Raw genomic sequence first — 70874 nt, forward strand, 5'->3', positions numbered from 1 at the left:
CTTTGTAGGCTGATAAGGCCACACACACACCACTGTTAAATCTGCTCCGGGAGTTTCAGCAGCTCTCCCCATGCTTTTTTTTTTTATTTCAACATTTTGCCTTAAATGGATAGGGTGGTCACAGATATGTGACAGGAAATGGGAGCGAAACTGAGCTGTCGACCTGCTGTAGAGGTCCAGGGACAGGACACCCACAGAAACCTGGCCCCCTGTACTCCAGCCCCTTCACCCCTCCAACATGGAGCTCTGCACCTTTCAACCATGCAGCTCTGACGGCTGGAGTTGTTCAGATGATGAGTACTCGAAAGGAAAATCTGTCTAGCAGAAGGAGTTGTAGTTCATTCATTTTCTAAACCACTTTAAAATACAACCTTCAAAGCTAACAGCGCCTGATTTGACACAGTTACATCCACAACACAACCAGCCTGGGGGGGGGGTAAGAAGAAACTATTCCAATGTGGGAAATAAAACAAGGAAAAGGATAATCAAGTTTTAAAAAATAAAAAAAAAACACGGAAACCCCACATTCATATGTTCAGAAAGGACACAAAATATGTTGACAGCATTTTTGTCAGTATCATGAATACTTTACATTTTACATAAAGATAAGCTCAGCTTTGCGATGGCTTAATATGAAGATGTTGAATGGTGATAAATATTCAGCAGGACATTTAATAATAATAATATTAAAACTCTGTTTGTCTGTACATAACGCACCTCGACTTCGCACTCGGTGTGTGAGTCACTGGGAGATGATAAAACTGTAGTTGAATGTGGACATGCTCAATATAAATACATGTATTTAAAAAGGCAAACAGCGCTTGTCTGGGAGCACCAGAACACTTTGTCAGGATGGCAGGAAGTCAAGATGGCACACAATGTCGATAGGAGTAGCCACTTGTGAAGCTGAACTTTCTAAATGACATCCGTAAACCTCTCGCCCACATGGTGCCACCATCCCTCCCGACATCTGCTGGTTCAATGTAAACTGGGATCCGTCCACGAGGAGGATGCTTCTCTAAAGTACCCAGATGCCATCAGAGATGATCATTTGTCCACTCCAGTCGGTTTCCAGTATGAACTGCAGTCTGGCTCGGGCCCCAGAGAGGATGTGTGGGGGGGTAAAGAGCAGCCAGATGAGCCTTTTCCTAGTATGAGAGAGTAAGAAGTTGTTTATTTATGCACATGAGCTGACGGTTCAACCATCCAGGTAGCTGGAACCAAACCAGCCCAGAAGAAATTCATACTGGTAAAGTTTTGTGTAGCACCTGGGAGCGGACTCAGGGCAAACCGCTGTGGTTTGTAAAAAGCGATTTGAAATGAATGAAAAGCTGCAGGGAATTCTGGGAAAGCGAGAGAGGTTGGCTGCAGGTGATGCGGTGTTGGATTCAGCTGCCTGAACTGAGAGATAAGGGGTGAGGTGAGGGAAAGGAGGAGGGTCGACCTCCGGGAAACACACACGACATGAGAAACACTCGAAAACACACACACACACACACATCCCCCAGAACACATATGACTGAACCGTTTCCACGTGTGTGACCGAAAGAACCGGACCACCATCAGCCGAGGTCAGCATAACGGAACGTCTGCTGTGTCGTGGCGCCTACAGGGTTTATCTGTTTGTTACATGACTCACCTTTTCTGCTGGGTTTGAAATTTTTGACTCTTCTTTGCTCTTGTATTTGCATATTCATAGATTTCTGAATAAATGGAGATGATTATTTTAAACACTTTGAATGTTTTTATTGAAAGAATTTTTGCACGTTGAGAGAATCTTTAATTACAATTTTGAGCACATTCCTTTTTCTTCAATTATATATACATATACACACACACACACACACACACACACACACACACACACACACACACACACACACACACACACTCACACATATATATATATACATATATATACATATATATATACATTTTTATATATATTATTATTTATATATTATTTATATAATAAATATAAAAACATGATATAAAATATGATATAAAATCCTTTATATCATAACTCTCATGTGCATCATTCTATCCTTCAGCGTTTTCATGACTTAGGAGTTCCACCCATCCTCCATCTTATTGATGGTGCAGTACTAAATCACCTGAGCTCCAATTTAAATAAAACGTTTAATAAAAATAATAATAATATATTATATTAAAATGATGTAACAATATATACCAGATTAGAAGGATTTATAATGGGGAAATGTGTTTTCTCCTGAAGCCTGATATAGTGTGCAGTTGATGGTTTGCATAATTACACTCAAAAGATGAATAGGACTAAAAATTATTATCAGTGATGGTGTTTAATTCTCCTGAGGGAGGACCTAATTTCCACAAAATACTCCATCCATTTTTACAATGTGCACTTTCTTATTGTAATACATCATATATTAGAGGTTTCCGTACAGTAAATATGAATGAAAGGGGACATTGAAGAGAGTAGAGACTAACAGGAACATCCTTGTGGGACATCATCACATCATCCATCTCCATCTCATCCCGTTCCCCACATTGTCCCCTTCCACACCAGCCACCAGGGCTTCCTCTCTCACCACTTCCATAAACCTTCCTCTTCCCCTTTTGCCTGGAAAGTCCATCCTCACCATCCTCCTCATTCCACTTCATTCCTCCTCTACACACACCCAAATCATCTCACCCTCATCTCTCTCGCTTTTCCACTCAACCTTCCAACCCTTCTAATATGATCACTTATAATTACAGATGCTTTCAGAGCCACAAATTGCAGAACAATCTAACACAACAATCTAACGCAAAGGTGCCTGAAGAGCAGAGCAGGAAACATGAAGTCATCGAAGAAAATAAGGTTAAAAAAAAAAAGTCAACAAAGACAGGAAGTGATGCAAAAATCAAACCTGAGGAAAAAAAATTAAAAATCTACCTCGGGAATGACTAAACTCCACCTCAAACAATAAAATGTACCACCTTATATCCTTTGATAATGTAGTGGAAGCAGGATATCAACAGGTCAGCAGGATGGAATCACATCAGGACCAAATATACAACCAGCTCTGCTCCCAGTAGACCATGCAGACCCAAACGGAACTTACAGTGTAAATCTATAAAACTGGTGTAAATTTTTTAAAGTGTAAAATTGCAAATTTCCATCTTACTTCTCTATTCCTTCTTATTTCTCTTTTTACTTCTCTACTTATTACTCTTATTATTTATCTCTTTTGTAGAGTGGCCATTATTTTATTTCTCTATGACTTATCACTTATGCTGCTGCTGTATTAATCCCACTGACGGACACACAAATAAATGTCTCATCGTGTCATATCTTATCTGATCTGAACTTAGTTGATCTTATCTGATCTTATTTTATCTGATCTTAACTTATTATAACTTATCTTATCTGGACTTATCTTATCTGAACTTATCCTATCTTATCAGAACTTATCATATCTGAACTTATTTGATCTTATCTGATCTTATCTTATCAGATCTTATCTGATCTTATCTGAACTTATCTGAACTTATCTAATCTGAATTTATCTTATCTGAACTTATCTTATCTGAACTCAACATGTTGCTGTTCTTCATGGGTTGCATAATAATTAGGTGTCAGTCATCTCAATGCCAGTGCACCATGCCATCAGAAGGTTCTGGGTTTGATGTGTGAGTCAGAGTCACACCTCCACCCTAATGCAGCACCCACTGATATCATGTCAGAGCAGCGTCTCCATCTGGTTGATCCACATGTGTTCACACCAGTCAGCCGGAACGACCTCCACATCCGTCTGCTTCATACTTTGAAAACCTTGTCAACATTTAATCATGTTTGAAGCTACAGTTTGTTCATCACTGGTAACCCTTTGGGAAACGCTGCAATTCAAAATGTTACAGCCTTTTTTTTCTCCACAGTTAAATTAAATTAAATCTCATTTTTCCTTTTATTGCAAATGATATATGATATACCTATTTTTTCGTGAATGAGCTCCAACCTAACACCAAAGAAGTGAAATGAAATGAAAGTAATTGAGTATTTTCTGTTTGCGTCGGTCTGGAATTAATATGGATATATTTAGGAGTCCTATGACAGTTTTATGGAGGGTATTTTGATTATTTCAAAAAATCCGAGGCGGATCTCTTTTTTTTTTGTTGATAATATTTATAGTATATAAAAAGATTTAATTTGCGAAAGAGGATAAATCTTGAAATGTATAGCCTTCAATTATATGTTTTAGGGTTGCACACGCTGTTGTATTTAAAGTCAGTATAATGAAAAATGACTTATTTTTGTTTAATTGACTATACCACTGTGAAATTCTGTAAAATAATTCTATTTTGAAAAAAAACAAAACAGATTGTTATGCTATATGGAATTATTCTTAACAATGCTTATTGTTCTTTAAATTTTAAGAGAACAGTGTCAGTTTCTGTTCACAGACCTCCAATATTTTTGATATTGAATAAAAAATTTTGTTAACACGCGTGACTTTTTTGTACACACCTGTGATGGAACTGTAGGCCTACATGTCACCTTATCAGCAGGCTGATACTTGTTTCACAAGTTGGACACAGAATTGGAGATCAGCTGTCAAGTGTTCTCTGAGTGGAGTTCATCTGATGGACGATCCACAGGCTGCTAGTTTTACAATATAACTGAGGGGATGTGTTGCCGTGTCTCCGTGCCAACGCTGAGCATACTGTCGATTTATTTGTCGAGCACGCTGACAGGAAAAATAGTTGGTGTTCTGCCACAGTAGCTCTTGGCAAACGACTCGCTGTCATTTGCATTAAATGCTGTTTCTGCAGAGACAAGTTCATTTGTGTAAACACAGCGGAAAGCGCTGGAGCTATCAAGGAAGGAGACGGCGCTGCCCTCAGGTGTGTTTTTTAAATCAACCCCAACCTGTTCGATGCTTGGAGCTGCAGAGGTCTGACTGTCCATTATCGCTCAAACTTGACTCTCTTCAGCATCCCATGAACACTCGGAGTAAAGGCAGTGGGGATGGGTGGGTGTTTCAAGCCAGTTGAGGCACAGGTGAAAGAAAAGTAGGAGGGTTGTGAGGGGTTTATAAAAACTTCTCAGCTTCATTGGCGATATATTCATGATTGCGTATGAAAAGAGCATCCCTGAGAGGTTCGGAGGTCAGAGAGACCGCCCTACGTTTGTCACGGCCAACTGAAGGTGTGATTGTGACCTCTGACCAGGTTAACGCATTTCATACGCTGATGACTCCAGTGTATATCTATGTGGGTGCAGGAAAAACTTTTTCAAACTCTTGCCAGTAAAAACCAAGTTTGCAAATGACTTCATTCTGATTTAAGTTTTTGCACCACATCCAAACTTTGTTGGAATCAGTGTTGTCTTGTAAGAAATGAGCAGCAAGTGAATCATTCTAGACTCGCTTTTTTTATGCAGCATCATTGCCAACTCAATCTCATTATGATGTTTTAAAGTGGGCAAAGAAGAAAGGATATGTGAAAGAGTTTATCCTCGCTGAATTAATTACTGCCTCAGGACACACTGACTGCTCTGGGAGTGGAGGGGCCATCAGCAGACAATGGATTCAAACATGATTTCAAACTCATATACAGCTTCTGGTTTTATATTACTTTTCTTTTCACCCTTTCGATATTCTCTTCGCACCATCAGACAAATTGTTTCTGACAACAGAGGATGAAGACTGACAGATGCTGCAGAGCAATAATCTCAATAAGTACGCATTTAATTTCACATTTGGAATTTTACTGGACATATTCTGTACCGCCGACGGTCTCACTGAGTTTCTCTTAAATATCGATATTTTCTCTTCTCTACATTCTTCTCCTTTTCACCTCCTCCCTCCATCTCTATAAACTTCATCTCTCCTGAATCTAATTGTGCTAAAAAATTCAAATGAAATTGTACATAAATCTGTTAAAAAAAACAAGTTTCTCTAGTTTTAGATAAGAAATTGGAAAAAGCCTTCAGCGTTCTGCAATGAAACAAGGAAAGAAGTCAGGGAGCAAAGTGGAAGTTAAAATATTCAACATAGATGATAAAGGCAAACCAGTATAACTGTTAGTCTGCCCATTGCAAATGCATTTTACACAAACTCAGTGGTTTCCTTGATGGGTGTACACAAAGTCAGGCACGCTCTACCACTAACTAACCAACCCAAACCAAATCCAACCAAATCAAAATCAAACAAATAAAAACTATTTAAACAATGTGCACACCATAAAAAAAAGTCCTAAATATGAGTGATCTGACTTGTTATCAGTGTTAAGACTGATGGTTTTCAAACTGATCTACATGGACGGTTATAGTTACCAGAATATTCTCGCACTTTCATGTGAATAAATTGATGAAATATTTTTTAATCTTCAATCAAACTTTGTCTTTTCTGTGACACATCAAGCTGTGAAACTAATTTTTTGCCAAATTTCCAAGCTGTTGTTCTGACTGGGGGCTGCACATTGATGCTCTATAAATTCTTTGTGTTTTCCTGTGGCCTGGCAGCTTGTCATCAGTGACTAACATCAAACTGTAATAATCCTGAACACAAAGAGGGAGGATATTCCGCGGAGGGAGTCATCAAGGGCATTTTCCCACCAAAATTAGATTTGTTTCCTCACCGCGGTGAGTTTTTCATCCGACTCCCTCTGGGGAGGTATTCGCCCATGCCTTGTTTTCGAGCCTCAGCTATTTTTTTGTGTATTTGTGTGTGATGCTGTGAATAGAACATATCGCTGCTCAGACATCCTCTTACACAAGCAGCTGCTTTGTATGGCAGAGGAGACCACTTCCCACCACTTCAGTCGGAGCCTGCTCTACATGAAGCACATGATTAACGTCTGTCGTTCTGATCTGAGTAACACCTGAAGATGGCGGGGGAACCGTCATCGCTGTATCTGGCGGATCTACACTTTATGAAGGAGTTTGTCTTAAAACCACCACACGATGCTCACAGTTCTGTCTCTTACATGTCTGGTACAAGTAGCTCTAAATCTTACCTGAAAGGTGAAATCCTCTTGGAGACAAACAGACACGGCTTTAAGTTACTAGTTCTATAAGAATTAAAGCTTGAAAAGGAGCGATCCAGACAGACATTACAATGTTTTAGAGAGTGAATTGATTTTCATACCATTTATCCTTGAGATTTTGAGATTTAGAAAAATGATCTAGATCTTGAAAACGGGTGGTTCTTTAAGAGAGGGTAAGAGAGGAATGACTTATTTTCTCTATAATTCCATCCAGAATAATCCAGTGGTAGTCAGATGACTATTTACGTCATGGGTTTAATATACTTTAATGTAATATAAGCATCTTGAAGGCAGGATGACACCTCCTCAGAGGAGCTGGTCGCTAATACTACCACAGTGAAGCGATCAGAGAAACTTCTGAGCCTCCTCAGTCTGGAAGCCAGAATAAAAACGTTACAGTCGCTAAAGTGGCTGTTCTGTTTGAACGTATCTGTTTGGATTTGTTTCTCTGACAAATCGATGATCTGAAAGTGATTTTTTTTAACCCCTGCAGCTGACGTCTTTGTGTCTTGCTGCAGAATTCCTCTCAGGATTTTCAGACCTGCACCTCTGTGAGTTTGTGGCGGTATTATTACCACGCTGACGCTGTCATCACTGTTCGTTAGACGACATCATAAACAACCATTTATCTATCTTGAGCACACGTCACGTCCCCTACAGGATTAGAGGGTGTATAGAGATGTTTACCATCCCTTTGTGTTTCGTCTTATACTTTGTGTTGTGCTGGCTGTTGTACTGCCTTGTGTTGTGCTGGCTGTGTTTTCCTGCCTGTGTTGTACTGATTGTTGTGCTGCCTGTTGTACTGCCTGAGTCGTACTGCCTGTTTTCCTGCCTGTGTTTTAATGCCTGTTGTACTACCTGTGTTGTACTGCCTGTGTTGTACTGCTTGTTGTACTGTCCGCTGTACTGCCTGTGTTGTACTGCCCGTTGTGCTGCCTGTGTTGTACTGCCTGTTGTACTGGGTCAGAGAGGACTGCAATGTCATCTGTGCTGTATGTCGTGTATATACGGTACACTTGACAATAAAGCTGACTTTGACTTGACTTTTTATTGCAGGTTATTAGATATTTTTGGTTTAAACTCCTCCGGACTGTTTGTCAACTTGTTAAACAGAATCAGCAGCTACATCTTATGAAAAATGATGATGATAAATGAACACCAAAGCATTTGCATATCATTTCTGCTTTCTTCTATGTAGACAATCTATCTTGTTTTATTTATGGCAGTGCAGTGAGGTCACATTTTTGTTTTATTTAATCCCTGAAATCTCCGGTGGTTTCCCTTTGGTTCAGTTCAGGATTACTGGTTTGCATTGGATTAAATCTCACAGATGGTACATTCTTTATCAAGGTTGTTTCATCCAACGTCTTCACCTTAAAAATGCTCTTCTTTCAGATGAAGACCAGTTGCCATACCAACGGTACATTTTAAAAATCTTCCTTCACTGTGAAATCACAGAAAACTGTCTTCAGCGATCAAATACAATGTTTCTGTTGCATTAAAAAAAAAAAAAAAAACACCTGATAGATTATGAGCTCTGCTGTGTGTGTCAGAAGTAAAAGCAGCAGACTTCTCTTCCTGCTGTTTCTCCATGTAGCATGGCTCGGTAATCAATGTAGCACTCAGGACCTCAACCTCATGCCTCTGTTTCCATTGTGTTTAAGGGGATGGAGATGGAAACATTCATAAATACTCTAAAAGTGGCAGCAGGAATCTCTTTCACCATCCCTGCTGACAGAAGACGCCAGTTCCTGGCTGAGTCCTTCAACAGACGAGTCAATGGTGAGCGGGATCCAATGCTGGCGCTGCAGAAAAAAATCATTTTCTCAGATGATTCTTTAATTTATGCAATTTAGCTTTAGGACAGGCAACACAAAGAATGAAATACATAGGTGTCTGGATGCTGCAGCTGTCACCGCCCTAAGTTAGAAACATAATTTCCACAATGCCAGATATTTATTTTGAACGTGACTCGTGTCTTCGGCCAAGCCAAACACTCTGTGAGCTTGTTGTTCATAATTAAACAAGACAAAAAAGATTTATTTCAGCATAATCCTGGATCAGGTCTCTGTGTGCTGCTCATCTCATACTCTGTGCACCGGGACAACATCAGCACTCACAAACTAGTATCTGTGGACATAGAAAGGTTTAATTAACGAAACCGCAAAAAAAATAAAAGTTGACCTTGCATGCAGAGGTAAAAAATGTCTGACTATTGACTGTCAACAAAGAGTTTTATCCCGCTAGTCTGAAAAATATGAAACACCATGTCAAAGGAGTTCCACCGATCACCATCAGTTTCATCAGTCGAACTTTAAAAAGTCAAACTATGGGGTGTCGCGGGATGTTGCAGTCTCTGACTTGGTGGAGCAATGTGTAGCTAGAAGGTTCTGGGTTTGATTCTTTCCTGTGCTGAGATCGTATGTTTGTGGGGACATTGTTGACACTGTGGTTCCTGTTAGAACCTTATCTATTGTGTCCTCATGTCCCGAATGTATTTTCTTTAAACTTGATGGGATTGTCACACATGACGGAGGAATCCATTTAAGTCTGAAGGGTATAAAAGGAGCAGATCTATGCTTTTACACTGCAGTTTAATGTCATGAGATATTGATGTTATGAGCATTAAAGAAAGATTCAAATAGAGGGGAACTGAAGGTTACAATGATAAAAAAAAAAAAAACCATCCTTGACAACAACACTGCCCCAGAATATTTAAATTTGGAGCAAAGAAAATGAGAAGAAGTGAGAACAGATGTCACACTTTTCTCTACAATCTGTCACAGTAAAAGGACAAAAGCGGAGTACAAGCTGAGCTTCAAATTGCCTCTGCGAGACTTCTATTCCTCTTTCTGCTCCAAACAGAGTGGATCTTTCCGCATCACTGGCATCGTGTATTAAAACAGAGTTGATGGTGATTTTGTCCTACGAGTCCTATACAGGGGGGCTGGTTCCAGCTATTGTATACAATAAAAATGTTTCAGAAAAATGTTTCATAAATCTAAAAGATCACACATTCCATGTCCAGAGGAAAAAGCAAGAGCTTCTTCATAAGTTGCAGAGACACAATCTGCTGATATTCAGATATTCAACACCTACAACCTTTTACTTACAATGGCTTACAGAGCACCATTAAGCGTCCACATGCTAGTAGAGGGTTTTTTTTATATTGTAGGAGAAGAAAAACTAAAAGCAACGATTGGGATGGAAAATGTCTGCATGCAAAAAAAAAAAAAGTGTCATATTTGTGATGAAAAAAGTCCTGGATTGTAATGAAAATCACAACTGGGATGGCAGAAGTGTGAGCTCCAAAATAATAATAATAATAATACAAGCATACAGTTGTTTATTCGCTCTATTTGCCCAAGTTTTTAGGAATCAATCCCAAACACAATGGCGGTAAGTGGAGAGCCATTTGGCGCAAAGAAAGATGACATTTTTGTTCCAGCTTGTGTTCCACAATGTACCCATTACTATGAAGCATTATAAAAGCTGTTGACAGTTTGTTCTGTGATTATCCAGAATAATGGGGGACATTGTGCCACACACGAGAACACAGTCATATATCCCATCCTAAACATTTGTTCGTAGATCAGAATGTTCCAGTTCAGATTCACAAAACTTTTTTTTTTTTTTTTTTGCAGAACATAAGTCAGCAGTAATATGTCGGTGAGTAGCTTTCATTCACAACAAATGTGCGATAACGGATGTGCACAAAGCAAAGCCTCGAACAACAGTGGGAGGACCGGTATGAAGGATGGAAATTAGGAAACAATAGTAACACAACTTCACATGAGAGACGACCAGAAATATAGATGGAAGTGTTTGTTGTCAAAACAGACAATGAAACATTGAGCGTCCCGATGTGGCTACCAACCATCTAACCTGACTTCTTAATTCCACACTCCCAAAAGCACCATTTTGTGCTTTATTTAATTATTCTGAGCAAAATGACTTTGATTTATTTATTGGAATGACGTTCTAAATAGAAAGAATATTAAATAGTCATTCTACAATAACATGTTGCTTGACATTAATGAAAAACAGGAATATTTATGGGGGGGAAATGCTGATGTAAATATATTTTATTTACGACTAACAAGACAGCTGCACATTTTTTCATTTGAAAAACTAAAAAAAAGGTTTTTCTTACCTGGAATTTTTTTTGGGGGGTGGTAAATCATTAAATGAAGAATAGGTGTAGTTTCCCATGGCAACACAATCTGGTAACTTTAACATATGTGTATCTCGGCAAGTCTGCACAAAATAACAATTCACTTAAGAATCCATCATCAGGGAAAATAATTAGTGTAACAGAAACTCTGAGCGTCACCTCATTCAACCCGGGTTAAGTCTGTTTCCATGGTGATCTCACTGGGTTAGGGGAACTTTGTGGGGAAAAAAAACAAACTTTTTGCTTCTATTATAATTTTATTTAACTGTGAAGTAATTTTCCTCAGATTGTCTTCAGTCCTCAATTCATAAGATGAGAAAGTTTTCATGGAACATTTCAGTCACTTTATTGAACATTTCACTGTAATGGATTAGTCACACATTAGATTTCATTGTTCATGCACGCTGTGTACAACATTATGGCATCCCTACATAATACTGAGGCAGATAACTGCTCATGTAAAATGGGTATTTATTCATACTGAGAGAGATCAAGTGACAAGACCGATAGAGATTCGTCTCTACTGGTTGTTTTTTTCTGCTAAAAAACAAATTATTTAACAGAAATGCTTGAAAAACAAAACGTAAACATGATTGTGTGAGAAATGAATGACATCCCATAAGAAATAACTGTGTATGACGGATGCTTTTAGTCACAGAGCAGCATCCAGACTGTTTCTGAAACACACCGTGACATTTTTAACATGAAGCAAAAAGTGTTTTATTTACAAGAGGGAACAAATAATTATGATTTTGTTGTTGACATCCTTTCAAACAGTCAATCAAGCTTCCTGAAGTCAACAACAAAACCTCTCATAAATGCAGGATTTTAAACAAGTCTGGGGATGATTTGCAGCCATCCCATATTAGTCGTGCAGATTTAGCTTTGAGGGGTCAGAGATTCAATTTTACTGAGGAAGTATTAAAAATACCAGGAGGAGACATAAAGGATGACATGTGTGAACACAGATCTCATTTTGTTTGTTTTGTTATCGTGATGCTTAAAGCAGAAGGATTGTGAAGGTTTATTCCGAATCAAATTCATGACGGATAACCCGTTAAATACAGCAAAATTGTACGCGGCAAGAATTCACAGAATTGACAGAATTCTTACAATAAATGCATCTTTGTGGAGATCAGAAAGAAGCTCAGGTTAAAACGTCCCTTTGAGCTCCATCTCCTGCCTTAGCCTGTCTGCCGCAAATGAGGATGCAAATCTTTACAACCAACTCAGAACTGTAGATTTTTTTTGGTTTTTTTGGTTTTGAAACTCAGTTATTTCCAGAAACATTTTGCTCTCACACAGTTTCAGAAAATGAGACTCGAAGAGGAAAAGGAAGAGAGAATTTACGAACACTCAAACTGATGTACATGGAGGAATAACAAGGATCTCAACCTCTTTTCAGTCAAAGGTGGTAGAAATCTCCAGCCTACCCCAGTCTAGGGTGTATGCATCACTTTAGCCTTAGGGGGGGGGGCGGCTGAGCCTGGAGGAAGAACCACCATCTCTGTTTTGTCAGACGGATGAGAGGAAAGCTCGTGGCCTTCAGTCTATCCTGTCCAAAAGCTCAGTTTGCACAAATACATCATGGAGAATGGCAGCAGAAGTGATGCTACTAGTGGAGACTCCTCCAAGAGACCCACAGCCGTGTTTTGACATTTTATTTTTAATGTCAGATCTTCCCCTGATCTCTGTCAGCGCCAGCAGTAGAGACACTTTGAGCTTTCCGGTCCACATGAATTCCAAGGGTCACAGATCCAGTCAAGCTGATTCTGATGCTGAGAGATGAGGTCAGGAAGTCTGATGCAGTTTGAACTTTCACCGCACAAAAGGAAACATGTCCAGCTCCAGAGTATGAGCTGAGATCTGAGAACACAACATTTGTCAGAGAAAGGTTTTTCTCTGCCTTGCTGCTGCTGAAACATTTAAACAAGTCATGAATGTTACAAGTTATGTGGTATAACAATCATGTTTTATATGTGAATAATATTAGAGCATAGCTTTAATTTGATTACATTATTTTGCGCATTATAAGGCGCACCTAAAAGCCTTAATGTTTTTCAAAAACTGACAGTGCGCCTTATAATCCAGTGTGCCTTTATGTGTGGAAAAAAAAAAGTTGAAATAATAATAAAAAGTTTGAAATAAGCCATTTATTGCAGGTGCACCTTATAATAAGATGCACTTTATAATCTAGTGCACCTTATATATGAAAAAGGTTTAAAATAGGCCATTCATTGACATATAGACAACATATAGTCCAGTGTGCCTTATAGTGCAGAAAATACTGTACCTGTTACAACAGTAATCCTTCACTACAATAATGAAACCTCACAAGTAATAATATCTAAATCAAACAATTATTTCATGACATCAGTCAACATTTTAAAATAAATTTTTAAAAAAGTCAGAAATCTGACTTAATACTAAGAATAGATTTTCAGAAATGGTTGCTGGTAGCTGACAAACTCACATTAATCTGATCAAAAGTTTATCGGTGCTCATATTTAGACCTGACTCCCATCTCATTCTGTTGTTTTTTTGTTTTTTTACGGGTTTTTTTATTTTGAGAAAAAGCAGCACATTTCTAAAATAAATTGACATTTCTTTAATGAAACATTTTCTCCACAATGCAAAGTCAAATTTAAGTTATTCAAAGGGAAAAAATGATACGTCTTTCTTCTCAGGTATGTTTGAAACAAACCTGAGAAGCTATACAAACACATTTTTGCATTTAAAAAAAACTTGCTTTAATATCAATTGGTAAATATAGATTTAACCTGAAAGAATGTTTTTCTTTTTTCTCTCAAAGGTTACATCAGGTCAGCTAAATGAAATACTCACATTTGCTGTTTCTCCACAGACATTTTAATCTTGTTCAGAATCTGCCATCACATCATGTCCAAATCCAACCTGAGTTAATATCTTTAAGGATCTTTCATTGCACCAAGCAAAACTCATAATGAACCCGAGTGCTAAAGACAACACTGCAGAGGACAGCTTTTATTGAGTCACAACATGAATACTGCAGCAGACGCTTTGGATTCATTCACACCTTCATAACAAGAGGAAATTGAGTTTTTCAGGCGTACATGTAGCTTTAATTAAACAGTGAAAAGCACAGGAAGGGTCTGGATATAATCTTTATTGACAAAGAACATCTATTCCTCTGTTTCATCTTAACTGCAAAAAGTTTTTTTATTTTCTTATTACATTCGAGGAGCAGCACGCCCGCTGGAAGCTTTTCAAAATAAGACCCCTTTTCTGACTCAACACCTAAAAAGCCTCATGCAAATAAAAAATAAATAGTGCAGCGGATTGATGTTGGGGGGAGAAGGTATAAAAGGCTTCCCGAGAGAAGCTCTGGCACATCAATATTATATACATACACATTATTTTACAAGGCCAAGAGACTCCAGGGTATGAAGGGGTGAGTCAGAATGTTTTATTCTAATATATAGCAATTCTGCAGCGATGGATTTAGATATTACAATAAAAATAAAAGAGTTTCAACCAATGTTTGAAAAATGTGGTACACAAATGTTTCAGGGGTGTCAAACTGTACATACATTGTATTGTGAAATTCAGTGGAAATGGGCAGAGTGTAAAACTGCCTTAATCACACTGCTTTCAAAATGTGTTGAGTCAGCTGGATATATACAGCTTTTGGATGAGTTGACGATCATGTCTCACAGCATAAAAAGGCTTTTAGGGATCCTTGTGCATTGAAACCAGCTCATAACCCGTCAATTCAGGTTAACAAAGTGGTAGGAAAACAGAATTCACTGCTTTCCACGTCTCAAAATGATTGAAGAGTGAAAAGCACTAAACGTTCACCTCATCAGCTTCCCTCGTGTGAACGCCGTCGTTAATCTGAACGCGGTTGGAACACAGCAGAGAAAAAAAGCGAAAACGCATGCAGAGGAAGAGGATGGCGAAGGGGTCACGTGGCAAATCCGTCTCAAAAACATTCTAAAAATCATTTAATTTGAAATAGTGCAAGTTTGAAAATCTTCTCTAATTTTCTGCAGCACAAATGAAGGTTAGAATTGAGTCAAGTGTGATTTTCTTTGTACTTATCCACTGGTCACCTAGCGAAGGAAGCTACGTGCAAGCAGGGTATAATCTGCACGCCCTTTGGTAACCATGGCGACGCAAACATCTCTCACCCTATATAAACCTGATGTGTTCTTGTTCCTGTCCTGTGTATCAGTGCCTTCATGAGGCAGACGCTGCATCAGGAATCAGTTTCCATGAACGTAGTCGTCACGTCAACTAGCATCTCGCCGCTATCCGGGGGGCCTCCTGCCTGCTTAAGACACGTAACCTTGGTAACCAACATCAATAATATGCCACTGTGAATACAAATATTTTCCATCTAGCAAAGTGAAGCCTTATGGATTTGCTATACTGCAGATTTGACACCAGGTTTCGTGTGTGTGTGTGTGTGTGTTTGTGTGTGTGTGTGTGTGTGTGTGTGTGTTTTATGCTAATTACAAAGGTGAACAAAGTGAGAGCTGACAGTTCAGTAGTAAGTTGAGTGACTATTGCCTCTGCGCTGACTGACAGGGCAACAATTCTTCTCATGCATCCTCGTCTCCTCAAATAGATCAGAATAAAATCAGACTGGTCCTCATGTTTCCCAGGTGACCTGTGAACCCTGTGGGACGCCTCAGGAGGGGGGTCCCTGGAGAACATTTTCCACCATGCAGCTCACAGGTTGGTATCCACTCCCTGGAGTTCCCAGTAATCTAACTGGTAATGTCTGACTGAGAAGTGGCCAGAGCTCCCAGTCTCAGTAGTAGGTACACCAGTTACTGTAGTCACTGGGCATCAGGCCACCAGTGATGAGGAGGATCAAGTCCACAAACCACCAGATTCCCAGGCCTCCCAGCGTGAGCAGCTTCCCCACAGCAGTTCCTGTGTGGCCCAGGCAGAAACGATCGACCCCAAAACAGCCCAGGAAGAAGGAGTACAGCAACGTGGTGATGAAGTAGTGACCCGTGTATCTGTGCAAAGCACAAGGAAGAAATACAAGTAAATAAGTTAAAGCTAATCAAATTACAGCAAATAACAAATACAAATAGATAAATAAAAGGGAATCAGATAATAGCTGTACAACAAATCATCATCACCAGCACAATAGAATGGCATTGAGATAAATGCACAGCATCTAAACCTGCAGGTGTGCGACGTAAAATTACTTCTTTTGGGAGTGTATTTATGTTTGTTTAGTTGCGTATTTGTTTTGTTGTGTATTTATGTTTCTTGCTGTATGTTTATATGTCCTCAGTTGTGTATTTATATGTTCCTTGATGTGTATTTATCATGTCTCCTTTTGTGTATTTATACATTTATTTGTATTTACTTGTTCCTTCATTGTTGTGCCGTCTCATGGAATATGTGGCTGTTTGTATGTGAGCAGACAGTATACGTAATTTCCTTCGGGATAAATAATCTATCTACTGTATCTATCTATCTATCTATCTATCTATGTATATAATTCCTATGAATAAACCAAAAGACCAGAATCAGAGTTGCAGCTATGAGCAACACCTCTACTCTGTCATCAATGGGGAGTATGAACCTTAAACACACAAACACAACAAATCCAGGGAGAAACATACAGTTGTGTTGTTGTCCAGATGCTTTGACTGCAACAAGCTGCACCATTTCTGATTTCTATGCAGGTAAACAGATTAACCTCATAGCTGATGAATGTGGAGAGAAGCTGGGGTAAGACAGAGCTCTGTTAAAACAGGATTTGTTCTAGCTCTTTGTAAACACTGCCCTCTAGTGGTGAAGAACCCACTAGAGACCTCCACCTGAGTCCACTGGGCCCGGTACTGAACAACCATACACCAGGTGGACAGGTGGATCAGCAGCAGCGCTCACACCTCAGCCTTACATTCACCACACTGACCTGCATCGCATATAATTCCACTAAATTATTAACTCGAGTTTTTCTCTAGGATTTTAAACTGAGTGGGTTTTCTTGATGCACTTATCCAAATCCATCAAGTGGCTCCTGTGTAATCCCCCACAGACACACTGCTGAATATGATAATTAATCCTCTGGTCTTTCACATGTTTATATTTTAGAAGGTCATAACCTGTTGTTTCTGCACACCTTTTGATTTTTTTTTCTTAAATTCATCTCTATTAAAAACTGCTGTGCTCAAACCAGACTTTCTCCCTTATTTTAGGAATGATGCCAAAGTCAAAGTCAATGAAAGCAATTTGGCTTATCAACTGAAGCACAGAGAGAAGTTAGACCCTTCATTGACATGACATGGAGACTGAGACTAGCACTGATCACTTCTTTGTTGCTCAGGACTTGTAGGATATAGATTTTCCCCAAACTCTTTTCACCATTCTGTCTGAACAGCTGGGTAAAATGCGACAAAGTCAGTGCTTTTACTCAAAAGTTGAACATTATTCAAGTGCCTTCTGTTGTGATCTTGAACCTATATAGCAGCAGAGTTCACAATCACTGTCAGCCCTTTGCCTCATTATAAGTTATCTTTCTTTTCTAAAGTTATACGTTGAGGCTTTTTTTACCCTTTCCTGTTTAAGAGACCTAAAACACAGCAGTCAGGGAGGGAGCAGCTGATCTGAACATCTGTTCACAAGTGGAAAGTTCAAACTGCAAGTGTGCAAACACCTTAAAAGGACACATTCAAGATTCAGTCACATCATGTTCACAGGTGGGTCTGGGTCAGATACACTATATGGACCTGGGACATTCATTAGTGAACTTGTGGGGACAGGCAGTGATGATGGGTGAGAACTCCTGACTCGTAGTCTCCATTCCAGTCCATCCTAAAGGAGATCATTGGGATAAGTCTGGGTTCTTCCACACTAGACTCCCCAAACTGTCTTTATGGAACTTGATTTGTGCACCAGGAAAGCATTATTCTGGAACACAAAAGGAAGTTCCCCATAAATCCAGAAAGTTGGTTGCCTAGACTTGCCCAAAATATCTGGGTATGCTGAACCATATAGATTTCCCTTGATTGGAACTAAGAGTCCTTGCCCCCCCTACACCTCCACCACCTTTATCCCTCCTCAACCAGACTTCACAGCCAGCTCAAAGCAGTCAGGCAGGTAAATTTCTCCTGGCATCAGCCGAGTCCAGACTCATCAAACCCAGACTGCCAGACAGAGAAGCATGATTGATCATGCAACATGTTTCCACTTCTCCGGAGTCCAGCGGTAACAAGCTTTACACCGCTCCATCTGACGCCTGGCACTGAGTCCAGTGACGTAAGGCTTGCATGCAGATGCTCAGTCATGTAAATCTATTCCATGGAGCTTCCAGTGTGGTTTTTGTGTGAATTTTTACTGCCAAAGGAAGTTGTTGAATCGACAGACAGTTGGCAAATTTTATGCGCTGTCGCAGTACTTTGGGACCCCTTCCCCAAGTCCTCCATGCCACGGTACAGTTACTGTTGTTCCCAAACATCTATGTTTAGGGCCCTATTTAATACAGCGCCAACAAATCCTAATTAAGTAATTCCTTTGGTGAAATTCAGACATGAAGTGACCATTTTTGGTCATTTGATTTTCTATATGATTGAAAATTGGTCATAAAGTCAACTGACTCTGGTTAATGAAGGTTCGAGTTTTCAGTCCTGATGAGTTTGGACATCGCTGGTTTGATGTTACAACAGAAATAAAGATTTATTCTGTTCTCCAATAACACTCTAAGTTTGGTTTTTTGAATTTCAAAAAATATAAACGAGTGCCAAATAAAAGGTTTCTTTACTGGAAAACAAAGCAACCATTTTTCAGTGGTTCAAACATACTGCTTCGACTGATTTGACCAAATTACATTCATTTACAATAACATTTCATATTTTATCCATACAGTAAGCCAGTTTTAAGACTACATACAACATATAGTTTCTAGTGGTACTCGTCATGACTGTTCTGGAACATGTACATTTAAACAGCTGTGTGTTCTTACTTGATGCAGGGCACGTTTCCTCTAAGGAACTCTCTTTCTCCGGCACACTCGATATCGTCCAGTGCCATGCACATGACTTCTGTGTGGTTCACCTCTTTTTGAGTCTGGCCACCCCACTAAAACACCAAAAGAAAGCAAATAAAGCAAGTGGAAAGTCAAAAGTGACACAAAATGTTTCTAAAAGCCAAAACGTACCCCGACACAACCGTGACCCAACTCCTGAAAGGCGCTGTGGTTGCCTGCGTGGTCCACAGGGTCTTGGCAGTAGATAAACTCCTCTGGTCTTTTTCACAAATGAAATTAAAAATGGGGGGGGGGGGGAAACAGGAATGAATGAAAACTGTAATCACTTATTTCAGCACACGATCCAAACTTCATTCTGAGAATGTGTTTACAGAACCTGAATTAATCACAAAATCCACTGACGCTGGACTGGATTTAAGTACCATTATGACCCACATATCCACATTACCTCTTTTTAAATCGATTATCCCCCACCTGTATATTTGAATAAACTCACTTGAAAACCTGGCTGTCACACTTCCGGCGTCTACCCGGAAGTTAGCGCCGCTAGCCGAGTTAGCTCCGGTCTTCACATTTCTCCATGTCTCTCACTTAGGAAGCCAAAACGGCTCCGTCAAACATAGCGGTTTATATTCTTTGATTGTGACGGAGCTCACGGTGTCGTGTGGGGAACCCCGATGCTTTATTCACCAGGACCGAACTCACGAAGCCGGCGTCTACCCGGACCGTAACGCCGAAGCGGCTTTCGTCTTAGCGTTCGTCCATCCAACACACACGGAGCCGTTACGGCTTCGTCGGACACAGCGGTCCGAAGGGGGGAAAAAATAAAATAAACGAAGTGTGATATTATTGTTTTATCGTGGAATTTCCACGGGTTCCCGCTAGTAAATTATAATAAAGTATTAATAAAGTGTATATATATTTAAAAAAAACAATATCCCTCGGAATTAGTACAGTATCCGTCTATCCATCTATCTCTAACAACTGGTCCATAACAGCAACTGTACAAGAAATTACGCTTCATTCAGTTTCATTCTTTACAACTTTTTATAGAAACATTTTTTTTTTTTAAAAAGCGTTAATTTGTCAGTACAGACCTGACTGAATGGACGTTTGCTCCTGACGGTTGTTGTTGACATCGTAACTAGCATTAGCAAACAAGCTAACAATAACATTCTAGCTAGCCCAACGTCTCCGTCGCTTCATTTACTCACAGATATCTGCACAGGACAACCGGTGATGGAGGTTTGTACTCGAATACATCTGTCTGGTTTGTACTTTCGCCGAGTGGGTCCTGAAGAATTTCTGGCGGCTGCTCACTGAACGGGAGGGACGAAGCTCCCGGGTCAGTGAAAGTGGCAGGAGTCTCGGTCGTTGAGGAGTTCTGGGAGTCGATTCCTTCCAGACATTGTAAGAGAATCACCGCCAATAGCAGCAGAAACTGTCCACACAACAGGATGTAGCTGACAGAAATCATCGTCACCTTCAATATACCACCGGAATCCCCCTTTAACAGCCCTTCATAGTTAGCCGCATCGTTCCTCTAGCTAAACAACGAGTCGCGGGTTTATGACGTCACGAGCATGCGCAATGAGAAGGAACGGATGCTCGGGTATCCCAGGGTTACAGGAATGTGTCCATCCATCCTAGAGAGACACCTTAACCAGGAACAAGATGTTTTTTCTCTGTAATTTGTAAATTTAATAAAACTATTTAAATATTTACGACTGGTACCGATTTATTTACGCTATTTATTTTCCAGCACAACATTAGTTTCTTTTAAATTTGTAGTTTTCTTCATGAAACAATGGAGAACTGAGTCCTCTGATTGTTAGCAAGCAAACAAAAAAAAAACCAAACTCAATGGAGATAAAAATTCAATCTAAATCTAAAAATCTAAATTTAAAAAAATGAAATGAATCAAAGCATTTCCTTATTTCTATATGTTGAGGGACTGTAGTCATGACGACCTCTGAGGTACAGTACAGTAATTAGATAATAAAATTTTTTTGATTTGCTTATTTTAGAAATACTATTTTTCAATATTCATAAAACATTTTTAAAAAACAAAATGTGAGCTGCTGGAATGATCCCGACCAAATCCTAATCAACTGCCCTCCTCAATGAACTGAGTGGGCCAAAGTGTGTTAGTGCAACAGCATGACTGCAGCTGTCAGTGAGGACGATCATCTATTTGTTCCTGGCAGAAAGACTCTTTAGAAAACACAAAATCATACATCAGACACAGAGGGAACCACAACATGGACACTTTAATAACATTTGCAGCATAAAGTCACTTTTACAGTCCACACTGGCCTGTAGGCTGGCGTTCTGCCCACATGTCCTCACTGAGATTTGTCCTGAAAACCCACTGAACCCAAAATGACTCTTTGAATAAAGACAGGTTTTAGAATGCGCCGTCTGCTACATGTTACTACTTTACATGTTACTAATTAAAATCCATCTTTACAGCACAGTGATTCCATCTTAAGTCACGTTTGCAATGACATTAAAGTTTTACAATATGCAGACATCATTTTAAAGTAAATGTAGTGTCGTTCCTGTGGGATAACATCCTTTTGCTCACATGTCATTAATTTCTACACTGTTTGTGTCTCATCTAGGCTGCAGGTGAGTTCAGCTTTGGTCCTCCGGTCTGTCTTGGGCAGCACTACCAAATCTGGGGTGAGATATTTCAATCCACCTCCACCCACAGGAGGAACCACTGATGAGATCAGGGGACAGTTTAAGTAGTCAGTGCTATGGATGCTTGGAAAGACTCTGGAATCCATCCTGGATCGGACCGGTGGAACGAAGTAGTGAGCTGATGCTGCAGAGAATCGGGAGCAGGGATATAGCAGGAGCCCCCCGAAGTGTGAAAGGTTGACCAGGTCCTGTTTAAGGGGATAAAGAAATAAAACCTGTAAAATATTATTGGGATTTAACACAAATCACAATAAACCTATAATACCAATATGATGGGGAAATACATAATAAGGCAAGGTGATATTCAAAACAGGCATTCATTGTAATGATGCTGTTTTCCCACCTTAATGCTCAAAAATACTTCCAACAATCTTGCTTATCAAGATTAAAAGAGCTAATATTTTACATTATATAACTGAAACCTACAATAGATTTTATGTAAATGACCATATGCATGCTATATGTTTTTAGCTGAGAGGCTAGAGTGAAGATTTCCTCTTTAAAATGTGTAAATAACAGTTTTTCACTTTTATTTAGCTGTTTTTCAGTTGTTCTCTTGAGATTTAAAATAAATCTTCATCTTTTCCAGTTGTTTAGGGGAAGGTTTTAACGCCGTGACGCCGTAAAGACATGGGGTTTTTTTATTTAATGTTTAATTATCCTTTTAAAGAGCATTAATATTTCAATCACTACACAAATTGGATTAACTATGATTGAATATGAAGTATTGATAATAACTAAGAACATTACAACACACCGTAGAGTTTATCACTGCTACAGTAACAGACTACTTAAAACAGACATACCCACATATATTTTATGTGTATTAAAAATTCCCTGGCCTACACCTGTACCTGTACATGTACCGGTGCACCTACATCTACACCTGCACCTGCACCTGTACCTGCACCTGCACCTGCACCTGCACCACCACCTACACCTGTACCTGCACCTACACCTGTACCTGCCCCTGCACCTGTACCTGTACCAGCAGGTGCTGCTGTAGACTGAAGGGAAACCCTGGTGCTCCTGGAGTCCTGAGCGCAGCCGGACTCATTCCACACGGCGGCGCTCCGTCCGTGGAGACGCAGCTGTTCCAGATGTTCCGTTGGGGCGTCAGGAGATGACTGTCGGACACACTTGGATCCTGCAGATGTTTGTGTAATTTTGGTGGATGAAGACATTGGGAAAAATCATTGTATGATCTGCACAGCTGTTCCTTCTCTGGGTCTTGTGTATCACAGCAAGTCGCTCCATTAGTCAGTTCACTGACGTCACGGCTTTGCCTGTCGTCCATCGTCTGTGCAGGTCTTCCTGTTGTGGAACCCTTTGACTCAGGATTTTGTTCTCGATGGGTCTTGGACAAGTCATGATTATCCTCGACGTGATCATCTTTGTCACTTTCAATCACATCTGGGAAAGAAATCAGACAAATAGAAAACTTAGTTTTGGAATCATGACAAAATCATGATTTGACGAGTTGTGAAGAGTTTGTGGAAAACCACGTTTTCCTCACCTGAAGATTTGGAATTGTCCGAATATCGCTCAGAGGAATGTTTTGCTGGATGGGATTCCGCATCAGTCAGACGCGTCTCTTTAGAGGTTTGAGATGAATGCTGTAGTTTTCTGATGTTGCAAATGAAGACAAATGACTGATAATCATTTTTAAAAAATGAATAATGTGACCTATGAATTTATTCCAAAACCATGACCGGAAATATAATAATAAACATGAGCAATGTTTATTATTATATTTTGATTTTTCTCCTTTTACAGTTTAATTGAATTCTCAGTAAGTCAAGATGTGGGAAAATGATTTATGCAGCTGTTGCAGGGTGGAAATGTTCCAGGTGATTCTGAAATAGGTCTTATTCTGAGGATTAATCCAAATACAACACAATTTATCTCTTCCTGAAATACAATGCAGTAGAAATAATTAATCAACCACCTTGACCGTAACTTCTACAAACTGATTTTCTATTCTAATATTGATGTGTTATGTTCAAATTTAATTATTTAAAATATAGTAGCTGAAAGTTTCATTGAAGTTCCAAGGACTGTATTGTTGGAATGTGGAAAAGTTTTAAGTATTTCTGATATGGAAGAAAAAGACTGAACATTTAGGGACTTTAATTTTATACTCCCACAACTAATTGCCAAACTAAATAAATAGAATAGTACAAATATTCCAATAATCGAGTCAAATATATCCCTTTATATTTTTCTGTAATATATTTGTCCAAACTGAATCAAATAGCAAACAAGATTTATTTTGGGATGAGCTGTGTGGAAAAACTTGCCTCTTTTCTCGTCTTCCATTTCCCGTTTCCCGGAATCCTTTTGCGAAAGGATTGTTGTCTATTTTCAGCTGCGTAATCTGAAGTTTTAAAAAAGTTTCATTTGTTTAAGAACTTTTAGTCAAAAAAATTTTTTTCCTTTGTGAAGTTCGATGCAGGAGACTCTTACCTTGTCGTTTTGGTATGCTGTCACCGCTATGAATGCTGTCTCAGAGAACACATAGGTCCTAAAGGTGCTGTAGGGGAGCTTCAGGATGTCGTTCGCCTTGACTATGTGAAACCTGGGCTGGTATTTGTGCATGGAGTTTAGAATTGTCTGGAAACAAAAACGATTTAACAAAGTCATATTTTTAGAAAATGTGTAAGAAAAACGTCTCATTCATATATAAATAAAACGCCTAAAATGTGTTAGTAAATGTAAAATATGCTATTACATGCGTAAAATGCTATTTGCGCTATTTTCTGCGACAAATTCTTATTTTATGTCAAATAAAATAAGCGACAAGTCGCTAAAATGTCTAAATGCATAACTTACAAATCCATGCTTATCTGATATGTTGTTGGTCAGCTTCAGTTTGTGGAAGTTGATGACTTTGGACATCCACTGCTCGCCCGTGGCCGGACTGTCCGGGTGGATGTACATGCGTTTGGGCATCTCCGGGTCCGCCTTTCCCGCCACCAGCCAACGCGAGTTCTGAAACTTGTACCTGCAGTCATCCGCCGTCACCACGTCCATCAGGAGAATATATTTGGCTTTTCTGTCCATCCCCGTGCATCTGGCCTTGAGCGGTGGAAACATGCGCCTGCAGAGAGAGAGAGAGCAGCTGACGCGTTAAGCAACGAGCCGTCAAAACTTTTCGTGCGTAATGATCAGACCTACCTCCCAGATTTTGTAATAACCATTTCAGTGCCGTATTTATGGAACTCTTTCCAAAGCTCGCTGGATTCCAAATAAACTTTGGGCTCATCCTCTATCATTTCTCCTCCTTCCAGTATTTCGGGGGACCTGCCGCGAACTGAAGACTGCTCCGATGGAGACGCGCGATTTATCGGCTCGGTGCTGACATCCAAACCGGGATGGGATGCTCCTCGAGAGGATAAAGCGATCCCTGAAAGCAGCGATGGTCCGGCCATGATAGTCCCGTGAAGAGTCACATCTCTGACTCCTGCTGGGAACGCGTAAGGCACCTCGACCGGGACGCACGGCCCCGAGAAGCTGCGCATGGTCTCCGAAGAAAAATAGAAACTTTCACTCGCGAATCTGGTTCGGTTAGAATTTTATATTAGTTGATATCAACTGGATACTGATGTCTACATTTTTTAAACCACTAAAAACATTAAGGATAAAAGATTTACTAGTTCTGTCAAATGTCTTGTTATGTCTTAGAAATAAACTCTGCTGTCTGTCCAGTGCGCACAGGGGTGTCCCAGTCCGCGTCCATACTGATTTGTTCCTTGACACGTTTGGAGTCAGAATGACACCCAGCTAGTGGGTGGAGTTTTTCAGCTGTTGCACTTTATGTGCAAGAAACACTTCCTGAGATTTCTATAATGGCTGATGAAACTGTTTGTGGCCAATAAATCATAAAGCAACATTCCACCCTGAAATCTGAGCGACACCCCAGCAACTTTCCTGCCTCCCCAAATCAAGCCAGTGCTGTGCTTAGCGCCACCGTCTCCCCTCCCCAAAAAACAGGAATCCATCCTGTGGAGATGTAACTCCTGCCAGCGATTGTCCCAGCTGGATTAAACTCTGGGTTGGGTTACACACTTGCTAATGCTCAGTGGTCGCTGACAGCATAGGAACATCCCAGGGAAAACTTTTGCATGAGTGAGAGCAGCAGGTTCAAGATGCATGAGCCACCAGTGGTGAGCAGCTCTGCAGGGGCCTCTGCAGCGCGTCAGCATGAGGAGGTGTTGGTGATAATAAGTTACATGGAACCAGAAAGGTGTGGAGACTGGATGTCTCTCAGTTTCCAGACCAGAAAAAAAATTCAATTCCAATAGAAGTAGAGTTCATGCTGCATTTCAAGGCTTACAAAAACCAAAAAAAAAAAACCCATTACAAATTATTTCTCAAACAAATGAAGCCATGGTTTATAATTAGTTTATAGTAAAAGTAGATTCAGAAAAGTGGTTTCAATCCTTCATGGCCGTCTGGTTTTATCCCCCCCGGTTTCAGTCCGGTTTGTTTACATGGACCTGAATGACAGAGACCCACACAGGCTTTCATGAGCATATCTGTCTTGTGTTAATGCAAAGTTGTTTTGTTTGTCCTTTTAGTTCAAATTCTTGATTAGACACTGTTCCATCAAATTATTTTTTCAATGTGGTTCACATTGAAGTGGTGTTGCTATAGCAACGACTGTCCAACTAATGCAATTTCTTGGCAGTGCAGGAAAAAAAAAAAAAGGCCTTAAAAGGTGTCAAGACTCCTAAATCTGATTATGCTATCAAAACTGGGAAGGATCTTATTGAAAATTGAATGAAATAAATAAATATCATTTGAAATTGTTAATAAAAAATGAACAACAAGAGAATATGTTTCCTTATAGAACAAGGATGTGGTGAAATGCTAGATCGAATTAAGACAATCACGTAATATTTGCTTGTATTAAAGCTGACTGAACTTTTAATTTAGATGCATAAGTTTAACATAATTTTCCTTGTACTAATATTCCTAAGCAGCAAAAAGCTTTCTCTGTAGAGCTCCGACTGCATAAACATTTGCCTACAAAGCAGGTCTGTCACTTTCAGCTGCTTTTTTATTCACTCAAAATGAATGTTCTCTTCAATAAACTGCAAATATACCTAATTAAGTGTTATTAGACGAATGAAACAGGGTGACTTTGACATGCCAGAAAAGAAATATTTTGGTTTTGGTAAAGCAGCAAGACTGTTAAACTGCAGGCGATCAATGACGAAAGTAAAATGATCGCTGATTTGTGGAGGAAAATACGAGAGCTGCCACGGTTGCATGACTGTCCACATATTTATAGCGTGCTAGAACTTTTAAGTCATGGATTTTGGTGGAACAATAGTGAGACTGGACAGCAGCAGATCTAAAAGCAACACATTGAAGCTTGAATTTCAGTGAGGACTTTGCTGTGAAATCAGGAAATAACTCACACTGGAACTTCTGTTACAGCTTCCCAATGTCTCCTCTGATCAGACGCCTAAGTAAGCATACTTCTTATCCAGAGGCCATTGGAGATATGCGGTGGGTGGCAGAAGCTGTTGATGACCCAATCTTTTACTGGCAGGGAAGCAGGGAAACCCTGCCCGTCCATCAGTCCACTTCAAAGAGCCAGCTGAAATCTGAAACAGGCCGGAGAATGATGGCAAACAAGACGGCTGGATGTTATGTGGGTTCGGCCGCAAGCTGCGTGTGAAACCTGTCACCGAGGATAAACCAGCAGATCTCCACTGGATCACTGCCCAGTAGCACTTTGGCCTTGGTAACAGCTTCACATTTACTGGATGGGCCCATTTGGATTCTGTGATATGATCCATAAGGTAGGAGCAACTTAAGGAGCTGGAAAAGAAACTGTTGACATGTAAACCTGCCCCAGAATCCATCCTTAGATTTTATTTAACTTAAATAAATTCTAAATCATCACTAAATCACTGGTATTAAGTTGTTTGGCCAATGACAAGTAATAAAAAGAAAAATCAATGTAGGAATAACATCTTCTGGTGCCTACATTACCCACAATGCAGAGCAAATGGCTAAAAAGTATCAAGACTTTCAGATATTTTACAAACAAGACTTTTAACTGAAGTATACGAACAATTCTTTCAGCTCAAACTGAACAAGTTTTGGGACTTTGTGTCACCAAACACATGTTGGTCTGAAGAAGGGATGATCTAATAGTGAGGATTCATCCTCTGGGACCATGACTGGATGAAATCTACCACTTGTGGAGCTGCAGAAATGAAGTGATCAACCAAACAACAAGGTGACCAACATCACATCCAAAAATCACTGATATTCTGAGTTCCACCTGATATCATATGTTTTACAGGTTGAGCAGAATTAATCAGTCTAACACCATGAGGTTGATTGATTTCTAAATTGTGCAAACTACATTGGGGTGGTGTTCTGTCCAGGGAGAACCTCACCTCGCACCTAAAGGTGTGACAGACTCCAGACTCAGACAACCCTCCTAAAGATGGCTGCTTACAGAAAATGAAGTAAAGACTAATTTAATATCATTAGATGGACAATGGTGCAGTGGGTCTTCACTGTTGTCTCACAGCAAGAAGGTTCTGGGTTCGACTCCTTTCTGTGTGGGGGTTGCATGTTCTCCCCGTGTCTGCGGGGGTTCTCTCTGGGTTCTCCTGCTTCCTCCCACCTTCAAAAACATGCAGCTCAGGCGAATTGATCGCTTATTGATCACTTAGGCTTGAGTGGTTGTTTGCCTTTTGTGTGGCCCTGCAATGAGCTGGCATCTCATCCGGGGTGTACCCTGCCTCTTGCCCATTGTCAGCTGAGATGGACTCCAGCAGACCTGTGACCTACAAGGTGGATAAGATGAGATGATGGATGGATGGATGGATGGATGGTCACCATAGTCAAATCCAGTATGCTACCATTAACACTGCATGTGTCTCAGTATGCAGGTCTGTCACAATATTATAATTTAATATATGGAGTTCATTGCAATTAATTATTTAAATATTTACTGAAGAATTTATATGATGATAATTGAACTGTCGTTTTCCAGCAGACTTGACGTCCTCTGACTGGAAATCTTCTCCACAGCCAGGGTCAGTGGAAAGCTTCCAAACGAGTCTGGCAGCGCTGTCTCCCTAACACCTCTCATGTTTGGACAGTTGAACGTTGATGAATGGCCTAATGGTAACAGGTTAGTGCGAGGGAACATAGTGGGGGCTTCAGAGGTGAGAGAAATGTAGTTTAACAGCAGAGCAGAGGTGCTGAAAGAGACAGGGCCTGCATTGACATCAAACACACACACACACACACACACACACACACACACACACACACACACACACACACACACACACACACACACACACACAGTGGCCACGGCTCAGGCGGGGCAGGCGGAGAGGTGAAGCATGAGAAAGTCAAGTGTAACCTGCCACCGAACCACACTGCACATATTCAGATATTCACATCATGGCAAACGGTGCATCTTTAGTTTCAAATGTGTGAACAACCTAAAATATGTGAATATCTGTCAAAAAATCCAAATGGGGATAAATTGGGAAATTCTGAAAATGTCTCCTTGGGTGGTGTTTTTTTTTTTATTCATCATCTTTATCTACATTCATCCATGTCTAAAATGGTTTATTTTCCAATGGAGAAAGCATAAGTTTCACAATCTATGTCATTCATGATCATATTTCAAATATGTAGTCATGGGAATCATACCTCTTTATTTGAAAGAGATATGATTTACATTTGTTGCTTTATAATAATAATAATAATAATAATAATAATTATTATTATTATTATTATTATTATTATTATTATTATTATTATTATTATTATTATTATTATTATTATTATTATTAGTGGCTGCACTACAATATAGTTATTATTGAAATAATTATAATATAGTAATATAATGCTAACAATAATATTGGAATTAGTATTAATACTAATGGTATTGTTACTGTCACTCATTGACACTGAAATTACTTGTTTGTAACCCTACTGAGGTGTAAAGACATGATTATTATGATATATGATATATATTATAATTATTATATGATATATATACGTATGTATATATGTGTGTGTGTGTGTGTGTGTGTGTGTGTGTGTGTGTGTGTGTGTGTGTGTGTGTGTATATATATATATCATTCTATTCTAATATATAGTGTTCCTTTTCTCCTGGTGTTAATCCAGTATTTATTCATTATGTAATGCTTGAGCAGTGGATATGTGCAATTTCCTCCGGGATTAATAAAGTATATATCTATCTATCTATTATATTATATTATATTATATTATATTATATTATATTATATTATATTATATTATATTATATTATATTTAATGAAGTCTTTGGCTCTCAGTGTGGTTAATGCTTAGTGGTCAGCCAGTAGACGGTTTCATACTTAACCTGTATATGCTGATGGGTCCTGCAGCCGATGACCTCTGGGCTGTGAGAATGACTCAGGGCAGAGGTTGAAGCTGAGAATTCACAAGGTGATGAAAAGCATTCCTTACATTTCCAGCCGCTCAAAGCCCCTCTGAATGAAAACAAACACATTTGAAGTGTTTTCCCTCCGAAGGAATACAATGCTGCAGCAACATTTGATCAAAAGATTGAAATGTTAGAATAATTTAAATATTTACAATAATTACAGCTAATCAACAGTTTAACAGTTTCCAGTATTAAAAAGATGTAACATTTATTTTCTTTTTGCTCTGGTTTAATGTTATGCAAATTGCAGCACTGAGATAAATTCTGAATAAGGTGTGTAAAATTCTGTATGAAAACAAGCCCATTTTTGAGATAATAAAGTATATTAATTTAACTTAAGGTATAAAAACTTGCCAAATAAAGTCAATAAAATGTTAATAAAGATGAATGCAGACTGTTTCAAATATGTTGATGTCTAAATAACTTGGATTAGTTTCATATTTTTCTCTGTCAGGTTTACTATGACACTGCTGAAAATTGTTAAGAAGTCCAGCTGGATTTTATTCATGCCAGGCACCAGTCACATGACTCCCAGAATGAAAAAAGAAGTATTGATGCTCGTCTAAATGCCAAGCCTGAGTAAATTTTGTTTTTTCCACTTCATTCTGCTCAGACAGCAAACTTTAAAACCAGTGTTTGTGCAAACACAAAGAAATCAATGCACTTTTTCCAGCGCCAACAAGGCCGTAAATCTGTGTCGTAGGAAGGTGAGCACAGAGAGAGGATGTGAAGGAGCTGCCGAGGGAGGCAGAAGGCCCCGAGAGATCAATTTTGACACATTAGATGTATTAGTTTATTGAGAGGTGAAAGATGGATTGAAGGTTGGATGTTAAAGGGAGCTGTAACAGTAAAACAGCTTCTCCACTGATGAGGTCTGTGGAAAGCGATGCTCTGCGCTCCAACGTCTCTCCATCATTAATTCACCTCCATGAACATAAAGAACAAGAGCCAGCTTCAGATTCAGAACCATCCTCGACAGTTTCATTTATTACAACTGTAAAAGATGATTAAACTGATTAATAAAAAAAGCATGTTATTTGAGAGACATTTTGCTGACATGATACATCTGACTTTAAATTTGTAAGCACTCCAGCTCCTACTTAAAAACAATGGATGACAGTTTGTTTAAAAAAATCCCTAGGGAATGACAAGAATTTGACTGAATGTATGCATTAAATTAAACTGATATTAGAACCTAATCTAAATATTTTTCTAAAGTTGTCAAGTATCACTCTCAATATTGTGTACATATATTATAAGGTATTTATATTCTTTTGGCTCCAGTATGGAACTCCTAATATATCTAATATCCAATCTACACTTCATATTGCAAACCTCCATAGTTGATTTACACTAAGAGGTGTGGAGGGCTGACTAATAATATAACTGACACATAATATTAACAATTTATTGTGCATAAGTGTGCTTTTTCACGTTTTTTTACATATAAAAAAGTTGGAATTCACGTATATGAGCAAAATACTCAGGGTTTTTTTTTACCCTGAACAATGAACCGATAAAAAGATCAATGATTTTTTTAAGAATCTGTTTAGTCTCTTTGTTTTACCTTTTGGTTCTACAGCTTTACCGTTCTGGTTCAAGCTATTTTCAGGAAGCAGAAAGAAGCAGTTCTGTGCTTTGTTTTTGGCTGTTCACACATTTTCTGGTAAAGATGGTCCTTGAATTGATTTTTTTTTTGTGCTCCAAATCAGGGTTCCAAAAAAATCCTACAAATTTACTCTGTGAGTTGCATCATAAATTTACTTCATGCTAAAAGTGTTTCTGTTAAATTATCAATATGGAAACCATGTTTTTGGCTTTTTAATGAAGAAATGCCTGTTCTACACTAAATTGGCCAGACGTTTTGAGTATGCAGCTTGAGTTTCCATAAGCATCCCAGAATGCATTGCATCAAGGGAATCAGTAATGTTCAGATCCATGCTGAGATGCAATCTATAAAATTTGTAATACTTCAGTAAGCATCAGTGTGAACAGTAACAGTAACAGTGATGACATACTCACATGTTCATTTAGTAGACAATATACAGTGTACATTGATTAAGTATGGAGGAGGCGGCACATTAGCGTGTCATTTTGAACATGTGACAGGAATCCATAAACAGGAAGTGGGTGGGAATGACTGGAAGCCTGTAACTGTTATGGGTCGATCGGAATTTGTTTTCTATGTACTGGAAAAAAGTATTTACAGAAAAGCTTTGGAATTAAACTTCAGCTCAATGTTATCAATAACAAGAGGTAGCAAACTATAAAAAGACTATGTATGTTTTCAAAAAGTAAAAAGTCAATTTTATTTTTTTATTCTGGATGGATGGATGGATAAGAATATTACTTGTTATCAAAAGAAAAATAGTTTCCCTCAATAAACAAGGAGAATTGAGCTCTGAATTGAAATTGGAAATACTGAGCAGTTTGAAATCGTGTCACGTGACAAAAAAGATGACAACCTGTGTCTCACGTTGGTACAAGTGTCGAAAAGATTGACCTTCTGAACACGCCCCATCATTGACGATCCATCTGCCCGACAGGCAGATGGTCAGGTTCGATACCCCAAACTGACCACAGGGCACTTTTCAAGATCATTTCCAAAAGTTGGCAGACTGTTGTTAATTTTTTGGATTAGCTTTTCATTGATGAAGTGAGGGAAGTCAATCTTATAAAGAAGTGTTGTCTCCATTTAGAAACACCCGGATGCTTTTATACTGACATTATAACATATATGCAATCAGGAGAATGGCTTGAAACAAATCACCTGAATAAAACCGAATCAAAATAAAAATCACCTTGTTTGCATGTCATCGCTGCGGATGTGAATTATTGACAATGACGTGTCTTGGGCAACACTTCCTAAAGAGGAAATCGGTAGGAAATGAGCATTTCAATTAAGAAGATGTGTTTCCTTTATTGTCAGCACAAAGAGCTGCGAGGATGTAAAGCCCAGCTAAAGTGCATCTGAAGTGAGGAGCCACGATATTTCACCGCTCTTACGATACTCCCTCAGGCATGTTGGTTTGAATAGTGTTAATATTTATGTCCAGAGGTGTTTGCCTGTTCTTAATGTGTGTGCTCTTTAAGCAGGCAGAGAGTACAGTTATCGTCGGCGGTAAGTGGTCGTATATTAACCGAAGCACAGCCTGCCAGAAGAAGCATTAGGGTCTCCTCATTATTTAATCATTCACAGCTTCACGGTCAGGAGGCGAAGCACACACAGACCTAGATGAGTACTACATGTCGAAGGGAAGCTTTTCCCACACAGTCGGCAGTTATCAAAGAATTTTCTGGGTGAATTAATGCTAACATGATGTCATGATGTGAGCAAAACATCAACATAATAATCCATAATCCTAAGGAAGGAACTGCATTCTCTAGAAAAGCAAAAACCACCTTGTTTCATAATTAGTTTTATAATTTGTACTCACTATCTCAATTCTAAAGGAAAATCTTATATCTCAGGATCTTATAATTATCAGATAATATTTATTTACTTTTTGCTATTATTTTTTATTATTTTTAACTCTTTTTACACTCATTTATTTTGTCATTATTTGTATGGTTTTCATTTTATGTTTTAATGTATAAATTTTTTTGTATTTATTTGTATATGTTGTATCATGAGTGGATGGAGGTTGTTTGTGGGTGGGTTGCAGGGTTTTTTTCCCGGTTTTTTATTTTTTCTTTCTTTATGTTTTTACAGGATTGCACTATATAGTTTATTTTTTACATCGTGGATGATTGGTATAATTGTGCAATTCCTGAAGAAAACCTTATAAATAATTTTTTTTTTTAAATTTAATCAGATAATACCCCATATGGATAAATACTGAATTGATGGGATTCTAGTAAAATCTAAATAGAGGAGTTATTTTCATGGATGAGCAGAAGACAAAATCCAACATTTACCAGAGCATCTGATAGCTTCATGCTGCTGAAGTCAAATCTGGAGATGGTTTGGTTGAGAGGGGGACAACAAAAGAAGAACAGTACTTAGCCGCCCCCGGTAGAGTACAGCAGTGTTAAAGATGATACCCCAACATCAGTCATGACAGCTGCAGCCGCTGAGCTGGGGAGGAAAAATCTGGCCAGTCTAAATACAGTCAACACCCCCCGGATACGACTCCCCGCGGTGAGCTGACAAAGTTCCATCGGAAGACCTGCTTGCAGATGTTAGGACGGATCTACTTACGCTCTGGACTATCATTATCACAGAACACACTTTAACTTTTATACACCACTGCAACATAATACTGCATAGACTGGAGTAAAGTGTATAATGAAAAATACCACATGCAGAAAGTCGACCTTGTGCACCCATGAATAGAAGGTTGGAGGTCGCGACCTCAAAGCTCTTTTTCTAACAAAATGGAGAAGATCATGAATGATTCCCACAAACCTCCAGTCGATGGTCTGTCTCCACACATCCTTAGAGCCGCTAAGTTAGCAGGCAGTGGTGATGTATTTGTGGAACAAACTCAACCTGGAGTCTATTCCACAAATAAAATAGTGTTACTATGAACAGTTTACAGTTTTGATTTCAAATAAAATCTTTTTTTCTGGCATTGATTTCAAATGAAACCAAACCTTGATCAAGAGAGAGAATTCTCACAATAACCAATATTTATAAAACTTGGTCTTCATTAAACTTAAACATAAAAAACAAAGAATAAAAAATAAAAATGATGGTCATTTACCTTTTAACTGCTGTCCTCATTGTTTTTTGCCCTCTTTGGTTCATGCCCTCTTGCCCCCCCATGAACAACAGAGTGAATTCCAGTCCTCCTTCTAAACTTCCTTTTGTTTTAATAACGTGGTGATTGTAGATGCATTACGGACATATTAACAGTTAACATGTTAACAGTCTGCTTACTGTATGAGTGTGTGTGAGTTGCATTTTTTATGTATGAAAAGTGCTGTATATATAAAGTTTGATATTTTTTGGTTTTGATTTTCTTTGGCGAGATCAACCAAACGCATCCCTTTCTCATGCTTTTCTATGATCTCTTTTTATGGACAAAAAAACTCTTTTCTTCGTCTTTTCTTTTCCTCTTTTCTGTCACTTTCTTGGGGTCCATAGTGAATACTCTAAAAGTTAATATATTTACTTAAAACTATTAGAACACCTCATGGGTCGAGGGCCGAATGACGAGGACGCTGCATAGACACCTATCTAGCTCCACACAGAGGTCCCTCTCAGCCAATGGGATGCCAGGATGCTAGGTAATAGCCAATGGCAGAGCAGCTATGAGAATGTTGCGTTCAGGAACCTGTGGGAGCTGCGAGTATCAGCCCATACTGTATTTTTACCTTTCGTAACTCGAAATTTCTTTCGTAACTAAAGGCAATATTTTCCTGTTGAGGCGTTTCATAAGTAGAGGTACCACTGTGAATGAAGACCCTAAGAGCACATATTGGTTTCTTAGTACGTATGTCTACACAGATGAAATATTAAAATGATAGATGTTAAAAGACAACCACTGCATCCTAAAACACATTCATAGTAAGTCAGAGCGTGGAGAGATTTGTCAATCAATGACTGATCATTTCACTCACTGTATTTTCATGTTGAAGTAACTGATCACTGCTTGGATCCTTCAAACTCACACAAAAAGTTATTACCAGATGCTAAAAGGTCATGCTTTCTTTATTGTCATGGTGCGTAGAAGAACACTATAACACATAGACACTAGTATGGGCGAGTTGGTTTAATCACAACCTGGTGTCTTTAGTGTGTGTGTGTGTGTCTGTGTGTGTGTGTGTGTGTGTGTGTGTGTGTGTGTGTGTGTGTGTGTGTGTGTGTGTGTGTGTGTGTGTATACCGCTGATCTTGGGAAACATTTCCTCCCAATTGTTGACTGGAGAACAGGTGTGGATGACTTTAATAAAGTCGAGCGCTGAATCTGACTGTGACACACGGATATTAAAATATCGCTTGTCCTTGCAATCAGGGATTACAGCGCAAGTCTGGCACAGCAGGGGGGCGACTGCCGCCCCCCCATCGTGCCCTGTGCGCTCCTCTTCTCAATAAGCTGAGGAAGAATTTATGGCCCCGCTGGCGGCCCTGTGCTGTCTGTCTGGGTCTCTGCCACGGACACACAAACAGAGATGCGTGGGTGTCAGGAGAGGTGCTAGACGCTTGTGTTTCAAGTGTCAAGGTTCTGCAGATTTCTGCAGCTTTTCTCAGTGTAAATGAATTATCATCCCAGGGGGACATCGACAGGAAATACTAAGGGGCCCAAATCAGCAGTGGATCATAAACACCTTCATGTTTGCTCTCTCTTCCTGCTCTGTCTCTTTGTGCGTCTCTGAGGAGCAATAGCACCACAAGTTGACTGCATTACGGTAATTTCCTCCTGACAGAAGTCTGGCGTCTGACATTACATGTCAATACTTGGCTCTGTCTATAAATCCCATTCTTTTACAAGACAAAACAAGGTAGGGTGAGCCAGCAAGGAGACTGCAAAAGAGCTGAGTCAAATGGGATTCGCTTGCCAATACACACACCAGCGACAATCTTACTATGAGAACGCTAAATGATTATTAGCCAGCACCCTTCTATCTGGTGACTGGAGCTCATTATATTAAATATTGGAGGATTGATTCACTGTCTTCATGCACATCAATGTCATTTCTAGCATCAGTTTGTAACACAGACACCATGATAAACCCACTGGATGCTCCTCAATGCAAAGGAGGGAAAAAGATCGGAGCGATGAGGGCTCTTATTTCTGAAATCTTTACCGTTTGTTGATGGGAGCGTTTTTATAATATGTCAGCGAGGACAAATGTGGTAATCGGAATGAGTATGACACACAAACCTCTATAACTTATCATTATTATAGATTTGAGTCATTTATTTACTCTTTAAATTTATTTCTGGCACTTGCTTTATCCATTTACCAGGTATATCTGTATTGCAGTGTGTTAATAATCCTGGACAAACCACCTGACCAACGTACACATAACATAACCTGTTTGGTGGAGGTAGAAATGTCTTCAAAATTACTGAACAGGAACCCAAAAAAATGGTCTTTAGTGGATTTTTTTAAGCATTGTCTTGAATGATAAAAAGAACAGACTCACTCACAGCCACGTGATATTTTAAAAGTTGCTGGATTTGTAGTATCAGCTATTTAAATCATGTGGATCCAGATTTTTTCGTGATCAGATTGTACAGAGATACCACCCACCACAACCCAACAGATTTCTCCCCCTCTACATCCATGTATGATCCCCTGACAAAGTTCTGCCCAGATCTCAATGTTCCATTCATCATCAGTACGGTGTCCTTCATGTTGAAGCTTCAGATTTGTCAGCCCATGTCTACATCATCCCTGTTTGTGCTGCAGCGTAGTATTTATGGATGGCCTGTCTCAGATGGACACAAAAAGGAGAAACACCATGCAAAACAATTAACAGAATTCTTTATTCGTCCACACGATGACGCAGATGTCCGGGACGAAAACGCCGGGTCTGCGTTGTCGTGTGGACGCTGTAACCGAAACTTTTTCTATCCGGGGTGCGTCTCCCTGTGACGAAAACTGCTGTGACATCAGTGTGTGTGTGACCCGTGTCTACATGTACACACAGAATGGACAGAGTTAAAACCGGCTGCCTGCTGCCTGCTGGTGGGAGAACTCTGTGATGGGTGCGCTTGGTTTATAATACCAATACATTTGTTTTCATATGTTTGGTATGAAGTCTGATATTATTGTTTATCGTGTATATATATATATATATATATATATATATATATATATATATATATATATATATATATATATATATATATATATATATATATATATATGACCACCACTGCTGGTCATCAGATACCCCGCTGGGATCATAAGCTGGCCAAAGGAGGAGATAGAAGCCACAGATATCAAGACTAGAAAGCTCCTCACCATGCATGGAGGGTTTCACCCCAAGTCCAGCATCCTGAGGCTGTACACTAAGCGGAAAGAGGGAGGCCGAGGACTAGTGAGCATCAGGGCCACTGTCCAGTATGAGACATCAAAAATCCAAGAGTACATCAGGAAGATGGCCCCAACAGATGAACTGCTCAGTGAATGCCTTAGACAGCAGAAACCTGAGGAGGAAGAGGAGGAGGAGGAGGAGACAACATGGAGGGACAAGCCCCTACACGGCATGTACCACCGTCAGATAGAGGAAGTGGCTGATATCATGAAGACCTACCAATGGCTGAATAAAGCTGGACTGACACACAGCACAGAGGCACTGATCATGGCAGCACAAGAACAGGCCCTAAGTACAAGGGCAATAGAGGCCAATATCTACCACAGTAGATCTGACCCAAGGTGCAGGCTATGTAAAGAAGCCCCAGAGTCAGTCCAGCATGTGGTAGCAGGGTGTAAGATGCTCGCCAGCTCAGCATACATGGAAAGGCACAACCAAGTAGCTGTGATAGTGTACAGGAACATCTGTACCCGGTATGGACTAGAAGTACCCAAATCCCAATGGGACATACCACCGAAGGTGGTTGAGAACGGCAAGGCTAAGATCCTGTGGGACTTCAGCTTCCAGACCGACAAACAGCTACTGGCTAACAAACTGGACATTGTGGTGATGGACAAAGAGCAGAAGAGAGCAGTGGTGATAGATGTGGTGATTCCAGCTGACTCCAACATCAGGAAGAAGGAACACGAAAAGATTGAGAAGTACCAACGGTTGAAAGAACAGCTGGAACAGATGTGGAAGGTTAAGGTTAATGTGGTCCCCGTGGTAGTAGGAGCACTTGGGGCAGTGACCCCCAAACTGGAAGAGTGGCTCCAGCAGATTCCTGGAACAACATCTGAAGCCTCAGTCCAGAAGAGCGCAGTCCTAGGAACAGCTAAGATACTGCGCAGAACCCTCAGACTCCCAGTCATGGTAGAGGACCCGAGCTTGAGTATGACACACAGATACCACCCCACAAGGGTGAGAGGGACATTATATATATATATATATATATATATATATATATATATATATATATATATATATATATATATATATATATATATAACGTTTATATAACGTTTATATAACAAACGTTTGGTATATATACATATGTGAACTTTCTCACCTCAGTTAGTCAGAGTGGTTTTTATTATGAAAAGCATTTTCCGGAAGTATGGTTCCTGCACTTCCGCTTGGATCACGTGACTTGTGGGAGCGTAAAAGATGGTTGCAGCCGAAGCTGAATCAAGCTCTGTTCGATTGAGAAATTTCTTCTTTTTATATCCAATGCGTCATTTTACGAACATCCGTGAATTAACATGTTTGTTTCTAACCGTCTGTGTTCTTTCGAGCCGGTCGCTGGCGGACCAGCAGGACTTCATGGAGGACTTTCTGAAGCAGGAATATTCTTTGGTGAAGCCGTACCGGGGTACGTTGCTGTCAGGTGGAGGCGAGCACAGCGGTTAGCTAACAGGTGATACCGAGCCGAACAATCGTCACGAATAGCGAAGGATCCCGTTCGTAAAGTCGTGTTTGGCTTCATGCAAGCCTGTAGCTGCCGCTGTAATCATTAACTCAGAGGAACTCAGTCCCTTCACACACACCACACACACACACACACACACACACACACACCTCAGCTAACAGGCTAGCAGCTAGCAGCTTACTGGTAGCTAGGGAGTCATGTAGGCAAAGTATGCTGGCGTTAACTTTAAACCGCTCAAGTATTCAAATTGTGGAAATTCTGCTTCGTTGGAGAATATATTTAGGTATATTTAAAGCATTGAATTTGCATCTTTCTGTTGCAACAGTTAATATGTAAAGCAGTGAATTAGCCCAGTGGTCCCTCACTGCAATCGACGAGGACAGGTCACCAATGTAAAGACCTGGTTTAACTGTACTGACATTAGCAACGGTGAATGAAATAAAAATAGACTGTTTCTCTGTTACATCCATCCATCAAACTTTACACAGTTTGCTGCTGTGGGTTCTGAATCTGACTTGTGTATTTTGTGTGCAGGCTTGAGTTTCTCCAGCTCCTCACACTGGGACCTGATGGGCACGGCCATGGTGACCCCAGACTACGTGAGGCTGACCCCGGACATGCAGAGCAGACAGGGCGCGGTGTGGAGTAGAATCGTAAGTCCGCTTCACATCAGTCTTGGCATCGTGTCATTCCATCATGTGACCCGGACTCGTCTCGACTGAGTCTCGAACAGCAGAAACAAATTGAGGGCCCCTCAGTGTCTCAATCGGCCCCTTGTCAAATACATACCTAGCTAAGAGTTACGCAAGGAGAACCTGCTCGTCTTCATTTTTTGTTTTCTAGCCTTTATTCTTGCGGGACTGGGAGCTGCGAGTACAATTTAAAATCCATGGCAAGGGAAAGAAGAATTTTAATGGCGATGGATTGGCTTTCTGGTTAACCAAAGATCGAATGCAGAATGGTAAGTGGCGACAAAGGTCCTATAAAATTATGACATTTAAAAGAGTGACAGTAAAGTAGATGCTATAAACTCCGTCTTCCCAAATCCTATTTGAATTTTCATCTTTATTGTGTTCACTGTGACTTAAGAGGCCAGAGTATGGCAGCATGTGTGCTCTCCCTGCTTCAAAGCTGACTGCTAACACTACCCATCCTATTTTATTTTTAAAACATGATCTGAAGCAGGAAGCTGATGAGGTGGGGACTGTTGAAACACAGGCATTCATTCATTCACAAAGCCCATAGATAACTCTGGGGAACAGGTCATGCTTTCAGTGTAACACAGCGCCGTGACGACCATCACTCTGTCTTCACAGGTCCTGTCTTTGGGAACATGAACCAGTTCATTGGACTTGGAATATTTGTGGACACTTACCCCAATGCAGACAAAAAGCATGACGTGAGTGACAGGTTGTAGCTCCTGTTTCACGCCTAAGAATACGTCAACATGTTCACACACGCACACACACGCAAGTTCTAGTAATCTTAGGTGTGTCATATTTTCCTCCTTCAAATATGTGGAGAAGAGAGTGTGTTTCCAGATTGTGATCGCATGACAGCGTAACAGAACATTTTGTGTCTTTTTTTTTTTTGTTTGTTTGTTTTTGCATTGAGTTTAATTCCCCCATCTTATTTCCAGAGAGCTTTCCCATATGTGTCAGTGATGCTGGGAAACGGAACGCTGTCGTACGACCACGATCAGGACGGACGGCCCACAGAGCTGGGGGGATGTACGGCTTTGGCTCGAAACTCAATTTACGACTCCTTTCTCCTGGTTAGATACTCCAGGAAGAGACTGACGGTACGAAACCCTCTCATGACGGTGGGATCAGCTGACTGAAGGTTGGGTCGTGTACCTGTGTCCTTTGTTCCAAGCAGTGCTAAAACCCAGAGAGGTTTAATGGTGTCATTTAATTTTTTTTACTTCAAAAGTCATTTAAAGTTCACACCACAGACTCATACGTTGTAAATCTTTGTCCTGAAGGATTTTAATGATTTGTGGTTCTGGTTGATCCCGATGCATCCTTTCAAGTTACAAAATCCTCATCGAAGGTTCTGAAGTAACACCTATGAAATAATAAAGACGACCCAGAGCTCCTTCATCCTCCGTCAGTGTTTCATCACTCCTCTCACCTTCCCTCCAGGTCCTGGTGGACGTCGATGGTAAGCAGGACTGGAAAGACTGCGCTGACATCACGGGGCTGCGTCTTCCTCTGGGCTACTTCCTGGGGGCTTCCTCCGCCACCGGAGATTTGTCAGGTAAGAAAACTCAAGATTGTTGATTTAAATTAAGAGGATTCAAATCTCATAAACACTAAAAACTGTCAGGAGAAATAAGTTGGTGAGTTATTTGGTCGGTTGTGGCTGATTTGTGTGTTCTACTCTAGATAACCATGACATCATCTCCATGAAGTTGTACCAGTTATCATCACAGACGATGGCTGAGGAAGAGGAGGAGGAGGAGCTCATCATTCCCAGTGTGGAAATGACTCAGTTCAAAGGTAGATCTTCCTCTCGTACAACCCTGATTCTAAAAACAGTCAAGACTGGGACTAAATCCTTTTAACACAGATTCAAAGAAAGCAACACAGATCATTTATCTAGAACTTCTTTTTGGTTTTCATTGATTTTTCTAAATATTTGCTCATTTTGTGTTTGATGTTCGTGACACACTGTGTGTGAACAGGTTCACTGATAACAGACGACGGTATCAAAGGGCGTCCTGGTGAGGCGAGGCAAGGTTCCAAACTGTATGGAAGGGTCTGATTGCATGAGCCCTTTGTCAGGCAGTCATTTATTATCCCTCCATCCTTTATTTGGAACCACTTATCCTAAACAGGTCGAATATTGTGAATATTGTGTTCCAGAAAAAAATAAATAATCAAAAGCTGCGGAGGCCAATTAGTCAATTCCTCCAAACATGGTGCCCCCCCCCCCCTTCTCAGGATGCAAATTCAACTCGGCACCACAGTTAACAGGGGAAAAGCCAAAGGCTCAATTTTTTTTGTCAAGATCAGCAACTTTGGTTTAAACAAATTCTGAAACCAAACAGACAATATGGGTTGAGTCCACAAATATTTACAGTATGTCATCATTGTGTAATTTTTCAGCTTTTCTACTAAATGGCAAAAAAAAGCACTGAAATGATTTTTTTAATATTAGTTTTTGGGTTGGCCGAGGTGAGCTTCTTTTTAAAGCTTAAATTCTTTTTACTATCAAACATTAATGTGGAATTCCTGTAAAAACATGATATCACAAAGGAGTTTTGTTGACCCTTCCACTGATAATTACACTTTCAATATGTGATTCAATATGACTTGAATCACATATCCAAAACTTTTTTTGGAACTTTTCAGGATCAGAGAGAACATTCTAAAACTGTATTGACCAATTAAATCTTAAACTTTTATAAACTCTCTAAGTTGTCTGCCATCAGGTGTTTCAAGTGAAATGCTGTCTTCTAGTTTCGGTGCTCACAAGATGTGCTGTTTGTGTCTGATGGTGAATCTGTGATCCTCTTTGCAGTTGAAATTGAGGAGGAAGGGGGGCGTGGAGTCCACTTCTTCTTCACCGTCCTCTTCTCCATCCTGGGGCTCGGGGTGCTCGCCGTGGTCGGGCTGGTCCTTTACGGACGCTGGAAGGAAAACAGACGCAAGCGGTTCTACTGATCACAGAGCGATGGATCGGTGATTCGTAGAGTGTGTTTGTCTTTATGAACAGGATACACGATAATTGGAAAGACTGCCGTAGCTTCTATCGACTAAAGTGAATGAACAACGTCGGGATCTGAAGTCCAGCCCCATCAATACAGCTGTGAAAAATACTGGCGAGGAGATCATGAGCAGACGAGGCAGCTGTGAAATATTAGATTATTCATTTTAGTTCCTCGTCTTAAGGATGAGATCAAATTCTTTTAGTGGACCTTTTATGTTAAAAATCCTTTCTCGACTAACAGTTCAACACAACGGGTCTGCAAAATCTGCACAAATGGACACTATGTGGGTCTAAAATTTTGGATTTTGGGTTCTCTGAACATTTTGTTTTCTTGGTCAAACACAATTTTCAGAAAAAAAATCTCAGATGCTGTGTAGTTTCCTGACGTTACAGGACTGAGGTGTGACTTTTAGCATGTAGTTATCTCTGGTTGCCACTGGGTGGTGCAGTTGTGCAGCGGTAGCCTGACCTGTAGCTTGACCTTTAGCTGCTGATGTAACCAGCTGACCTGTGGATCAACGTCTCTGCACTGAATGAATCAACCTGCAGTGAGCTCTAGATATGAGGGCCTCATCGGTCGGCGCAGCTCCTCATCACGAGCGACGTCGTTCAGAGATTTTTATTCATTTAAATAAAAATCTGGCTGGGCTGCCTGAAGTGCCTCACTAGCAAAATAAAGCTAATACTTGAAATCCCACTTTCCACAGATGTGAGCCCTTTTTCATTTTATTTTCATTAATGTTCACTCATTTGAGATCATGTTTTCACTTTTGGCCCCCGGCATGCATTGTGTGTCATAAGCTGTAAGCAGGATCGTGTAGTCAAATGTGATTTTTGATTCAACTGGACAGTGTAAATGTGAAGATTGTCTAGTTTTTGGTTTGTTTTTTGTAGAATATAAATCCTCATAACTTGGTGCCTTAGTCTCATCGGACATGTTCCTGGATGAAACTGTTTAACATTACAATCAATCAATCGGTCACAGCCCTCTAACAACAGTCGACTTGAGGTTCGAATCTCATTTTTTATTTGTTGATTGAGAGTCAGACAAATGTTTTTCCTCACAAAGACAGAAATGATGCAGAAAGAAAAAGATTTAAATGTCTTTATAGATATAACAATGCTCATAGTGAACTGTTCTAACATGTAAATGAGTGTTAAACCTTTAGTGGAGTTTATTGGACAGTTTGATTGTTAGCAAACTGCAGTTAGCAGGTTGGACTGCCGGTCCCCAAACTCAGTGTTAAAGTTTTAAGCACAAGACATAATATAAATGTTCATATCTTAAAGCTTTAAGATTTTTTTCCATTACTTTAGCTTCTATTTAGACATTGTCCCTCTGACAAAGCAGCGAGGACTGTGATTGTTGGTTGGTTGTAAAATCACATTTCCCTTTTTGTCCACTAGGTGTTGCTGTATGACTGGAAACCAGTTCATCCTTCTCCATCCTGCTCCTTCCAGACCATTTTGTTTTGCATACAAAATCCAGTATTTCTATTTGTGTGGCTCCAAAACATTGGAGAATAACTGTTAATGACCGACATCATCCAGTTTCCCTTCAGAGGATCTCTATCCCTAATCCCGACAGATTATGAGAGGAGGGAACAGAATGGAGAACAAAAGTTCTGCAAATGAGAGTGAAATCATTAAGAATGCAGCACTGCTAACATTAAGCAATGTGAGATAAAGGGTACTTCAGAGTAAAGTATAAGATTAGACTCTTAATGCTGGACGCTTGCAGACATCAGTGAGTCCAATCAAAGTTCTCCCTGAACCTCGACTGTGAAGAAAATTCTCCTCAGTAACAAATACAAGTTTAGTAAATAAAGATCTGAATTTAAGATTCAACACTAAATGAGAACGCAAACTGTGTGTGGTTTATCTGGGTCTCCTACCGCTTTGGTCAAAGTTTTTTGAAATCTGACTTGAGGTTGTCAAAGTCTGATTTCATGTAGTTGTAGCAGAAAATCAGGGTAGCCGTGTGTTTCTGTCTCTATTCCTGCTGGCTGTATGGTATCAGCGTGTTGTAGTCGTGCCGTCATGAGCATGAGTCAAACATCAACAGTTTATCATTTTAATACAAACTTGTATGAGGTGTGTGAAAAGTATTTTGTATTACTGCTGTTTTTCAGTACAAAATAAACTGGTGATTTTGCTGATGTGGCTTCTTTGTGCCTGTTCATGGATCCAACTGATCCCATCAGAGACAAATGGATCAGTTGAAAGTTAGATATAGGTTGGTAAATAGCTTTGTAAGTGTTTATGATATATATATATATATGTATATAAATATATTAATATATATATATATATATTAATATATATATACATATAAATATATATATATGTATATTAATATAAATCACAAAACGACAATAAAATACGGTTGGATGTACGTTGGTTTTTGAGACTTTTATTTTGACACAAACCGGAAACACACGTTGTTTATCCCGTAGCACTTCCGTGTTTTTCTTAGCTGCAGTTCTGGTGAAGTTATTTCGATTTTCTTTCGTGTTTCTTTGCTTTAATTTAGTAGTTATGTCAAGCCGAAACACACAGTTTTATATTTGCAAGTGTTTCACAACTGAAAACATTTTCCTGGAGGAATACAAGCTCCATGTCAGCTTTGTGTCGGAGCAGCAGTTCCGGCGGGACTACGGAGCCGTGAGTAGAACCGAACCAGCAGCAGCAGGTCCGGAGCGACATTGCGGGTTCTGACCTGCTGTCCACTGGCGTGTGTGTGTGTGTGTGTGTGTGTGTGTGTGTGTGTGTGTGTGTGTGTGTGTGTGTGTGTGTGTGTGTGTGTGTGTGTGTGTGTGTGTGTGTCCTGTTACCTGTGGTTCCGCAGCTGCTCCGGAGTCTCGGCTGTGTGACGGAGCATCAGTTCGAAGAAGTGCTCAAAGAGGTGACAACTTTCAGTTTTTGGGTGTGTTTCTCTATGACTGCTGTGAATGAAGGCAGAGTTTATGGGTTTAGACCACATCCACCACACTCAAGGCCCGGGGGCCAAATGTGGCCCACGAGAGCATGAAAAGTCAGTGTCCAAAAATAAATAGGTCAAAAGTGTGCTTTGACCAAAAACTACATTTCCCACAATGCACTAATTGAGCCCTTTTTAGCTCTGACAAAAGATTTTTTGGAGAAAAAAAAAGGAATGTCCTAACTTGTGTTTGATGTTATTTTTCTTTAATCTCTTGGATAGCTTGATCCTTGATTGATAACAGAGAAACAGAAAAACACATTTTGTTCTGTGAAACTGTTATGTTTGTAACTTGAATTAGTAATAAATTCAGAGTTATTTAACATTAAGGAGTGGTTACATTTATTTTACATTACATTGATTTACATCTGGTCCTTTGATTACAGTCATTGTGCTGATGTGGCCCCTGGTGAAAATGAGTTTGATACCCCTGGTTTAGACTATCACAGCGAGACATTTGAAGTGGACCTGAACTAATCACCTGGACATGGTCAATATTATCATTACTGTAGACTGTTGGCGTTTCATGTGTGTTAATTTCACTACAGAGGCATTGTTGGTCCATTTAGAAACCAGTCATCATGACACAAGCAGATGTGTCCTGTTTTGTGCTGTAGATCCAGCATTCATTTAACGTTTGAACTCAGAACCACCTGCAAGTCAACCAGACTCAGTCCTGCAGCCAAACTTGAACATGATGGTCAGGATTTTATAGAAACACCATGTAGTAAACACTCCCTACTAAAACCAGCCATTGACATAAATCTGATTTTTTTCATTTAGTTCTGTGTTATCTCCTCACCAATGGAATAAAGCGTTCAAAAGCCATTTAGAAGAGTGTTATTAGACGTGTGGTGTGTTCTGGCTTGAGAATCATTCTTAAGGCAAGACCAGAAGGCCTTTGATCATGAGGTGACTCTCCTAGGCCTACTTGTCTACAGCAGGTCAACTGTGTGGCTCTGGATTAGATTTCTCAGGAGGTGGGCAGGCGACAGTGTCTCGGTGTGACATCTGCTGAGAGAGCTGCTGCTATAAAGGAGGAATACCAGCCTCTTCATCCTCACGTCTACCAACTGCAGGTATGTCCTGCGTCAGACATCAACCTTAGATGATTTCGTTGATGTCACTGATGATGTCAGTCCTGCCTCGTGAAGACACTGCACACCTCCTCTCCTCAGGAATCCTACCTGGCACCAAAGTTCCTGCAGATGGTGGAATCCTGTGGTAGCAAGGACTCCAGTGAAGGTCTGACCGACCTGATAGAGGAAGAAGCAGGTAGGTGTGTGTGTGTGTGTGTGTGTGTGTGTGTGTGTGTGTGTATGAGAGAGAGTAAAAGAGTTGTTCAATATTTTTCAATAGTCTGATGTTGCAGGTTAAATTTAATTTATTTCCCATCTTATTTCTGGTCAGTAGATTCAGTTAAATTTAGTCTCTTTCAGCTTTGTTCTGAAAAACTAATTCCACTAAAGCTGGTATGTTATGCTACGCTGTAGCTGTCTTTTTCATGTGTAATATTTTATTGGACTGCAGTTCCAGACTTTGACTCTTAATATATTGATGTGTGTAAATGTTTCTCTTTCCCGTCTTTTTGCTGAAGCAGCTCGGGTGTATCGCTTCCCCATGTTTGAGAAAAGTTTCTGCGTGGATTTGGTGGAGGAGCTGGAACACTTTGAGCGGTCGTCCACCCCAAAAGGAAGACCCAACAGCATGAACCATTACGGGGTAATGTGTCCACTGGTGGAGTGTCAGCTGTAAAGATATTCAGGGTTTGTTTGATCAGGGTTCAGGAGCTGAAACTTTAAATCAGGATCGAAAACACAGAAGCGCTCTTGACTTTTTGTGGCTGTGAGAACGTTGGAGAATTAAATCTGTTCTACCTGATCTTTCCTGCTGTTATTCATGACAGTCTTCACTCTGATCCAGATCCTCCTTGATGAGCTGGGCTTTGACAAGGGCTTGATCACGCCCCTCCGTGAGCGTTATCTGCATCCGCTCACCTCCGTTCTGTACCCAGACTGCGGGGGGCGCTGTCTTGACAGCCACAAGGCCTTCATTGTCAAGTATGACATGAAGGAAGACCTGGACCTGAGCTACCACTACGACAATGCAGAGGTCACCCTGAACGTCTCGCTGGGGAAGGACTTCACTGACGGCAACCTTTACTTTGGAGACATGAAACAGGTGAACGTTTGATGGAACGTGTTCCTGATAGAGCGGTTGCTGCTGCTGCAGCTGCCACACGCCATCCTGCAGGTGGAAACATGGTCCTTTTTGGAAGAGTTTAAACAATATCATTACAAATACACACATTAAGCTGCTAAATAAGTGATGAATTTGTGTGACCATCAGAATTTTGTAAATCTTTGCTACAGTGTATTAATAAAGCATTCAGAATGTACTATAATGCATTCATAATGCTTTATGACTACACTCTTTTCTAATGCAATTTATCAATAGTTATGACAGATTATAGATTAAATGTATTGAACAATGATGAGTTATAATCTATAAATTGCCTGGTGGGCCTCTTAAGACATTATGTCTTACATGTGTGACTCTATGTGTCTTTACAGGATAAGAAATTTCTAATTTTAGCAATGTTTTTTAGAAGGCCTCTCCGAGACACAGACTTAATATGAGTTATAGGACAGATCTTGATCAAAAATCACTCCCAAGTGGAGGATAAAGCAGTGTTATCTAAGTGAATTACAGTATTAGAAAAAGGATCTCTAAGATGCTTTGGCCCAATAATAAAAACTGCAGTTTTGTTACTGTTCAGCATTCAAGATTTAATATCCCTGAGGCAAGTCTTTCATTTAGTTGATCAGATTTGTTCGTTTTAATTGACAAATATAATTGAGTGTTGTCTGCATAACAGTGAAAATTAATGTTTTCTTATAATATTTCCCAATGGTAACATGTGTAGATTGAACAGTATTGGCCCCAGAACAGATCCTTGACGTAATCCACAGGTAAGAGTCTCTTGATCTGAGGATTTATTATTAACAAGGAGAGACTGAAATCGGTCGGATAGTTACGACCTAAACCAGTTTAATGCTGAGTTTTTAATTCCCACTTCATCTTCTAATCTCCTGAGAAGAATATTATGATCATCAGTATCGAATGGTGCACTCGGGTCTAATAAAACTAAAACAGATTGAAGCCCTTTCTCAGACACTATTAAAAGGTCATTTTTACTTTTAGCAGTGCAGTTTGTTCTAAAACCTAACTGAAAATCCTCTAACAAATGATTCTCCAACAGGTTGTCATTTAGCTGTCTGGCAGGAATGGCAGGTTGGAGATCTGCCTATAGTTTGAGAGGAGGCAAATATTATGGCAAATAACGTATTTTTAAGGAATGGTCAATTATTGACAGTAGGGTTTATTTATTAATGATAATACCTCTTTAAGAAGCGTAGTTGGAATTTTGTCTAGTAGACTGGTGGTGGGTTTAGCAAATACTCCAGACCCACTAAATATATAGTCATGATTCAAATTCAAAAAATTACTCTCCAAGGAGCAATTGAAAGCATAATATGATTTAATTCAATTTAATTTAATTTAATACACTGTTATAATCCCCGAAGGAAAATTAAGAATGCACACTCTATTTTTTTTTGTTAGTCAATCAATCACATGCCCCCCTATTAGTATTAGTACACCCCCTGGTGTAAAAGTCCAAACATACAGTGTAAACATAAACAAATAATCATTAAATAATAACATAAATATACTTTATGTTAAATAATAATTCAAAACCTAAGTTGTTCAAAACCGAGTGGGTTAATTAAAAAACTAGCTAGCATAAAACCTAGTTCAAAACCTAGTTAGTTTTTTAGTTATTTCTTAATTCAAAACCAAATTAAATTTAATTAAAAAAATTATGGAAAGAGATTCCGTTTCAATGGGTTAAATAATAACCAGAAGATAATACTGACACATCTAAAATAATAGATAATCACACAAAAGATCTGTAGAAGGAGAGGAGGAAAGAGAAGAAGAACCCCAAGAGTATAGTACTGAGAGTAGGGACGTTGAATGTTGGAACTATGACAGGAAAAGGTAGAGAGTTGGTTGACAGGATGCAGAGGAGGAAGGTAGACATACTGTGTGTCCAGGAGACCAGGTGGAAAGGTAGCAAGGCTAGAAGTTTAGGAGCAGGGTTCAAGTTGTTCTTTCATGGTGTAGATAGGAAGATAATTGGAGTAGGAGTTATCTTGAAGGAGGAGTTTGTTAGGAATGTCCTGGAGGTAAAAAGAGTGTCGGATAGAGTGATGAGTCTGAAGCTAGAAATATAAGGTGTGATGTTCAATGTTGTTAGTGGGTATGCTCCACAGGTAGGATGTGAGCTGGAGGAGAAGGAGAAATTCTGGTCGGACCTTGATGAAGTGATGCAGAGCATACCTAGAAGTGAGAGTTATCATTGGTGCAGACCTCAATGGACATGTTGGTGCAGGAAACAGAGGTGATGAGGAGGTGATGGGCAGGTTTGGTATCCAGGAGAGGAACACGGACAGATGGTAGTTGACTTTGCAAAAAGGATGGAAACGGCTATAGTGCATACTTTCTTCCAGAAGAGACAGGAACATAGGGGGACCGTTAAGAGTGGAGGTAGGAGCACACAGGTAGACTACATCTTGTGTAGACGGTGTAATCTGAAGGAGATCAGTGACTGTAAAGTAGTGGTAGGCGAGAGTGCAGCCAAACAGCATAGGATGGTGGTGTGCAGGATGACTCTGGTGGTGAGGAAGATCAAGAGGGCAAAGGCAGAGCAGAAGAGGAAATGGTGGAAGCTGAAAAGGGAAGAGTGTTGCATGACTTTTAGGAAGGAGTTAAGACAGGCTCTGGGTGGTCAGGAGGTGCTCCCAGATGACTGGACAACTGCAGCTAATGTGATCAGGGAGACAGGTAGGAGAGTACTTGGTGTGTCATCTGGAAGGAAAGTAGATAAGGAGACTTGGTGGTGGAATGAGGAGGTACAGGAGTGTATACAGAGAAAGAGGTTAGCTAAGAGGAAGTGGGACACTGAGAGGACTGAGGAGAGTTGACAGGAGTACAGGGAGATGCAGTGAAAGGTGAAGGTAGAGGTAGCAAAGGCCAAACAAGGGGCTTATGATGACTTGTATGCTAGGTTGGACAGTAAGGAGGGAGAGACTGATCTATACCGGTTGGCAAGACAGAGAGATAGAGATGGGAAGGACGTGCAGCAGGTTAGGGTGATTAAGGATAGGGATGGAAGTCTATTGACAGGTACCAGTAGTGTGATGGGAAGATAGAAAAAGTACTTTGAAGAGTTGATGAATGTTGAAAATGAGAGAGAACAAAGACTAGAAGAGGTGACTGTTGTGGAACAGGAAGTAGCAAAGATAGTCAAGATGAAGTGAGGAGGGCATTGAAGAGGATGAAGAGTGGAAAGACAGTCGGTCTTGATGACATACCTGTAGAAGTTTGGAAGTGTCTAGGAGAGGTGGCAGTAGAGTTTCTGACTGGGTTGTTCAACAGGATCTTAGATAGTGAGAAGATGCCTGAGGAATGGAGGAGAAGTGTGCTGGTGCCCATTTTTAAGAAATTTTATTTCTGGGGAGGCAAAACTTGCAATTTATGTGACCAGGAACAGGAGAATTGAAAACAATACTGTTCAAGAAGCAGCTACTGTTTTTTGCTGTAACATCAGATGTCAGACGCTTAAAACTAGAATTTGGTTTCTATAAATTGACAAAAGACCTGAATAACTTTAGGAACATCTGGTGTTACAAAAATGTCCTATGCACTTTAGTTGATGACCACCTCACTTTTGCAAACTTCCTGTTATAATGTACTAATTTTTATATTGTATTTCCCTTTGTTTCTTGGTGTTAAATATTTTTGAGTGTTTAGTGTTTTTGAAATTTCATCTAATGAAAAATTGTAAAATGTTCTAAATGTTAAATGTGATTGAAGTTTTTTTGCAAAACATCTTCTGAGGCACTTTAGTGCTTCGGCTAATGTAAAATTGAAAAATGTTTGAATGTGATTAAAGTGTTTTTGCAAAAATCAAGATCAAGGGAGATGTGCAGAGTTGTGGCAACTACAGAGGAATAAAGCTGATGAGCCATACAATGAAGTTATGGGAGAGAGTAGTGGAAGCTAGACTAAGGGCAGAAGTGAACATTTGTGAGCAGCAGTATGGTTTCATGCCAAGAAAAGAGTACTACAGATGCAGTATTTGCTTTGAAGATGTTGATAGAGAAGTACAGAGAAGGCCAGAGGGAGCTGCATTGTGTTTTTGTAGATCTGGAGAAAGCTGATGACAGGGTGTCGAGAGAGGAACTGTGGTATTGTATGAAGAAGTCTGGAGTGGCAGAGAAGTATGTTAGAGCGGTGCAGGACATGTATGAGGACTATAAGACAGTGGTGAGGTGTGCTGTAGGTGTGACAGAGGAGTTCAAGGTGGAAGTGGGACTGCATCAGGGATCAGCTTTGAGCCCCTTCTTGTTGCTATGGTGATGGACAGGCTGACAGACGAGGTTAGACAGGAATCTCCATGGACTATGATGTTTGCAGATGACATTGTGATCTGCAGTGAGAGCAGGGAACAGGTGGAGGAGAAGCTAGAGAGGTGGAGGTTTGTCCTGGAAAGGAGAGGAATGAAGGTTAGCCGCAGTAAGACAGAGTACATGTGTGTGAATGAGAGGGACCCAAGTGGAAGAGTGAGGTTACAGGGAGAAGAGATCAAGAAGGTGGAGGATTTGAAGTACTTAGGGTCAACAGTCCAGAGCAATGGAGAGTGTGGAAAAGAGGTGAAGAAGCGTGTCCAGGCAGGATGGAACGGGTGGAGGAAAGTGTCAGGTGTGATGTGTGATAGAAGAGTTTCAGCTAAAATGAAAGGAAAGGTGTACAAAACTGTGGTGAGACCAGCGATGTTGTTTGGTCTAGAGACAGTGTCACTGAAGAAAAGACAGGAGACAGAGCTGGAGGTAGCAGAGATGAAGATGCTGAGGTTCTCTCTCAGGAATGAGTACATCAGAGGGACAGCACATGTTAGAGGGTGGAGATAAAGTCAGAGAGGCCAGACTGAGATGGTTTGGACATGTCCAGAGGAGAGATAGTGAATATATTGGTAGAAGGATGCTGAGTTTTGAACTGCCAGGCAGGAGGCCTAGAGGAAGACCAAAGAGGAGGTTTATGGATGTAGTGAAAGAGGACATGAAGGTAGTTGGTGTGAGAGAAGAGGATGCAGAAGACAGGTTTAGATGGAGGCAACTGATTCACTGTGGCGACCCCTGAAGGGAAAGGCCGAAAGGAAAAGAAGAAGAAGAAGACACATAAGATCTGTGAAACATTGTGTAAATGAGACGTTTATTGTGGATCATTAGTATTTGGTGAATTTCTGGAGACAGAAGCTCATGTTCAGGTGTGTGACTTTTACCCATGAAATGATGCTTTTTAATGATATTCATGTTGGGATATGTCATTCTTGGTGGCCCCTTCAGGTGCCTTTAAATGAGACGGAGTGTTCAGAGGTGGAACACAGGGTGACCGAAGGTCTCCTCCATCGTGGCCAACAGATGCACGGAGCCCTGCCCATCTCCTCCGGCCAGCGCTGGAACCTCATCATCTGGATGAGGGCCTCTCAGGAGCGGAACCAGCTGTGCCCCATGTGCAGCAGGAGGCCCACGCTGGTAGAGGGAGTGGGCTTTGCTGACGGCTTCACCAAAGAGACGCACACGCCTGCGAACACGTGTGTGCTGACGTGAGCCGACCCGCCTCCACACGGCTTCAGTGACGCCACTGACGGACGCGTTCAGATCAACCCCCGTAATGTTTTCTAGAAGGAAGTGTGGTCACTCTTTTCATTTTTAAAAGCACGTTTATTCATAAAAAAAAAAAATTACAAAAATAATCCCATTCACAAAATCCAAAATAGATTCACGCAAAAAGGAATTCACATTCATAAACAATAGTATGACGATAATAACAAACTAAAGCTATAATTTTAGTCATACGATGTGGTTTGTTTAGTTCTGCTTTAGCAACGTATGAATCAATCGAAAATTGGTTTGCTGAATGCTCTGGTAAAAAAAAAAAACTTTATGAAAAAATGAAAACAGAAAAAGGGAACTGTTGGACATTAAACTAGAATACTTTAAGATTATTACATGCAGTACTGAATCTCAGTCAGGATCCTCACACTGATTATTCCCTTCGGATTAATTAGAATATGCCTTTGAAATAAAAGATGTTTCACCATCTAACTAAACAAAATATACATAAATTAATTCAACCAATGGCTGAACACAAGATTCTCACTCAGCACAGGACATAATACATCCTTGCCACACCAGAAGTTTGTAAAAAATATTTAAATAATTCATAGCTCTGAAGTAGTTAATCTTGATTCCAATCCTTGTATAGACACATTCTTTTTAAAATGGCTTCTGCCCTGCAGGCTCACAAGCCTTCAACCTTTTTTCTCCAACAAGACGGGCTTGTTGAAGCTCAATGAATGTAAGAATATTAATGTATTAGAAACTGGTGGGTGTCTGGAGAAAATAATTAAGTAGAAGGATTTGTTTAAAAAAAACAAACCGTTAGCCTCTATTCCAAATTGGAATGAAATGAATCATTTTTACATTACTTTACGATCAGCAATGTTGCTGTACTCCTGTTTCACGAACCCACTGTTGAATATAATTATTGTGTTTCTATTGATGGACAGAATAACCGTTGTTTTTTGTTCCAACAATTAAATCTCATTCATTAATGGACTGAAACGAGTCAGAGAGTGTAAATCAAAGTGTCACAAGCCCAGAGACCGCATTGCCTTTCAGTTGCTGTGAAACATGGAAAGTTGCTCAGAGGTCCTCTGTGGAGTTTTTGACCACCTGTGGAGCAAAACCTCTCGAAGTGTCTGTTTTATTCACACACACACACAAACACACACACACACACACACACACACACACACACACACACACACACACACACACACACACACACACACACACACACACACACACACACACACACACTTTACATTCAGGAGATGCCAAGCTAGCAAACGTGGATGTCAGCAGTTCTAAACACCTTCATATGAACACAGAGGACTGTAACACAACCGTCACACATCACACACTCACCATGTATTCTATGACATCATGGATCCGTCTCAACCATCACACTAAAGATGCATTTGAATGCTGCGAGCGATGCAAGTCTTTAGATCAGTGGGTTCTGTGGGCCAGATTTCCACTGTGGGACAAACAGGATGGATCTCAGCTTTCGTCTGCAGGTCGTCTGTCTAGAAACCATGAACCAGTTTTGAGTCTCAAAGCTCGTGACCACTTGCCATCATATATTCTGAGGCCGCGCCTCATGTGCCTCATAATAACACGTCTCTACTCAGTCAGTGTGGAACCTGAGTCTGTATAGAATCTATAATACTGCAGTTAAATGTAGCAGGTTTGACTGCTGCTCTGCTCACAATACTTCAGTGACTGCAAAAGTTGTTGGGTATTGTTGTTGGAAATACGCATGTTTTGAAAATGAACAAAGGTCTGATAGATGCTTGCAATCTTGCAACCTCAAAAATGTTGTTTGATTTGTTTTTTACTGTTGTATTTTCACCATTATAAGTTCAGAGATAAAATGCAGGTGTTTACGTGGATAACTGAGAACCTACACAGACATCATGCAGGTGTTAATATTTAAGAATGGAGAGTAGCCCACTCTTATTCATGCTTTGCTGCTTCTAATCATCCAATCATCAGTCTGTCTGTAATCAGATCATATTGAACCGTCATCATACCACTGAGCTTCTCCTTTCAGTTACCTGCTACTAGGTTACTCTTAATCTGAGTCAAAGTAGTTTACCAAACACCTGCACAACTCATGCCACGTCTCATCACTTGATTTGATTACACATCATATGATTCAGATGACATGTTAAACTTTGACTTGTTAATTTTTATTTCATTTTCCCTTTAACACAAAAATCACAAACACCATTACACCGATTGTGAGTTAAACACTCGCAGCATGATCAATAATCATTAACTTTCATCATTCACACTGGACACCTGTAGAACAATCACCAACTTGTGAATTAATAATCTATCAATCAACCATTTATCAATTGTCAAAACACCTTGATTACATGTGTTACCAAATACCTTTGTGCCTTTAATATATCTTTAAACATTTTATAGATAAGCAAACAACTCCTGATACATTCCTGAACGATGCTGTCATTAGCAACAGAAAGTCTCCTTGTCTCTGTAGGTATCTTGATCTGCTGTTTTACAAGAAAAAATATGATTATTTTTTTACTTGAAAAAATACCCCTGTATTGTTGAACTCCTCTGAAATCTCTTAATGACCTCTTTTTATATGTCTGCATCGAGCCCAGAGTTATGAGAACATTTTCCACACATACACTGCACACTAGAGTAAAACACTAAAAATTCCCTTCTCTCTTTATGAACGTTTTTTTAAGCAGAATAATTCACTTTGAATATGTTGAGATGAAAATGATTTCATCACATTCAGCTGAGTGTCTTACTTAATGCACACAATCATTATCATGTAGTTACAGTAATGCATGTATAGTACATTTTGAAAAATGTAATATACAGGCTTTATATTACATTTTTGACGTTACAGTTTAACAGTTTATCGAAAAATACCTTAATGACATTAAACTGCATCCAACCTAGAGAGGGATGGGCGCAGCCAGGTTCAATTACCCAAGACACACCATATGATGACGACCGCGGGTTGTCTGGTTTCCAAACAACCCTTTATGGTGAGCAAAACAAGCCTGATAAATAGAGAATAACAAAATAAGGGTATGGGACTTTTTTTTATCTGACTACAACTTCAACCTGTGTGACTTCATAAAAGCATAATTACAAAAAAAACAAGAACTAAGGCAGTCAGAGACTGCAAAATCCTGCGACACCCCAAAATTTTACCCTGACCTACTTGCATAGGTCAAAGATCACAGCTAGTGTCTGACCTACTTTCATAGATCAAAGCACTAGCTTTGATCCATGGCCTTACTCACACTGACTTTCTCCCTCATCTTTCTATCTTGTCCAGTTCCTGAGTGTACAAAAGTTAAAATTTGACTTTGACCTAGTTTTCTCAAGGTCAAGGTCATCGTCTCATTTTCATCCCCTTGGCCGCCCAAGTAATGTGCTTTTTGTTTCATATTTCTGTCTGCAACAGTTGCAAAAATATTTGGTGGACTAACAGACGAATGAACACAAAAACGCTAACAATTACATTACATCACCGTTTTGAAGAGGGATGTAATTACAGTCATTTCTAACCGTCAAAATATGAGGAACAGTCTGTTAACAGAACAATCCAAACTCAACCAACACATGGATCATTTTGCCATATATTCCTCTGGTAGTCCAGGTTGCTGTCTTTCCTTCAAGGCAGCATCTACTATTCTAATGTATTCACTGATGCTGGCATGCATTTCAGGAGTATAAGGGTTGTATTCAAGGTTTCCTTTCTTTGATCGTTTAAACTCTCCATCTTTCTCGCCTTCGACACACAGCAGGCGGTCGTCAGAAACCTTCAATCCCAGGAACTGGACTATTTTCCTCAGTTGGGGGAGCAGATTCCTCTGAAGGTCCTCATAGTAGATCACCTTGATGTTTTTTCCGTAACTCAGCCAATTCAATATGTGGGAATTCCACGAATGAGCACCATTCTTCACATACACAGACCATCCTGCAGGACAAAAGACAGGACAGAACAGAATAGTACCTAGAGATGTGAGTCTAATTTGGTGACTGAGCTCGTAAGTCACACAACTCATGACTGAAACATAGTTTGCCCATTTAAAATAAGTAAAATTGTTTTAATCCATTGCAGCCTTGTAAAAAGACACACATCCCTCAAAATTTTGAAAAAACAACAGCATATTTTGATCAACCAAAAGACATGCATACATTGCCTGTTCATAATTATAAGTTATGTAAGTGATGATAAAGTATGAAAATAAATGCAAAAGTTATTCAGTTAAACAATCATCCAGTTAACTCAGGATAACTTTTTAAAACTCTGTATGGAGTTATTGAAGCTCCACATTACATTACAGAGTGGGTCTTTATTGTCTGACAAAATCTATTAGAATAACACAGCAGGAATGCCCTGCCATTGACCCTGTTTTTCACTGTTAAAACTATTTTATTGCTCATTGTTACTGTCAATAATCCATGATGTGAAACCAAAACCAATCTAATACATATATGACGTTTAACTATATAAGGATTTAATGATATCCTTGAGATGGAGACAAAAACAGATCGAAACTAGAACCAATGCATTCAGGCTGCAACATCCCCATGCCAACCCTGAATTCAAAATTTTAGCCTGCCCTACTTTCATAGGTCAAAGATCACAGCTAGTGCTCTGACCTACTTTCATTGATCAAAGCATTAGCTTTGATCAACGGTTCCTGAGAGCACAAAAGTTTAAATTTGACCTTGGCTTACTTTTCTCAAGGTCAAGGTCAGCATCTCACTGTCATCCCCTTTGCCCCCCGAGTAATGTAGTTTTTGTTTCATATTTCATATTTCATATTTCTGCAACGGTTGCAAAGATATTTGGCGGATTCACTAACAAACGGACGAACACACGAACACTGACAATCACAATACATCACCGCTTTGAAGCGGGATGTAACTAAAAGAGGAAATAAACCCTGTACATTGAGGAATTTATATAATTCTGCCATGAAGAATTTAATATTACATTAATAGTAGCTTCACACTCGGCTGCATACCGGACCAGTGGTCCAGGTCACAGGCCGATGACGCAAACAGGACCACATCATCTGCAAAAAGCAGCGATGCAATCCTAAGGCCACCATACTGTAACCCCTCCTCACCACGACTACGCCTCGATATCCTGTCCATGAAAATCACAAACAGAATTGGTGATAAAGTCAGCATTTGCCGCCTGGGTCTGGTCCTTTGTGACCCCCTGTCATCACTGCCACCCATATGGCAGCGCACCCCGACCCCATCGATCTGCCCTGCGAGTGGTGGGTCTACAGGGGTTATTAATTTTTTTTATTATATATATATATATATATATATATATATATATATATATATATATATATATATATACTGATTATGATCCCCGCAGGGAAATTATTGCCTTCAGTTCTGTTATAGGATCCTCTGTTTCTCATTTACGTTCTTTCATTTTAACTACTGTTAGTCTTTTTTTAATTTCAGTCAGTGGGAGCATAGGCAACAATGACTGTCATCTTGCCGTGTTGGTGGAGAAAGCGAGCTGACAACAGTCTGTCGCTCAGAGGAGTCCAGCTGATGAGGCACTTACGGAAGGCAAGTGCCATGCCATAGAGGCCTGTCCGTGTCTCGTGGCTGCTCCAGATGTAGCAGTGGTCGCCTGCTGTTGTTTCGCCATTGCCTTGCCATCGTATTTCACAGAGCCCTGCCAGGGTGATGTTATAGTGGTTGAGCTCTCGGGACAGTAGAGTGGCAGCTCTGGGGCGAAGGAGTGTCCGGACGTTCCATGTGGCCACAGGTCCTACGACGAAGGTTTATCCATATTCGTTGGTCAGGGGGCAGGATGGGGTCTATTGTCGTGTTGGTCAGTCCGGCTTCTTTTTCTGGTCAGTTTCATATCAAAGGGTTTCTCCTGGGTGGATTGTTAGCCCTCCGCAGGATAGACTGCTGGTGAGGTTGCCACCTCACAGCGTGCCGACACCCTGGGGTCTTTGTTTGTCTTGAACCTACCCAGGAGACCGGCCCGCCATGGGTGACCCTACCAGGAGTAAGCTCCCGACGATATCGCTCTCTAGGGTCACTGGAACGCACAAGCCCCCTCGCCACGCCAAGGCCAGACCCAAGAGAGGAAATTATTTACCCCACTTAATTTGGATCTTGGTGGAAGAAGGGAGCAGTGGGTAACACTCTTGCCGACTGCAAGAAAGTTCCAGGTTCAATTTCTTTTTGTGCAATCTTTTTATGCTCTTCCAGTGTGTTCGTAGGTTCTCCAGCTTCATTTGTCTGAGAATGTGGTATAACTGTCTACCATGTGTTTTTTTGGACTACTTTCACAGTCCTGGTAACAACAAAAAACAGTCCTACCTCTGAGGGAACACATGCACACACACACACACGCGCACAGACTTCAGTCTCAACAGAATCATCAGTGGCTGACGCCATCTATGTCTGGACTCCTTGGCGATTCATGGTATCACTGCCTTTGGCAGATGCTATTCAGTTACAATGTCCCTGAGGAGTATAAATACCAAATACATTGACTTTTGTAACTACCCCAATTTATTCTTGTATGTCACCAGTTGATTAACTTTTTGTACAATATGAGGACACATGCACATCACAGACAGAAGGGGAACATGCAAAGTCCACACTGGAAGGTTCAGAGTTATTTGAAAATTGATTTGAAATTCTGGCTTTGAGGCAACATTGCCATCCACATCGCCTTACCTCTATTATCAATCTATTATGAAACCTCTAGATCTGTCTATTCACATTCCCAGCTTCCTCCACATATTGTGAACCACTGGATAGATTATAAATGCAATATGTTCCATCTGCTCTTTTTCTTTTTGTCTTGAATCTTTTGTCCCTCCTCCTCTGTGTTGTCTCTGTCATTCTCTTTCACTTTCTGTTTTTGTTTCTTCCTCTATGTCATTGTCTCTCTATCCCTAACTCTCTTTCTCACTTTCTACATTCAATCAGTCAAGGCACCTGGCCTCCCACTCTGAATCTTGCATTCTGTTCAGGGTTTCCAACTGTTACAGGAGAGGGTTTTTTTTGCACCTAGTGCCAAAGTGCTTGCTCACGTGGGCCAAATTGGGTTCTATACTTCGGTATTTCCCTGCTCTAACTGGGAAGTGCCTGCAGATAAAGTTTTTAAGATTTGGCACTTACCAAATGGAAATTAACTGAAAATTTGAATTAAATGAATTTGAGCTTTAACATTAGTCAGGTTACGTAGACGTAGACATGTGTTATCCGATTGCGTTCTACAAAACCTGGTCTTGAGGTTTTCAATTTGTTCCTTTCAAAGCAAAATCCCACCTCTATAATTATTATCATATCAGAAGTTGTTATACCTGAGACTGAAATCTTACTTTGGTGCATCAAAAGTTCTTGAGTTGGAAAAAGAAATAAATACTAAAAAAAAAAGATTCTGACAGCTCCTCACCTGTCCCTTTCCAGTCATCCTTGGAAGCAAATCCAGTGTGGCCACCATGTTTTCTGTTAAATTCTGATATGATGGCTTTGTAGGGATTTCGGATCAATAGGATGGTGGAATCAAATTCATCAATACTCTCCTTCTTTTTGCTGTGTGTCTTAATGCAGATAGTTGTCCCCTTCCTCCCGTCTTCCCTCTCTCCTTTAAATCCTATGACAGAATGATCTCACACAATTAATCACAAATACATGCATGAATCAAGTCAAACGAATGTTGATGCTTACCCTGACTGTAAAGAGTTTTGTCAAAGTATATACTGCCAGTGTAGAAGCCAGTGGTGAGCTCTATGAGATGCCGTACCCAGGTGTTGCCGGATCCAGGATAACTGGTGAGGGCCACAAGTTTGTTTTCCTGAGGAGGCAGGAAACCTCGTTCCAGGCAGCGGTTATCTGACAAAAAATACAGATTTTACGATGAATTTATTGATATTATCCATTATAATTAACACCATAGCGGCACGGTGGATGGGTAGCACTGTCGCAGCACAGCAAGGCGGTTCCGAGTTCGCGTTCTGCTCTGTGCGGGATGTTCTCTCTATGTCCGCGTGGGTTCTCTTCGGGTTCTCTGGCTTCCTCCCACCTCCAAAAACATGCTCTTCAGGTTAATCAGCCGGTCCCAAATTGCCTGTAGGTGTGAGTGTGTGCCTGGGTGATTGTCTTTGTATATATGTGGCTCCGCTGTGTTCACTACATCAAGCCCAGAGTGTCCCCTGCTTCCCGCCCCAGTCAGCTGGGATAGGCTCCAGCACCCCGCAACCACCGACGGTGAAGGAATTATGTTGCTGACATCTCTGCTGCCAGAAGAAGGATGACTGACCAAAACCTATTTTTGTTTATTTTAACAATCAGTGTAAAACTCCTGTTTCATGTACTAGGTTCTAATTTTTCTGATCTGAGCTGCCAACAACATTTTCTCAGTAAATGTAGTAAATGTTAACGTGTAGTCAATAAGTAAATAAGCCCTCAAGCCAATGACACTGTTTAAAACACACACACACACACACACACACACACACACACACACACACACACACACACACACACACACACACACACGTGGCTCTTGTCTAATGAGAAACATGAAAATATCAAACACAGAGGACAGTCAAGCGTTACTTTGACCAAGCCTTACCTTGAATCTGTGTCCGATACACAACAAAGTACTCATTGTTCCCACACCTCTCAAACTCTCCCCCCGGGCAGTGGGGGAGACACATGTCCTCATTCTGCAGCTCATGAAGGGAGAAGAGATGAGTTGGAAAACCACAGTGACAATGATCCCCAGCCAGAACAGCCAATGATTTCTCCTGAAATAGAGAGGCCATTGGTAATGGAATACACGCATGTGTTCCAATGTTCCAATGTATTTGTCAGTGGACATTTTTCTAACCTTCTCTGTGCACATGACCACACATTTGTCCACAGACATGTTTTGGATGACTGTACTGATAGGAAATGCAAGAGTGATGTTGTCTGGTCTGTGGAAACATCCTTTGAAAATGGGCTTTTCATCTGGAAGGTAGAGGAGCAAAACATCACACAAGTCCAGTTTTATGGTCACTGAAGAAGTTGAAAATAGTTGAGACCCCAATGATGACACAGAGAGGAGACAGTCAGCAGACACAGGTGAGGTTCTGTTCAATGCCTTGATTGTCCCGAAGCCTCTTTAAACCAAAGATATACTGTACGTGTGTGAGTGTTTGTGTGTGTGTGTGTGTGCGTATACAACAGAGAGAGACAGAGGTAGTTTTAAACAGACAAATATTCAACTTAGAAACATTCGGATATACGGACAAGCATGCACCTCCATGTGTTATAGGAACCACACGCAAATCACGAATTCCGCCATATAGTGGCGAACTATTTATCTTGTTATTTACGGTAATTTAAACATTTATGAACCCTCCCCATACTGATATTAAACCATCTTCTATCTGTGTCACCTTTCCCCACACTCTGATAGACTGTTTAAGGCACTTTTATGTCTCACGAAAGTAGGCACTGTATTTTACTTTTGTTCCGCTTTTTGCCACATCCCCAGCTGAGCAGCACCGCTGCATTTGCACAGCTCCAAAACTCGTCTCCACCTCTTGTTGTTTGTTGTTGCCTTTGTCTCAGAGCATCAGGCTCCGTACTTCGATGCTTTTTATCATGGATGATAAAACAAAGACTAGTGATGACAGTGGTAGTGGTAAGAGTCTTCCTGATGACAACTCTGTCTCCCACTGGCAATAACTTCCCCCTCTTCCTCTGCGCTAAAGGTGAGCTATATGCTACATGCTTTGGCACCATATAGTGGATTGTGAACATCAACAGCTGACTCTGGCAATTGTTTTTGGATGGTCTTAAAAAAGTGGTTGAGATTTCATTGAAATGTTTTCTTCTTCTCCTCAAGGATTAAATAATGAGTAAATTTTACCGTGAAGTAATCTGAATTAAAAGAAATTGCGTGAATCACGAGTGCCGCTTAATGGTAGATATTATAACTATCCATTCATCTTCATCCACTCATCCGTAGTCGGGTCGTGGGGTCAGCGGTTTCAACAGGGAACCCCAGACTTCCCTGTCCGCAGTCACACCAACCAGCTCTGACAGGGGGTCCCAAAGCGTTCCCAAACCAGTGTTGAGATATAATCCCTCCACCTGGTCCTGGGTCCTCCCCAAAGTCTCCGCCTCCCCAGGGAGGTTCCCTGGTGGCATCTGCACCAGATGCCCAAACCACCTCACCCGACTCCTTTCTACACAAAGGAGTGGTGACTCTACTCTGAGCCTCATGTATAGCAGTGTTTCTCACCCTGTCTCTGAGGGAGACACCAGCTACCCGCCTGAGAAAGCCCAATTCGGCCGCTTTACCTACAATCTCATTCTTTCTTTATTCTTTCTTGTTCTTTCTTGTTTCACTGTCTCGCCTGGAGAAGCCGGGGAGCACTGTGAGGATCATGTTTTTTTATTTCTCCAGCGCTTTCAATACAATACAACCGGTATTGTTGAGGGACAAACTGGAGATCACCGGGTTGGACCACCACCTCACAGCCTGGATACTGGACTACTTGACCAATCACCTGCAGTTTGTCAGGACTCGGGACTGTGTGTCAACCACGGTTGTCTGCAGCACGGGGGCACCGCAGGGAACGGTTCTGGCTCCGTTCCTGTTCACCCTCTACACTGCAGACTTCTCCTACAACTCCCCCACATGTCACCTGCAGAAGTTCTCTGATGACTCTGCAATCGTCGGCCTCATCACCGATTGAGACAACAGAGTACGGAGAACTGACCCAGGACTTTGTGGACTGGTGCCAGCGGAACCGCCTCCAGATCAACGCAGGTAAAACTAAGGAGCTGGTGGTGGATTTCTGCTGGCGATCACTCTGCCCGGTTACACCGGTGAATATCCAGGGTACGGACATTGAGGTGGTGTCCTCGTACAAGTACCTGGGTGTTCACCTGAAAAATAAACTGGACTGGAGTACCAACACTCACTCTCTCTATAAAAAGGGTCAGAGCAGACTGTATCTGCTCGGGAGGTTGAGGTCCTTTGGAGTGCGGGGGCCACTCCTAAGGACTTTCTATGACACTGTGGTAGCCTCAGCTATTTTTCATGGGGTGGTCTGCTGGGGCAGCAGCATCACTGCAGCCGACAGGAAGAGACTTGGACAGGCTGATTAGGAGGGTGGTTTCTGTCCTAGGATGCTCCCTGGAACTCAGTGGAGGTGGTGGTGGAGAGGAGGATGACAGCCAAGCTGTCATCGATGATAAAAAACCACTCCCACCCTCTACAGGGCACACGAAGATCACTAGAGAGCTCCTTCCATGATAGGTTGCTTCACCCAAGATGTGTGAAGGAACGCTATCGCAGCTCCTTCCTGCCCATGGCAGTTAGACTGTATAACCTGCAATCCTCCCAGCAGACCACTGAAAGAACTCAAAGAACAAAACATTCTAAATCTGGATGACCAATGTAATCTACAGTTCTGCAGTCTGTAGTGTATAATTTTTGCAGTGTAAATATAACGGTAAATTTCTGATAATATGATATATGTTAATATGTGAATATGTATATTTCATTTGTTGCATATGTTAATATATATGTATATTATTTATTTATGTATGACCCCCCCCCCCCGCTGCCATGATCGCACAAATTTCCCAACTGTGGGGCAATAAAGGATGATTATTATTCTTCTTTTGGTCATGACACATCATTTATGACCATAGGTGAGGGTAGGAACAAAGATTGAAAAGTAGATGGAGAGGTTCGCCTCTCAGCTTTGCTCTCTTTGTTGCAACAGTGCAGTAAAGCGAGTACAATACCGCTCCTGCTGCTCCTCGGTCCACTCTCAAGTTCCATTGTTCCCTCATTCATGACCAAGACCCCAAGATACTTAAACTCCTTCACTTGGGGAAGAACCTCGTTCCATAGTCGGAGAAAGCAGTCTGCCGTTTTCCTGATAGGAAACATGGCCTCAGATTTGGAGGTGTGGATCCTTATTCCGGCCGCTTCACACTCGGCTGCAACCTCACAGGCCTATGATGCAAACATGGCAACATCATCTGCAAAAAGCAGTAATGCATTCTTAGCCCACCAAACTGTGAACCCTCCTCACCACGACGACGAATCAATATCCTGTCCATGAAAATCACGAACAGAATTAGTGACAAAACACAGCCCTGGTGAAGGCCGAGAGCCACTTGGTATAAATCCGACTTACTGCCGAAAACTCGAACACAACTCTCACTTTGGGAGTACAGGGATCGGATGGTCCTGAGGAGAGGCCCCCTCACCCCATATTTCTGCAGTACCTCCCACAGTATATCCCACTGGACCCGATTGTACGCCTTCTCCACGTCCGCAAAACACATGCAGACTGGATGGGCATACTCCCAAGCCCCCTCCAAGATCCCTGCAGGAGTAAAGAGCTTGCTCGTTGTTCCACGACCAGGATGGAACCCACATTGTTTCTTCTCAATCTGAAGTTCGACAATCAGCCAGACCCTCCTGTCTAGCACCTTGGGGTTTACTTTCCCAGGGAACCTGAGGAGTATCATGCCTCTGTAGTTGGCACACACCCTCTGGTCCCCTTTGATAAAAAGCAGAACCACCACTATACGTGTTTTAATATATTGTATGTTATTATTCTTATTTGTTGTAGAGTAACATGATATTATGTGCCTTTATTGGTTTTCTAGGGTTTTTTAAGGTCCAATACTTGTGGTAGACGAGTAAAATGACATGAATTTGATTGTTTTTCTGCTTACTTTTTTGTAAACCAACAGATAATCGAAGAAGACTTAACTCAAAACAACTTGTATTTTATTTTGTTATGCATTGTTTTTATGTTATTGTTTCTGGTAAGTCTTAAAAACTTCCATATTTAGAGGAGTAATGGCACTTAAATGGCCTCAATGGTGATTGTAGATTGAAATTTAATGAATAACAACTTAGGAACAATTCAACTTATGACCAACCTCACGGAATCAGTTGGGCTCTATGTTGAGGACTACCGTGATGTATGTATGTATGTATATGTGTGTACATATATGTGTGTGTGTGTGTGTGTGTGTGTGTGTGTGTGTGTGTGTGTGTGTGTGTGTGTGTGTGTGTGTATGTGTCTGTATACAGTATATCTTGATAAGAACAGGCTTTTTTGCCGTGCTTTCTTTTCCAGCTTTCTGTTTTTACATTGCACAGACTCACAGCGACTCATCAGCTTGAAGACAGACAGTCGGTTGACTCCTCCACACAGGGTTGTCTCTCCTCTACAAAACATTTTGCAATCTCTGTCTACTGTGGTGTGCGTGAAGACTAGGTTACCACAGAAGCACATGGTTCCAGCCTCCAGACCTGCATATTTGTAACCTCTGGGGGAAGAGAAAGGAGAAAAGATATACAATGTAGATCAACAAAAGCTGGGAGGTTTGACCCATTGCTTCATGACATATGAGGGATGAAAGATGTTGAAGTTGAGATAATGACATATCAAAATACATGATGGAAAATTTTACTGTTAAAGATGATTTACATTACACTTTCTAGGTGGACGTGTGAGAGGAAAATGGAGAAACATGGAATACAGGAAATGGCAAGATAAATGTTTTGAAAGCAGGAGCATTCATTACACATTTTGTCCAGAGCGATGGAGAGTGTGGAAAAGAGGTGAAGAAGTGCATACAGGCAGGATGGAACGGGTGGAGGAAAGGGTCAGGTGTGATGTGTGATAGAAGAGTTTCAGCTAAAATGAAATGAAAGGTGTACAAAACTGTGGTGAGACCAGCGATGTTGTTTGGTCTAGAGACAGTGTCACTGAAGAAAAGACAGGAGACAGAGCTAGAGGTAGCAGAGATGAAGATGCTGAGGTTCTCTCTGGGAGTGACCAGGAAGGATAGGATCAGGAATGAGTACATCAGAGGGACAGCACATGTTAGAGGTTTTGGAGATAAAGTCAGAGAGGCCAGACTGAGATGGTTTGGACATGTCCAGAGGAGAGATAGTGAATATATTGGTAGAAGGATGCTGAGTTTTGAACTGCCAGGCAGGAGGCCTAGAGGAAGACAAAAGAGGAGGTTTATGGATGTAGTGAAAGAGGACATGAAGGTAGTTGGTGTGAGAGAAGAGGATGCAGAAGACAGGGTGAGATGGAGGCAACTGATTCGCTGTGGCGACCCCTGAAGGGAAAAGCCGAAAGAAAAAGAAGAAGAATCGTTCATTACGAATTTTAGCTCAATCCGTAAATCACAACTGAAACTGGAAAACTTGATTATCATGTATCTTCTGATTAAAATATCCATTCTTTCATCTCATCATCTCTTTCAGCTCATCTTTCCTCTCTCTTCTGTCAGTTTATTTTTTATTTTATATACTGTTACAATCCCTGAAGGGAAATTAGTAGCACACTAGCAATCCGTCAAATCGCAAGCATATATATGTGTTTACAGGCCCTGAACACACACACAAAAGGGGCCTGTAGGCTTGCAGTGGGAGGCAGAGTGGCGGGCAGCTCATTCTTGATGTGCAACTGCTTGAGTCTATACTTATTTCTGACAAAAGAGGAAAAGGAAGATGAATTTTATTTGATGTTGTTGCTGCTATAATACCTTTCACCACAGTTGTTCTGGCAATGGAGGGCAGTCATGTTGTGATCAACAAAGGAATATCCTCGCAGTGCTTTATTCTGAGTGTTGTCAGGATAGCAGCCAATATACTTTGCTGAAAAAGAGAACAAAATTTTACACACACGAAGCCTGATGAGATGAGATGCACAAAGAAACATGTACAATAACAAGATGAGTGAAATGAGTATTGGACTTGCACGTACAAAGCAGTGCTGCTCTGCAGGGGTTGCGACAGAAAAAGGAATATCAGTAGTCACATATAGCAGCATGCGGTTTTTTCGTATGTTGAATGTTTTTATCTTGAGGATTTCCTACGTTTGGGTAACTCACTTCTTAAGAGGAACTTGTCCTTGTTATTGTCACTTTTTTCCTTGACCTCAAGTTTCCTGTAGGTGGTTTTATCGGTCCTGGGCACCCCCTCTCCATGGCTAACCCCAGGAAAACCAAAGTACAGGAAGATGATGGTTCCAGTAGTGAGGAAGAGGACGCTGAGGAAGAAGAAGTGCACACGTTTCCCACAGACGTCCATGATGGTTCCCCTTGGAAAATTAAAAATAATATGAGCAAGAGATGACACAGAATTTTTCAGAATTCAAGGGGATAACTCTCTGATTGTTCCAGGACCAGGGCTTTGAAGTGGTTCATGGAACGAAAAGGAAAACCGGAAACTTTTGGTATTTTGGCAGGAACCAAAACAAAACCGAAAACTTTATATTTTTTAATGTTCTGGAACAGAATCGGAACAGAAAATAATTGTAAACCAGATAATACCAGGTTTTTTTTCGTTCTTTAAAAAAATATTTGACCTCATGTTTCACTCCCTTTCATTCACTGGACGCGGGATGAGAGCAGAGAGAAGTAGCGGCTATCAGCAGCAGCTCAGAAAAGGGCAGTCTCCCAGTCACCATTTAATCATAACATGTAAACACTGCAGTATGTCAATCTTATAAATGTATGATTTAGACATGAACTAACTGGCTGTGTGTCCCTGTACTACCAGTGCTTTGTAGCAATGTTGAGCTATGGGAGAAGCACAATGAAGATCTGTTGTTCAGCAATACATGATATGGTGGAAGTTATTCTTGTCTTATGTCATGTAGTGTCTAAGTAGGAGGCATAAGCCTTAACTACAGTGATATAACTGTCATAAAGCAGAGGTGTAGTGCTGTGGTACTGTTTACTGTCTTCTTTTCCTTTCGGCTTTTCCCTTCAGGGGTCGCCACAGCGAATCAATTTCCTCCATCTAGCCCTGTCCTTTGAATCCTCTTCTCTCACACCAACTACCTTCATGTCTTCCCTCATTACATCCATAAACCTCCTCTTTGGTCTTCCTCTAGGCCTCCTGCCTGGCAGTTCAAAACTCAGCATCCTTCTACCAATATATTCACTATCTCTCCTCTGGACACGTCCAAACCATCTCAGTCTGGCCTCTCTGACTTTATCTCCAGAACCTCTAACATGTGCTGTCCCTCTGATGTACTCATTCCTGATCCTATCCATCCTGGTCACTCCCAGAGAGAACCTCAGCATCTTCATCTCTGCTACCTCCAGCTCTGTCTCCTGTCTTTTCCTCAGTGACACTGTCTCTAGACCAAACAACATCGCTGGTCTCACCACAGTTTTCTACACCTTTCCTTTCATTTTAGCTGAAACTCTTCTATCACACATCACACCTGACACTTTCCTCCACCGTTCCATCCTGCCTGGACACGCTTCTTCACCTCTTTTCCACACTCTCCATTGCTCTGGACTGTTGAGCCTAAGTACTTAAAATCCTCCACCTTCTTGATCTCTTCTCCCTGTAACCTCACTCTTCCACTTGGGTCCCTCTCATTCACACACATGTACTCTGTCTTACTGCAGCTAACCTTCATTCCTCTCCTTTCCAGGACAAACCTCCACCTCTCTAGCTTCTCCTCCACCTGTTCCCTGCTCTCACTGCAGATCACAATGTCATCTGCAAACATCATAGTCCATGGAGATTCCTGTCTAAC

The 70874-nt window shown here is 40.6% G+C and overlaps 5 protein-coding genes across 9 annotated transcripts; 2 read left to right on the plus strand and 3 right to left on the minus strand.

The window, feature by feature from the left end:
- Positions 1-13798: 13798 nt before the first annotated feature.
- tm2d2 (TM2 domain containing 2) lies at positions 13799-20707 on the minus strand. Its single transcript, XM_068310970.1, has 4 exons — positions 20390-20707; positions 19347-19434; positions 19152-19267; positions 13799-16191 (listed from the first exon to the last, which is right to left on the minus strand). Exons 1-4 carry the CDS (start codon positions 20650-20652, stop codon positions 15978-15980), a joined length of 681 nt encoding a protein of 226 aa, XP_068167071.1. The 5' UTR covers positions 20653-20707; the 3' UTR covers positions 13799-15977.
- Positions 20708-21443: 736 nt separating this feature from the next.
- Positions 21444-25767, minus strand: LOC137592867 (T-box transcription factor TBX3-like). Of its 3 annotated transcripts, XM_068311334.1 has the most exons (8): positions 25059-25767; positions 24714-24981; positions 24348-24494; positions 24182-24258; positions 23398-23507; positions 23155-23294; positions 22864-23028; positions 21444-22069 (listed from the first exon to the last, which is right to left on the minus strand). In XM_068311334.1, the coding sequence occupies exons 1-8, from the start codon at positions 25400-25402 to the stop codon at positions 21776-21778; spliced, it is 1545 nt and encodes a 514-aa protein (XP_068167435.1). In that variant the 5' UTR covers positions 25403-25767; the 3' UTR covers positions 21444-21775. The 3 variants fall into 3 exon arrangements, with proteins under 3 accessions (XP_068167435.1, XP_068167434.1, XP_068167438.1); XM_068311333.1 differs by having other exon boundaries at positions 22864-23294; XM_068311337.1 differs by having other exon boundaries at positions 22864-23294; positions 25055-25278.
- A 13773-nt stretch (positions 25768-39540) lies between these two features.
- On the plus strand, positions 39541-45686 carry LOC137592692 (VIP36-like protein). 2 transcript variants are annotated; one of them, XM_068311025.1, is made up of 8 exons: positions 39541-39807; positions 40354-40472; positions 40663-40780; positions 41136-41218; positions 41459-41620; positions 41964-42078; positions 42207-42320; positions 43345-45686. In XM_068311025.1, exons 2-8 carry the CDS (start codon positions 40389-40391, stop codon positions 43485-43487), a joined length of 819 nt encoding a protein of 272 aa, XP_068167126.1. In that variant the 5' UTR covers positions 39541-39807; positions 40354-40388; the 3' UTR covers positions 43488-45686. The 2 variants fall into 2 exon arrangements, with proteins under 2 accessions (XP_068167126.1, XP_068167125.1); XM_068311024.1 differs by having other exon boundaries at positions 39541-39762.
- A 311-nt stretch (positions 45687-45997) lies between these two features.
- ogfod2 (2-oxoglutarate and iron-dependent oxygenase domain containing 2) lies at positions 45998-55260 on the plus strand. 2 transcript variants are annotated; one of them, XM_068311026.1, is made up of 7 exons: positions 45998-46197; positions 46382-46438; positions 47482-47592; positions 47692-47788; positions 48111-48235; positions 48437-48694; positions 53986-55260. In XM_068311026.1, exons 1-7 carry the CDS (start codon positions 46072-46074, stop codon positions 54247-54249), a joined length of 1038 nt encoding a protein of 345 aa, XP_068167127.1. In that variant the 5' UTR covers positions 45998-46071; the 3' UTR covers positions 54250-55260. The 2 variants fall into 2 exon arrangements, with proteins under 2 accessions (XP_068167127.1, XP_068167128.1); XM_068311027.1 differs by having other exon boundaries at positions 48114-48235.
- A 2624-nt stretch (positions 55261-57884) lies between these two features.
- Positions 57885-69409, minus strand: LOC137592124 (sialate:O-sulfotransferase 2-like). The gene is made up of 8 exons (XM_068310036.1): positions 69211-69409; positions 68863-68974; positions 67466-67629; positions 63161-63282; positions 62903-63077; positions 61996-62160; positions 61721-61921; positions 57885-58237 (listed from the first exon to the last, which is right to left on the minus strand). The coding sequence occupies exons 1-8, from the start codon at positions 69407-69409 to the stop codon at positions 57885-57887; spliced, it is 1491 nt and encodes a 496-aa protein (XP_068166137.1).
- Between the last annotated feature and the right edge of the window lie 1465 nt (positions 69410-70874).

The sequence above is a fragment of the Antennarius striatus genome, chromosome 3, assembly GCF_040054535.1.
Source record: "Antennarius striatus isolate MH-2024 chromosome 3, ASM4005453v1, whole genome shotgun sequence".
Classification (NCBI taxonomy): Eukaryota; Metazoa; Chordata; class Actinopteri; order Lophiiformes; family Antennariidae; genus Antennarius; species Antennarius striatus.

Excerpts from the sequence above, each read along its gene's own strand:
- tm2d2 (XM_068310970.1), bottom strand. The coding sequence starts at position 20,652 with ATGATTTCTGTCAGCTACATCCTGTTGTGTGGACAGTTTCTGCTGCTA. Across the intron at positions 19,268-19,346 it reads TGGGTCACGGTTGTGTCGGG|TGGGGTGGCCAGACTCAAAA; the intron begins GTACGTTTTGGC and ends TTGGTGTTTTAG. Across the intron at positions 16,192-19,151 it reads GGAAACGTGCCCTGCATCAA|ATACACGGGTCACTACTTCA; the intron begins GTAAGAACACAC and ends TGCTTTGCACAG.
- LOC137592867 (XM_068311333.1), bottom strand. The coding sequence starts at position 25,402 with ATGCGCAGCTTCTCGGGGCCGTGCGTCCCGGTCGAGGTGCCTTACGCG. Across the intron at positions 24,982-25,058 it reads GTTATTACAAAATCTGGGAG|GCGCATGTTTCCACCGCTCA; the intron begins GTAGGTCTGATC and ends CTCTCTCTGCAG. Across the intron at positions 22,070-22,863 it reads AGCAGCACCTGCTGGTACAG|GACCTGGTCAACCTTTCACA; the intron begins GTACAGGTGCAG and ends CCCCTTAAACAG.
- LOC137592692 (XM_068311024.1), top strand. The coding sequence starts at position 39,558 with ATGGTTGCAGCCGAAGCTGAATCAAGCTCTGTTCGATTGAGAAATTTC. Across the intron at positions 39,763-40,353 it reads TTTGGTGAAGCCGTACCGGG|GCTTGAGTTTCTCCAGCTCC; the intron begins GTACGTTGCTGT and ends TTTTGTGTGCAG. Across the intron at positions 42,079-42,206 it reads CGCCACCGGAGATTTGTCAG|ATAACCATGACATCATCTCC; the intron begins GTAAGAAAACTC and ends GTTCTACTCTAG.
- ogfod2 (XM_068311026.1), top strand. The coding sequence starts at position 46,072 with ATGTCAAGCCGAAACACACAGTTTTATATTTGCAAGTGTTTCACAACT. Across the intron at positions 47,789-48,110 it reads CCTGATAGAGGAAGAAGCAG|CAGCTCGGGTGTATCGCTTC; the intron begins GTAGGTGTGTGT and ends TTTTTGCTGAAG. Across the intron at positions 48,236-48,436 it reads ACAGCATGAACCATTACGGG|ATCCTCCTTGATGAGCTGGG; the intron begins GTAATGTGTCCA and ends ACTCTGATCCAG.
- LOC137592124 (XM_068310036.1), bottom strand. The coding sequence starts at position 69,409 with ATGGACGTCTGTGGGAAACGTGTGCACTTCTTCTTCCTCAGCGTCCTC. Across the intron at positions 62,161-62,902 it reads GTATCGGACACAGATTCAAG|ATAACCGCTGCCTGGAACGA; the intron begins GTAAGGCTTGGT and ends ATTTTTTGTCAG. Across the intron at positions 58,238-61,720 it reads GGATGACTGGAAAGGGACAG|GATGGTCTGTGTATGTGAAG; the intron begins GTGAGGAGCTGT and ends TTTGTCCTGCAG.